This window comes from Muntiacus reevesi, chromosome 1, assembly GCF_963930625.1.
Source record: "Muntiacus reevesi chromosome 1, mMunRee1.1, whole genome shotgun sequence".
Classification (NCBI taxonomy): Eukaryota; Metazoa; Chordata; class Mammalia; order Artiodactyla; family Cervidae; genus Muntiacus; species Muntiacus reevesi.
Window position 1 is genome coordinate 220,372,361 of NC_089249.1, and position 72,089 is coordinate 220,444,449.

The 72,089-nt window shown below is 38.9% G+C and overlaps 3 protein-coding genes across 3 annotated transcripts; 1 reads left to right on the top strand and 2 right to left on the bottom strand.

Moving 5' to 3' along the window:
• Window positions 1–3,265: 3,265 nt before the first annotated feature.
• On the bottom strand, window positions 3,266–4,543 carry LOC136157960 (olfactory receptor 2T29-like). The gene is made up of 2 exons (XM_065919750.1): window positions 3,621–4,543; window positions 3,266–3,368 (listed from the first exon to the last, which is right to left on the bottom strand). Exons 1-2 carry the CDS (start codon window positions 4,541–4,543, stop codon window positions 3,266–3,268), a joined length of 1,026 nt encoding a protein of 341 aa, XP_065775822.1.
• A 19,963-nt stretch (window positions 4,544–24,506) lies between these two features.
• On the bottom strand, window positions 24,507–25,478 carry LOC136157971 (olfactory receptor 2T3-like). The gene has a single exon (XM_065919761.1). The coding sequence runs from the start codon at window positions 25,476–25,478 to the stop codon at window positions 24,507–24,509; it is 972 nt and encodes a 323-aa protein (XP_065775833.1).
• A 13,040-nt stretch (window positions 25,479–38,518) lies between these two features.
• On the top strand, window positions 38,519–39,490 carry LOC136157981 (olfactory receptor 2T3-like). Its single transcript, XM_065919767.1, has one exon. It carries the CDS (start codon window positions 38,519–38,521, stop codon window positions 39,488–39,490), a length of 972 nt encoding a protein of 323 aa, XP_065775839.1.
• The last annotated feature ends 32,599 nt before the right edge of the window (window positions 39,491–72,089 follow it).

Sequence of the window (72,089 nt, forward strand, 5' to 3'; positions counted from 1 at the left end):
TTGCTGCTTTCAATATTCTCTTTGTGCTAAATATTTGTTAGTTTGATTAGTATGTATCTTGGCATGTTTCTTCTTTCTTTTATCATATATGGAACTCTGCACTTCTTGGACTTGATTGACTATTTCCTTCCCCATGTTGTGGAAATCTTCAATTGCAATATCTTCAAAAATTTTCTCATACACTTTTTCTCTTTTTCTTCTGGGACCCCTATAATTTGAACGTTGGTGCATTTAATATTGTCCCAGAGGTCTCTCAGACTATTCTCAATTCTTTTCATTTTTTTTCCTTTATTCTGTTCTTCAGCAGTTATTTCCACCATTCTACCTTCCAGATCACTGATCCATTCTTCTGCTTCAGATATTTTGCTATTGATTCCTTCTAGAGTGTTTTTAATTTCAGTAATTGTGTTGCTTGTCTCTGTATGTTTATTCTTTAATTCTTCTAGGCCTTGTTCATTGATTCTTTCATTTTCTACATTCTATTTTCAAGGTTATGGATCATCTTTACTATCATTATTCTAAATTCTTTTTCAGGTTGTTTGCCTGTTTTCTCTTCATTTATTTGGACGTGTGTGTTTTTAGGTTGTTCCTTCATTTGTGCAGTATTTCTCTGCCTTTCCTTTTTTTTTTTTTAAACTTATTGTGTTTGAGGTCTCCTTTTCCCAGTTATCTGTTCTCTCAAACGCAAATCTCCCTCCTTCCATTCCTTCTTTTATTCTTCCTTCATTTCTTTCATCCATCCAAATAATCATTCACTTGTTTGTCCTTCTTTTATTCTGTACTTCCATTCATCTCTCAACTTTTCTTCCTGGTATTTATTCTTCTTTCCTCCTCTTTGACTCTCCTTATGTCCACTCTTCCTTCATCAGTCCAGGTATCCCATCTGTCTGTCCATATTTCTCTTTCTCCATCTATCTGTCCTCTTTGTTTAGTCTCTCTTGTTTACCCACTCACACTCTCTTGGATTCATTTCATTCATTGTGTGAATAGGAGGCTTGCTCTACTCACAAAATCACTCCTATTCGCACAATCACTCCTTACCCTCACTCTGATTAGTGGCACACCTTTAAATGGTTGTCCTTCGACAAATTTCTTGAACTCAGGTGAGCCTGAGGGGGACTTTCTTCCATTCTATGGGGGACTTGGTTTTTCAGTTTGAAAATGAAATTATTTTTTTTTTTCTTTTGGAATCTGGTTCATTTAGTACCATATTTAAGAAGCCAAAAGGTCATGAAGATTCACTTATATATATATATATTTTTCCCCCAAAGGGTTTATATTTTTATCATTGAATTTAGGTCTTTACTTTCAGTTAATTTTTGGGTAAGTTGTGAGTTGGGGGACCAAGTTCATTTTTTTTTTTTTTAACACATGGATATCTACTTGTTGCAGTGCTTTTTGCTAAATAGTCTATTCTTTCCCTGCTGTCTTGGAACTTCTGTTGAAAATAAATTGCCTATAAATGTGTGTTTGTTTTTAGACAAAAAAATCCTACTCCATTGATCTAAATGTCTACCTTTATGCAAGTGGGTTGGGAAGATCCCCTGGAGAAGGGAAAGCCTACCTACTCCAGTATTCTGGCCTGGAGATTTCCATGGACTGTACAGTCCATGGGGTCACAAAGAGCCGGACATGACTGATCAACTTTCACTTCACTTTATGCAAGTGGAATGCTCTTTTGATATCTGTAGTTTTTTAGCAATTTTTATAATTGGGAAGTGGAATTTTCCAAGTTTATTATTTCTGCTTATTGGTTTGGCTTTTCAAAGTACTTTGCAATGCTATATGAATTTTAGGATCAGCTTCCAAATTTCGATAGAAGAGCCAGCTGCAATTTTGACAAAGATTGTATTCAATCTGTAAATTAAGTTAAGCAGTGTTTCCATCCTAATAATATTAAATCTTTGATTTATGAATATGAGATGCATTTCTGTTTGTTTAAGGTCTTTCTAAAATATTTCAACAAAGTTTTGTAGTTTTCAGTGTACGAATCTTAACAGTAGTTTTGTTCAATTTCTCCCCCAAATGCTTGATATTTTATTCTTTGACTAATTAGTTTTTAAATTTCATTTTCAGAATGTTAATACCTGGCATTTAGAAATAAAATATTTGCATATTTGTCTTATATTGTACTGAACTAACAGAATTCAGTAGAGTTTGTTTATATTTCCTAGAATTTTTAAAATACAATATCTTATCATTTGTGAATAGAGAGAGATTAAGTATCAGAACACCTTATCTGTCTCCTGAGAAATCTGTTTGTGGGTCAACAAGCAATAGTTAGAACCAGACACAGTACAATGGACTGGTTCAAAATTGGGAAAGGAGTACGAAAAGGCTATATATTGTCACTCTGCTTATTTAACTTACATGCAGAGAACATCGTGTGAAATGCTAAGATGGATGAATCATAAGATGGAATCAAGATTCCTGGGAGAAATATCAACAACCTCAGATATGCAGATGATACTACTCTCATAACAGAAAGAAAAGAGGAACTAAAAAGCACCTTGATGAGGGTGAAAAGGCAGAATGAAAAAGCTGCCTTGAAACTCAACACTTAAAAAAAAAAAAAGAAATCTAAGGTCATGGCATCCATTTCCATCACTTCATGGCAAATAGAAAGGGAAATAGTGGAAACAGTGACAGATTTTATTTTCTTGGGCTTCAAAATCACTATAGATGGTGACTGCAGCCATGAAGTTAAAAGATGCTTGCTCCTTGGAAGGAAAGCTATGACAAACCTTAACAACATTTTAAAAAGCAGAGACATCGCTTTACTGACAAAGGTGTTTATAGTCAAAGTTATCATTTTTCCAGTAGTCATGTATGGATGTGAGGGTTGGACTGTAAAGAAGGCTAGGCACCAAAGAATTGATGGCTTTGAACTGTGGTGTTGGAGAAGATTCTTGAGAGTCCCTTGGCAGCAAGGAGATGAAACCAATCAATCTTAAAGGAAAATCAACCCTGAATATTATTTGGAAGGACTGATGCTAAAGCTGAAGTTCCAATACATTGACCACCTGATGTGAAAAGCTGTTTCATTGGAAAACACCCAGATGCTGAATTTAAGCAAATTCTGGGAGATAGTGGAAGACAGAGGAGCCTGGCATGCTGCAGTCCATGGGGTCACAAAGAGTCAAAAACAACTTAGTGACTGAGTAACAGCAATTACAATTACTGCACAAACTATATTTACAGTTCAAATTCCTTCAAGGTAAGATCCATGCATTACTCAGATTTTAAACTAATTTCATCTATTTTTTTAAAATTCTAATGTAGTATAAGAAATGTTTAAGAAAAGCATTTCCATGAGTACAACATCATGCTGTGTGATCATTAGCTCTTGACTTAAAGAAAGGCCAATCCTTGGGCAAGATACATTGTTGCACAAGGGTTAAGGAAAACATGAGGGAGAATGCTCACCTCATACTGGAAGTGCTCTGGACTGCCTATCAACTCTCTCAGGGATGAATATGGGATGATACATCATGGCATGAAAATCTGAAGAATAATATTGGCATAAGACTATACATTTCTGATATGTACAGTGAAGGAAGATAAACCATTAGTACAAAAATGTCTTACTTTACAGTGTTGTGAGAGATCCCATGTTTAACATTTTCTTTAGAGCCCCTGTGACATCCTTATTCCTAAGACTATAGATTAAAGGGTTAAGAACAGGAGTGAGTATGGTGTAAAATACAGATACAATCATATCCTTCTCAGGGGTGTGGTAGGAGCTGGGGAGCATGTAGGTATAGACTGCAGCCCCAAAGAACAGGATGACCACAGTCATGTGGGAAGAACAGGTAGTGAAAGCCTTCTTCCTGCCCTCTGCTGAATTCATCCTGTGGATGGTGAGGAGGATGAATGAATAAGAGCTTGAAATGACTGTCACAGGGATGAGGAGCATGAGGACACAGCACAGGTACATGAGTGTCTCATAGAGGGAAGTGTCTGAGCAGGAGAGCTTCATTACAGCAGGGACCTCACAGAAGAAATGATGGATCTCCCGGGATTTGCAGAAGGGGAAGGTCATGGTGACTGGTGTGAGCATAAAGCCATCCACTGATCCCAGGAACCAGCAGCCAGACACCAAGAGGTGACATACTGTATGGTTCATGAGAATAGAATAACGGAGTGGATGACAGATGGCCACATAGCGATCAGAGGCCATGGCAGCCAGAAGAAAAAATTCTGAACCTACTAAAGTCAAATAGAGAAACATTTGCATTCCACATTCAGGGGCTGAAATCTCATTCACACCCATGACCTGGTCCATGAGCATCTTTGGCACAGTGACAGAAATGTACATCACATCCATGAGAGACAACTGGCTAATAAAAAAATACATGGGGGTTTGGAGATGGGCATTAGAATGTATCAGAAAGATCAGGATGCTATTACCAGACAGGGCCATCAGGAAAATCACAAAAATGACCACACAAAGGAGAGCTGGGTGCTTAGATTGACTGAAGAGTCCCACGAGGATGAAATCCAGCTGTCCAGTGTAGTTGGCCACCCAGGTGGAGTTGTCCATGAAGTTTCACCTAGATAAGCAAGAAGAGCTTTGTAATTAATAGATTGTTCATGCAATATGACCACCTGATATTAATGTTTAGTGTGCTTCTGCTGCATGTGTGTTTGTGTTTTTGTCTGTGTGTGCATACACACCTGCATGCACAACCATGTATGCAGTCCAGTTGTGCTAATAAGAGGAAATGTTATGGGGTTGTAGATTTGAGGCTTATAAGATTCCTGTAATTCAATACATTCTTTGAAAGAGAAGGAATTCACAACTTGTCTTTCAGTGAGTATATTGTGGGTTAAAAAAATCAGTTACTGATAGTAAGTTTGCCAAAGTTCAACGTCATGAGATTTCCTCATGCAAACTCTATATAAATATATAATTAAGAAAATAAGAGTATATAAATATAAATAAATATAACATATTTCCAGTTTTAACTGTGTATAAGCAGAGTTTCATACAGAATCCCATCTGTTTTATCTAGTACATGCTTCTGCAACTTCATCTCCTTATAGTTCCTACCATTTGTTTCAAATATCAGGGAAAAGAACTAGCATTTAGAAGGTCACTGCCATTTACAAGACAAGGCATTCATTTGTTTTGAAGCATTATCTGCTTTATTGCCTACTGCAATCAAGTTTTCATGGAAAAAGAGATGCATAAAGGAAAACTGAACAACACTGAGAAGTCTCTGACTCCATATAATGTTCTGCCCCCTATCCTGCTGCTCACAGTACATATCTGTGTTCAATGCTGAAGACAAAAAAAAAATAATTAAACTTAGTTACGCTTAAAGAGGTCATAATCAGTCAATCAGGGAGAAATATTACATAAATGTGATTTAAACTAGAAATTTTAAAGAGATACAAAATAAATTATTAACAACAGTAGAAAAAAACACACCTGAACTTTCTTAAGAGAATAAGTAGTTTCCCCTACAATTTCTATCAGGCAGATTACATTTTGGAGCTTTTCATTTTCTTACATGTTAAATGTTAAGTTTTATAAGTCCTTATCAATAAGAGGAAATATTGGCTTCTTTCTGGGAAGAGATTAGAAGAGATTGGGGGCAGGAGGAGAAGGGGACGACAGAGGATGAGATGGCTGGATGGCATCACCGACTCGATGGACATGGGTTTGAGTAAGCTCTGGGAGTTGGTGGTGGACAGGGAGGGCTGGCGTGCTGAGATTCATAGGATCGCAAAGAGTCAGACATGACTGAGTGACTGAACTGAAATGAACTGATGATGCAGTAATATTTCATGTAGAATTTCCAAGTTTCAAATATATTTTATATTCTTGTAATAATCCCCAAACTAATTACAATATTCAGCTTATTAACAATCCCATGTTCTGGAGTGATGAAGCTTCAGACAACTTTAAAAGTGTATTTGGTGATTTACCGTAGATATACAACAAATTTGCCACACATTGCATTAACATATATTTCTGTCAATTTCTACTTTCACTGGCAAATGAATGCTGAGCTCCATTTGTGTAAAATTTTAAAACTGTACAATTAAGACCAAATACACCTGTGACTGAGTCTATTTGTGGTCAGAATGAAGCAAGGACCAGTGCAGTGACTGGTACAAGTGAAGACCTCAAATCTATTTGTTGAATAAATGAAAAGAGAGCAGAGGGCAAGTGGGAAGTGGGACTTACATTTCTTTGGTAAATAAAAGTCACTGTGTTCAAGTGACACTGAATACCTAGGATACCAGACAGATAAGGGAATTCTGTTTGTACCACAAAAAAACAATTGGTCTCCCTATTCAAAAGGGAAGCCAATTTTTTTCTTACTTTTCTCTACCAAATTGCCTGAGTTCAAAATCAACAAAATGGTACTTATTAAACTTGAGTAATTATTAACAGTAGTAGTAGAGTAGTAACAAATCTTACATTAATCTGGCAGATTCTAAGCAATTGTTTTATTGCATTACTGTGTTTTTTGTACCCAAGAGCCTATGAAGTACTTACTCATCTTATTTTCTCCTTTTACAAATTAAATAATTCAGGTTCCTGGGGCATCTGCCTAGACTTGTGTCTCGGCTCAGGAGTTGGGACACAGAGTCTGTAATACTGCATAAATACTGTAGAACCCACTGTTCCCTTCACCGTCTACAATTTGGGTATTAGCTAACAACTGTAGATTTCTTCTAGGAAACAGGTATGATTGAGACACTTATTTCAATGTTCTAACATCCAGAAATAACACCCATACCAAGTAAAATTAGTCCCTTTTTTTCTATTAATTTCAGCCTCAGGAAAAGAAATTACATTAATGTAGGAGGGTATGTATTCTTTTGTCTATATATAACTGGAAATCAAAACTCATATCCTAATATGTTGCAGTAAATAAATGTAATATGAAAGATTCAAGAGAAAAAAAAAACATTTGCTTCCCTCCAGAGAAATAGATGATAGTGAAAAAATTTAGAAATAAGTTCAAACATTAACAGAATGTGACAGAAACCCAAGTAAAAATAATAATAGTTACCCTTTTGATTCTTTTTTTCCTGTCTTCCTATCTGATTGACTCCAAAATCAGATACCAAAAGCCTCATCTAGATGGACTAATGGAAAGTGGCCACAATTAACTATATAAAGAGAAACAGGAGAGTGACATCATCCCTGGTTTTACTATGCCCATTAAGGGAGTAGAAGATGGTCTTGTATAAATAAATTCCCTCTGGGACTTTGTGGAATAATGAAATCAAGAGAATTAAAAGTGACAGATATCTGTGCTGTACTTTTCTGATTTTTTTTCTCATTTTTAGCCACATTTTATTTTTAAAGTAGAACTCTTAACCAATATTAACAATAACCTTAAATCTTTGCCATCATCAATTAATTGTTATCTATGAAAATAGATATTAGCTTATATATCTAATATAAGCCTTAGCCTTTTCACATTAAAAGTGTTTCTCATATATATATATACACATACATACACACACACACACACACACACATATATATATATATATATCCCCATGTAATCTTCAAGAATATTTTGTGAAGTATTGGTGTTTGTCTTATCTTTCACAGATACAGACCCTGAAACTCATCGTCTAATTGATATGTCAAAAAGAGTACCAATAATCAGTAATGTAGTTGAGATAAATTTGAGAGGGTCTCCTTTACATCTTCATCTGAATCACTCTTCATTAGTAATGCTTTGCTAATTGTGCTCTTTCTTTTGTTACTCAGCTACAATCTGTGTTGCATTGCATTTTAGGGTATTTTTTGAAAATTGAAATGTCAAATCTTGTTTATAGAAAAGTACATTAAAAAAAAAAAAGAAACAGAAACCATTACAAAGAAAATATGTTAAAGGGGCCATGATCTAATCTATCAGACAAATATCATGCCTTAACAGTTTTATTTTTCCTTGAGACTACAAATATCTACAAATTGTATATCACACACCAGGTAATTGGGATAAACAAGGCAACAAGAAGCAACCCCACCATCATGAAACTTGCAGGCAAATTCTTCTGAACCTTTTTCTGTATGTGTGCTGTTAAACTATGTTGATTATTTTTCCATGCTGTGTTTTGTCCATGACATCCTTGTCTAGAGAATGACTCCTGTTTAAAAAGCCTACACTTGGGGGCTGGAGCCTTCTATGTCCTCCAGGGTTTCAGCCTGCAAATGGTTTGTTCTAACCACTTTGTCACATGGTTTCCCAAAAGACTCTGATGGTGCAAGCCCTGGGAGGCTCTAGATAGTGAGATAAAGGAAGAAATTGCATCTTTTTTCTTGTTTCTGATGAATATCTCTGGCAGCAACTGGAAGCTATTGAGAACCGTGCAGGAACTGGAGGTTCCAGTACCCCAAAGGCAGTTTCAGTGTCACTGGTGGGATGCAGGACTCTGGGCTGCAGCAGGGAAGGGGCCCGTCAGTAACCCTAGAATGCAGCATCTCCATCGGCTCAGTAGTGTGGGGAATGTGGGGCTCCAATGTTTGGCAAAGACTTGACATTTCCTTCACTTTTCCCCCAGCTTTCACTCCAGCCCATTGACATCCCCATAACCAATCCCCTAAAGTAAATTTCTTCACTTCGAAGTGTGTAAAATGGGACTGGATATTAAATAATGAGTTTAATGTTCTATCAAATGAATAGACATTAATTACAACTCCCCACAATATTGAATAATTGTGTTGCATTCACATTCTAAATTACAAGTTACACTGTGACAAAAATGATAAAAATATATAGAAAGCATTTTCTGAATGTAATTTCCCCTAAAATAATTTATCAGAGGGTATAGAATACTTGTGGGCTTCCCTGGTAGTTCAAATGGTAAAGAATCCACCTGTAGTGCAGGAGACCCAGGTTGAATCGCTGGGTCAGGAATATTCCCTGGAGAAGGAAATGGCAATCCTCTCTAGTATTCTAGCCTGGAGAATCCCATAGACAGAGGAGCCGGGTGGAAATACTTCAAGTTTCTTCATACACAACACAGAAATGCTTTTTCACAAATAACGTGCTATGATATCAAATTTCACTTGAACTAGCACTAAGTTGTACGTGATTTTCCATCTCAGTCAATTTGATAGGCATATAATTAATAGCTGCTGCATTGCTGATCTGGTTTGTGACACCAATTGTCTTGATGTTCACACCATTCATACTGTTCCCTGAACACAGGGTAGGCAAGGCGCGAGCTAAGAGGCTAGAAGACTCAAAGAGCCATAGGAACGGCAGACACCCTTATTCTCTCCTGGCTGGCACAGCACCCATAACCCAGCATCTCTCCTTGCTGAAGCAGCAGCCATAGCAGCAGTCATAGCATAAGACAACATAACCACACACAACCCTGTGAGCAAGTGTGTATCTTGTGACATGCATGCGCAATGCTATAAGCAATCTCAGCTCTTACACAACCATGCAAAGTCATTGTTTACAGAACATGGAGCAAGAGAGCCTGACCACGCCATCTTGGCTAAATTGTCTTTATCCACACCTGTCTTTCTTGATTACTAATATGGTCATAACTTTTCATATGTTTATCCATGTAACTACTGCTTATGTGAAACATGTTTATATCTTTTGCACATTTAATTTTTTTAAGTTTTTCTTTAAAGTATGCAAGTGTTAATATATTAAGAATAGCAACTCTTTGTGAGTAGTGTTCGTTATTTTTTCCTAAATTTTTGATTGTGATATTTTATATCATCAGAATATTTTATTTAGTTTAATGTGTGATTTATTTTAGCATTTTTGTGTTTAGGAAGTCCTTACACAGTTTGGAAGCATTAAAAATAGTCAGTTTTGCATTTTGTTAAAGAATGAGTTTCCCAGTATTTTTGAACTGTTAATTTATAACGCAGCAATAACTTCTTGGGGGTGTGATATGGAGTGGATTTCTAACATGGTTTTCAAGTAGAGACTAACCTAAAGGACTAAAGAATTCGATCTTTCATTCACTCATTCCAAAAATATTTATTCACTACCATTTATGTGCCGACTGCATTTATCTTTCTCAAGATTACAAATTGAAAGATAAAAACCATATGATTATCTCAATAGATGCAGAAAAAGCCTTTGACAAAGTTAAACATCCATTTATGATAAAAACTCTCCAGAAAGCAGGAATAGAAGGAACATACCTCAACATAATAAAAGCTATATATGACAAACCCACAGCAAACATTATCCTCAATGGTGAAAAACTGAAAGCATTTCCCCTAAAATCAGGAACAAGACAAGGGTGCCCACTCTCGCCACTACTATTCAACGTAGTTTTGGAAGTTTTGACCACAGCAATCAGAGCAGAAAAGATTGCTTTGGCTTTTTGGGGTCTTTCGAGTTTCCATAAAAATTGCAAAATCTTTTGTTCTATTTCTATGAAAAAAATACCATTGGTAATTTGATAGAAATCATACTTGTTTTGGGTAATATGGTCATTTTCACAATATTGATTCTTCCAACCCAAAAATATGGTATATCTATCATTATGTCTGTGTCATCTTTGGTTTCTTTCATCAGTATCTTATAGTTTTCTGCATACAATCTTTTGCCTCCTTAGGTAGGTTTGTCCATCAACAGGTGAATGGATAAAGATGCAGTATATATGTACAATGAAATATTACTCAACTATAAAAAGAACAAAATAATGCCATTTTCAGCAACATGGATGGACCTAGAAATTCTCATGGTGATTGAACTAAGACACAGAAAGACAAATATCGTATAATATCACTTATATGTGGAATATTTTAAAAGGGTAAAAATTAACTAAGTTACAAAGCAGAACTGAGTCACAGGTATACAAAACAGACAAAGGGTTACAGGGGATGAAGAGAGAAGGGATGAACCAGGAGGCTGGGTTAGACATAGTCACACTGCATGCACGCATGCCAAGTCACTTCACACATGTCTGACTCTTTGTGACCCTGTTGACTGTAATCGGTCAGGCTCCTCTGCCTAGGGATTCTCCAGGCAAGGATACTGGAGTGGGTTGCCATGCCCTCCTCCAGGGGATCTTACCTGACCCAGGGATCGAACCAGCATCCCCTGCAGCTCCTGAATTGCTGGCAATTTGTTTACCACTGAGCTGCCAAGGAAGCCCATATACACACCATTATAGACAAAAAATAGACATACAGATGGCTAACAAACACATGAAAAGATGTTCAACATCACTCATTATCAGAGAAATGCAAATCAAAACCACAATGAGGTACCATTACACGCCAGTGAGGATGGCTGCTATTCAAAAGTCTACAAGCAATAAATGCTGGAGAGGGTGTAGAGAAAAGGGAACCGTCTTACACTGTTGGTGGGAATGCAAACTAGTACAACCACTATGAAGAACAGTGTGGAGATTTCTTAAAAAACTGGAAATAGAACTGTCATATGACCCAGCAATACCACTTCTGCGCATACACACCGAGGAAACCAGATCTGAAAGAGATACATGCACCCCAATGTTCATCACAGCACTGTTTATAATAGCCAGGACATGGAAGCAACCTAGATGCCCATCAGCAGATGAATGGATAAGGAAGCTGTGGTACATATATACCATGGAATATTACTAAGCCATTAAAAAGAATTCATTTGAATCAGTTCTAATGAGATGGATGAAACTGGAGCCCATTATACAGAGTGAAGGAAGCCAGAAAGATAAAGACCAGTACAGTATACTAACACATATATGGAATTCAGAAAGATGGTAACGATAACCCTATATGCAAAACAGAAAAAGAGACACAGATATACAGAACAGACTTTTGGACTCTGTGGGAGAAGGCGAGGGTAGGATGTTTCGAGAGAACAGCATCGAAACATGTATATTATCAAGGGTGAAACAGATCATCAGCCTGGGTTGGATGCATGAGACAAGTGCTCGGGCCTGGTGCACTGGGAAGTCCCAGAGGGATCGGGTGGAGAGGGAGGTGGGAGGGGGGATTGGGATGGGGAATACATGTAAATCCATGACTGATTCATGTCAATGTATGACAAAAACCACTACAATGTTGTAAAGTAATTAGCCTCCAACTAATAAAAATAAATAGAAAAAAAATAGACATCTAATAATAAACTGCCATTTAGGACAAGGAATCCCACTCAGTACTTTGTAATGGCCTCCATGGGAAAAAAAATCTAAAAAAAGAGTTGATATATGCATATGTGTATCAACCTCATAGCTGCCAAAGATGCTCGGAGTGTGCAAATAAAACTTTGTGTGCATCAGGACCCAGAGACCCCACAGAGGCTGAGCCAGACCTGCCTTTGGATGTTTGCGTGTCTCTTGAGGCAGCATGGATCAGCACTGGCCTGTTGCAGGGACAGGGACTCTGGCTGCAGCAGACCTGGGAGGTGTGACATGTGACATAACTCCTCTTGGAGGAGGTTGCCATTAGTCACACCATACAGCCACCAAGCAGATAACCCACAAACTGGAGAATGATTATACCAAAGATATTCTTGCACTATTGCAAAAGTTCTAGGACCCACAACAGATTTCCCACCATGGGGATCCAGCAAAAGCACTGAGAACCCCCAGGGAATTTGACTTTGAAGACCAGTGGGATTTGGTTACAGAACTTCCACAAGACTGTAGAAACAGATGCTTGGAGGACACAAACAAAATCTTGTGTGCACCAGGACACAGCAGAAAGGAGCAGTGACCCCACAAGCGACTGAGCCAGACTTGCCTGTAAATGTCCAGGAATCTTCAGCAGAGGTGTGGGTCGACAGTGGCCTGCCAATAGTTCAGGAGTACTGAATACAACAGCCTTGGGAGCTGCAGCATGCTGACACAAGTACTTTTGAAGGAGGTCACCATTACTGCCATTACGCCTACGATAATTTGTTCTCGGGTCATACTATAGGGAGGGAACAAGCCCCATCTATCAGCAGAAAGTTGAATTAAAGATTTACTGAGCATGACCACCCCCCATCAGAGCAAGACTCAGTTTGCCCCACTGCAGGTACCTTGCATCAGGAGGCTTCCACAGCCTCTAATCCTTATCCATCAGAGGACAGACAGAATGAAAACCACAGTCACAGAAAATCAACCAAACCAACCACATGGATCACAACTTTGCTTACCCCAATGAAACTATGAGCTATGCTGTGTAGGGCCACCCAAGATGGATGGGTCATGGTGGAGAATTCTGACAAAACATGGTTCACAGGAGAAAGGAATGGCAAACTACTTCAGCATTCTTGCCTTGAGAATCCCATGAACGATATGAAAAGGCAAAAAGATATGACATTGAAAGATGAACTCCCCAGGTCAGTAGGGGCCCAATATTTTACTGGAGAAGATCAGGGAAATAGCTTCAGAAGGAATGAAGAGGCTGAACCAAAGTGGAAACAATGCTTAGTTGTGGATGTGACTGGTGTGAAAATAAAGCCCAATGCTGTAAGAACAGTATGGCATAGGAACCTAGAATGTTAGATCCATGAAACAAGGTAAATTGGAAGTGGTCATACAGGATATGGCAGGAGTGAGCAGTGACATTTTAGGAATCAGTTAACTAAAATGGACCAGAATGGGAGAACTGAATACAGATGATCATTATATCTACTACTGTGGGCAAGAATCCCTTAGAAGAAATGGAATAGCGCTCATAGTCAACAGAAGAGTCCTAAATGCAGTAATTGGGTGCAGTCTCAAAAATGACAGGATGATCTCTGTTCATTTCCAAAGCAAACCATTCAATATCACAGTAATCCAAGTCTATGCCCCAATCACTAATGCCGAATATGTTGAAGTTGAACAGTTCTTTAATGACCTACAAGACCTTTTAGAACTAACACCAAAATACAGTCCTTTCCATCATAGGGTACTGGAATGCAAAAGTAAGAAGTCAAGAGATACTTGGAGTAACAGAAAAGTTTAGCTTTGGAATACAAAATGAAGCAGGGCAAAGGCTAACAGAGTTTTGCCAAGAGAATTCACTGGTCACAACAAACAGCTTCTTCCAAGAACAAAAGAGAAGTCTCTACACACGGACATCACCAGATACTCAATACTGAAATCAGATTGATTATATTATTTGCAGTCAAAGTTGGAGAAGCTCTATTCAGTCAGCCAAAACAAGACTGGAAGCTGACTGTGGCTCAGATCAGGAAATCCTTATTGCAAAATTCAGACTGAAATTGAAGAAAAAAGGGGAAACCACTAGACCATTAAGGTATGACCTAAATCAAATCCTTTATAATTCTACAGTGGAAGTGACAAATAGATTCAAGGGATTAGATCTGATAGGCAGAATGCCTGATGAACTATGGATGGAAGTTCATGACCTTATACAAGAGGCAGTTATCAAAACCATCCCCGAGAAAGAGAAATGCAAAAAAGCAAAATGGTTGTCTGAGGAGGCCTTACAAATAGCTGAGAAAAGAAGATAAGTGAAAGGCAAAGGACAAAAGGAAAAATATACCCATTTGAGTGCAGAGTTCAAAAAATCAGCAAGGAGAGATAAGAAAGCCTTTCTCAGTGATCAGTGCAAAGAAATAGAGGAAGGCAATAGAATGCGAAAGACTAGAGATCTCTTCAAGGAAATTAGAGATACCAAGGGAACATTTCATGCAAAAATGGACTCAATAAAGGACAGAAATGGTATGAACCTAACAGATGCAGAAGATATTAAGAAGAAGTGGCAAGAATACACAGAAGAACTGTACAAAAAAGATCTTCATGACCCAGATAACCATGATAATATGATCACTCACCTAGAGCCAGACATCCTGGAATGTGAAGTTAAGTGGGCCTTAGGAAGCATCAGCATGAGAAAATCTAGGGGAGGTGATGGAATTCCAGCTGAGCTATTTCAAAGTCTTAAAGATGATGCTGTTAAAAGTGCTGCAGTCAATATGCCAGCAAATTTGGAAAACTCAACAGCAGCCACAGGACTGGAAAAGATCAGTTTTTATTCCAATCCAAAAGAAAGACAATGTCAAAGAATGTTCAAACTACCTCACAATTGCACTCATCTCACATTCTAGCAAAATAATGCTTAAAATTCTCCAAGTGAGGCTTCAACAATGAATGAAGTGAGAACTTCCAGATGTTCAAGCTGGATTTAGAAAAGGCAGAGGAACCAGAAATGAAATTGTCAACAACTGTTGGATCATAGAAAAAGCAAAAGAATTCCAGAAAAACATCTACTTCTGTTTCATCGACACGCTAAAGATTTTGACTGTGTGGAAATCAAAAAACTGCAGCAAATTCTTAAAGAGATGGGAATACCAGACCACCTTACTTGCCTCCTGAGAAACCTGTATGAAGCCCAAGAATCAACAGTTAGAACTGGCCATGTAACTATGGACTGGTTCCAAATCAGGAAAGGAGAACATCAAGGCTGTATATTGTCACCCTGCTTAATTAGCTTATATGTAGTGTACATTATGGGAAATGCCAGGCTGAATGAAGCACAAGCTGGAATCAAGATTACTGGGAGAAATATCAATAACCTCAGGCATGCAGATGACACTACCCTTATTGCAGAAAGTGAAGAGGAGCTAAAGAACCTCCTGATGAAAGTGAAAGAGGAGAGTGAAAAAGCTGGCTTAAATCTCAACATTAAAGAAACTAAGATCATGGCATCCAGTCCCATCACTTAATGGCAAATAGAAGGTGGGGGGGAAAGTGGAAGCCAGTGACAGATTTTCTCTTCTTGAGCTCTGAAATCATTGCAAATGGTGACTGCAGTCATGAAATTAAAAGACTTTTGTTCCTTGGAAGAAAAGCTATGACAAACCTGGACAGCATATTAAAAAGCAATGATATCACTTTGCCAACAAAGATTCCTATATTCAAAGCTATAGTCTTTCCAGTGGTCATGTTTGGATATGAGAGTTGGACCGTAAAGAAGGCTGAGCATCCAAGAATTGATGGTTTCGAACTGTTGTGCTGGTTAAGACTCTCGATAGTCCTTTTGACTGCAGTGAGATCAAGACAGTCAATCCTAAAGAAAATCAACCCTGAATACTCACTAGAAGGACTGAAGTTGAAGTTCTAATACTTTGGCCACCAGATGTGAAGAGCCAACTCATTGGGAAAAACCATGATGCTGGGAAAGACTGAAGGCAAAAGGAGAAGAGGGACGCAGAGGATGAGAAGGTTTGATAGCATCACTAACTCAATGGACATGAACTTGGACAAACTCTAAGAGATAGTTAGGGACAGGGAAGCCTGGTGTGCTGCAGTCCATGGGGTCACAAAGAGTTGGACACGACTTAGCAAATAAACAACAACAACGATACATCTAGTAAGGTTTTCTTCCTGGCGGCTCAGAAAGTAAAGACTCTACCTGCAATACAGGAGATCTGGGTTTTATGTTTAGCTGGGGAAGATCCCCTGGATAAGGAAATGGCAACCCCCTCCAGTATTCTTGACCTGAGAATTTCATGGACAGGGGGTCCTGGCAGGCTACAGTCCATGGGACTTCAAGGAGTTGGACATAACTGGGTGACTAACACTTACTTATTTAAGGATTTCTTTTTTATTTTTTCTTCCAGTTTTATTGAGATAAAATTGACATACAGCACTTTGTAAGATGTAGAGCATAAATCTGACTTACATGAATCATTAAATTATTACAACAGTAAATTTAGTGAATATTACATGATATCATAAAGATAAAAAATTAAAGAAATTTTTAAAAAATTTCCTTGTGATGAGGAATCAGGATTTACTCTTTTAATGACTTTCATATATAACATGCATCAATATTAATTCCATTAATATTTATAATGTTTTACCTGGGAAATCCCATGGACAGAAGAGCTTGGAGGGCTGAAGACCGTGGGTCTGCAAAGAGTCAGACCATACGTAGGAACTACAACAGCAGCAACAGCAACAAACATGATTTCCATAGTACTTATTTGTCTTATAATGAGAATTTATACCTTCTGATTGCACTCACTTAATTTTATGTCTCTAGTAACCACAAATCTGACATCTTTGTTATGAGTTTGCTTGATCATTTGTCTGAAGTATGATTGAGCTACGGTACTATTGTAATCCCTGTTACGCAACATAATGATGTGATATTTCTGCATATTTCAAAATGATAACCATGATATGTCTAGTTTTGATTTGCCACCATATATTATGTAGTTATTGACCATGTCCCCTACATTAAAAATTTCACACCCTGACTGATTTATTTTGCAACTAATATTTATTTTATACTTCTTACTGTCCCTCATGTATTTCTTTCCTTCCCTATATTCTTCTCTCTGGCACCCCCCAGTTTATTCTCTGTATCTATGATTTGGGGTTTGTTTGTTTGTTTGTTTGTTTTTTGATATATGTGTACATTTGTTTTCTATTAAGATACATAACTAAGTAAAATTATACAGTATTTATGTTTCCTATCTGACTTACTTCACTTAACATAATACATTCTAAGTCCATCCATGTGTTGCAAATGGCAAATTTTTATTATTTTTTTGAAGGCTGAGTGGCATTTACATATATATATAAAATATTTTTCTATCTGTTATCTATTAATGCATACTTAGGCTGCCTCCACATCTTGGATAGGGTGAATAATGTTGCAATGAATATAGAGGTGCACATATCTTTTTAATTCAGATAAATAACAAGGAGGGGGATTGCTGGATGTAAAGGTAGTTCTATTTTTAATTTGTTGAGGAATCTCCATACTGTTTTCCACGGTGGCTGCACCAATTTACAATCACACGTTAGTGCCAGAGTCTTCCCTTTTGTCCACATCCTTGCCAGCAGTTGTTTGTTGTCTTTCTGACTAAAGCCATTCTGACAATCTGACAACTGTGTGGTGAAGTTTCATTATGGTTTGGATTTACATTTCCCTGATGACTAGTGATACAGAATATCATTTCATATGCCTGTTGGTTAACTGTTTATCTTCTTTGGAAAAAAATGTCTATTCAAGTTCTCTGTCTGTTAAAAAGGAAAGAGTAAAATATATCTGACAGGAATAGCATATGAGTTGGGAGTGCAAGTCCCATTAATTAATGGAATCAATCAATTTAAAATGGATTAATTAACTAATAGAATATCCCATTAATGAAATATGCAACTCATTTTCCAGACATCCTGGAATGTGAAGTCAAGTGGGCCTTATAAAGCATCACTATGAACAAAGATAATTGAGGCGATGGAATTCCAGTTGAGCTATTTCAAATCCTAAAAACTGACGCTGTTTAAAGTGCTTCACTCAATATGCCAGCAAATTTTGAAAATCCAGCAGTGGTCACAGGGCTGGAAAAGGTCAGTTTTCATTCCAATCCCAAAGAAAGGCAATGCCAAAGAATGTTCAAACTACTGCACAATTGAACTCATCTCACATACTAGCAAATTAATGCTCAAAATTCTCTGAGTTAGGCTTCAACAGTATGTGAACCATGAAATTCCAGATATTCAAGCTGGATTTAGAAAAGGCAGAGAAACCAGAGATCAAATTCCCAACATCCAAAAAGCAAGAGAGATCCAGAAAAACACCTACTTCTGCTTTATTGACTATGCCAAAGCCTTTGACTATGTGGATCACAACGAATTGTGGAAAATTTTTCAAGAGATGGAATACCAAACCACCTTACCTCCCTCCTGAGAAATATGTATGCAGCTCAAGAAGCAACAGTTAGAACCAGACATGCAACAACAGACTGTTTCCAAATGGGAAAGGAGTACATCAAGGCTGTATAGTGTCAATCTGCATATTTAACCTCTATGCAGGGGCTTCGTTGATAGCTCAGTTGGTAAAGAATCTGCCTGCAATACAGGAGACCCCAGCTTGATTACTGGGTTGGGAAGATGTGTTGGAGAAGGGAAAGGTTACCCACTCCAATATTCTTGAGTTTCTCTTGTGGCTCAGCTGGTAAAGAATCCGCCTGCAATGCAGGAAACCTGGGTTTGATCCCGGGGTTGGGATGATCCCCTGGAGAAGGGAAAGGCTACCCACTCCAGTATTCTGGCCTGGAGAATTACTTGGACTGTATAGTCTGTGGGGTCGCAAAGAGTCAGACACGACCGAGAGACTTTACTTTCACTCTCACAGAGTACATCATGTGAAATGCCAGGCTGGATGAAGCACAAGCTGGAATCAAGATTACTAGGAGAAATATCAATAACCTCAGATATGCAGGTGACACCACCCTTATGGCAGAAAGTGAAGAGGAACTAAAGAACCTCTTGATGAAAGTGAAAGAGGAAAGTGAAAAATTTGCCTTAAAACTCAACAATCAGAAGACTAAGATCATGGGATCTTTTCCCATCACTTCATGGCAAACAAATGGGGAAACAATGGAAACAGAGACAGACTTTATTTTGGGGTGGCTCCAAAATCACTGCAGATGGTGATTGCAGCCATGAAATTAAAAGATGCTTGCTCCTTGGAAGAAAAGCTATGACCACCCTAGACAGCATATTAAAAAGTAGAGACATTACTTTGCCAACAAAGTTTCATCTAGTCAAAGCTATGGTTTATCCAGTAGTCATGTACCAATGGGAGAGTTGGAATATAAAGAAAACTGAGCACCAAAGAATTGATGCTTTTGAACTGTGGTTTTGGAGAAGACTCTTGAGAGTCCCTTGGACTGCAAGGAGATCCAACCAGTGCATCCTGAAAGAAATCAGTCCTGAATATTCAGTGGAAGGACTGATGCTGAAGCTGAAACTCCACTACTCTGGCCACCTGATGCAAAGAACTGATTCATTCAGAAAGACCCTGATGCTGAGAAAGATTGAAGGCAGGAGGAGAAGTGGATGACAGAGGATGAGATGGTTGGATGGTATCACTGACTCAATGGACATGAATTTGAGCTAACTCCAAGAGTTGGTGATGGACAAGGAAGCCTGGAGTGCTCATTCCATGGGGTTGCAAAGAGTCAGACACAACTGAGTGACTGAACTGAACTAAACTGAACTGGGAGTGCAAAAATGAGGTTCAACTATCTTAAAATCCTAACTGCCCTTTGCATAGTGCAGAGAAATTTGAGATTAAAAAAAAATGAGATAAGGTATTTCACACAAAGTAAACCTGAAGAAAGATGGTTCATTGGACAAATTAGGGAAAATTCATTAATAAATACAAAGAAAGTCACTTAAACATAATAAAATGTATGATAGCCTGTTAAAATGTTTTATAAACGTAATACCCCTAAAACACATCAACTGGAGAAGGCAATGATAACCCCCTCAAGTATTCTTGCCTGGGAAATCCCAAGGACAGAAGAGCCTGGTTAGAGCCAGTTCATGGGGTCGCAGAGTCAGACACACTTAGCGACTAAACACGAAAATATATCAAACAAAACAAAAAACTACAGAGAGAACAAAGTAGCAACAGGGGATTATACAACACTCCCTTCTCTATGATAGACAGAAGAAATAAATAAAAATTAATAAAATTTGAATATCAGAATTCCAAACGAACACATGAAAAACATTACATTCAATGACAGAGGAAAGTATAGAATTTTCACAAAAATGATCACATAAGGCCCATAATCTAAGGTGTAAAACACTTCAGAAGATTAAATCTCTGTACTCAGAGTTTGAATTCAGAATGCATTAAAACATAAATGAGAATGTCTCACATGTTTGCAGATGATAAAATATTATTTTAAATATTTGGGCCAAATAAAATATTCACATATCAGCCCTATAGGATTCTTCAAAGGCACCAAGTAAAAGGAAATGTAGAGGCTTAAATATGTATGTTAGGCTATTCTTTTACTCATGTCTTAAACATCCTTTAAAAAAATATCATATAGCATTGAAACATGTATATTATCATATGTGAACTAGATTGCCAGTCCATGTTCGATGCATGAGACAGGGTGCTCAGGGCTGATGCACTGGGATGACCTGAGGGATGGGATAGGGAGGGAGGTGGGAGGGAGGGTCAGGATGGGGAACACATGTACACCCATGGCTGATTCATGTGATTATGGCAAAAACCACCACAATATTGTAATAAGCCTCCAATTAAAATAAATTTTTTAAAAAATCTAAAAAAAGAAAATGTGTCATATAATGGCAAACATAAACCAAAGAAAGTAAAGAAACAAAAGATACAATAAGTCACATCAACAAACCAGATGACAGTTCTTTGAAAAGACAAATAATACTGATAAACTTTTGCTGAAAATGATCAAGAAATAAAAGAGAAACCACAAACAACTGTAAACTATTATCAGCAGTGAAAACAAGGACATCACTAGGGGTGCCAGAAAATTACATGAAACTTACTGATTCTGTGAACTGTTTACTGATTATGGGATATAAGAATTCATACCATCAGGACACATATACAAAAATAGCAGCATTGTCTGTAACTTCTAAAAAAAATGAAGACAATATATGTATTCATCAGCACAAGAGTGCATGATTAAAGTATAGTCAGAAAATTATATTTTATGCAGCACAGAAAATGAATAAATCCATGATTCAAAAACATGAATGAATTTTTTAAACATAATAACAACAGATTCTAAGGGAAAGTCAAAAATACAAGCAACATGACTAATCCATATGTAAGCCAAATCAATTGATATTGTTAGATGTACAGAAACAGATAATAAACCTGTGAATAAAAGCAATAAAATGATTTTTTAAATAAAATTCAAAATAATGGCTACCTGGCAAGCAGGAGCTGGTCTTGAATAAACAGGTTGAGAGCTTCCAGGCACCAGAGTAGTTCTTATTCTAGGTTTGGGGGATGGGCCCTAGATGATTCATTTGCAAATGTTCCATATGATGCATCCTTAAAGTCTTTACATGCTTTTCAATACTATTTTTCTCATTAAAATTTTGCTATAGAAATTATGCAATAGATTGGAAGAATATAGAAGGCTAGAGATTAGGATGGTTTGCTTTATTCTTTGATAAAAAATATAGTTCAATTAGTTCACAGGTAGAGTTGTTGAAAAGAAGAAAAGTTGGGGAAAATTTTTAGGAAGATCTTGCAGAAATCTTTCAGATGATTATTTATACAAGAGGGTATCCCCATACCTCATCCTTAAGGATGGACAGTCACTTTCTCTTAGGTATGCCTGTCTCTATCCTTGCTGTCTTCCAAACTCCAGTTACTCTAATTTTAGAATAAATATTGTAAACATAGTTTTTATTAATATACTTAATATATATTTAATTTTATATAAATTAATAGTATATGAACATAATTATTGTGCATAATTTACTCTACACTTAGAGTAATCAAAAATTGAATGATAATAAGAATTTTGTATATGGTATATATATAATATGTGATATTCAAATAATATGCATATAATATGTAAAATATGTGTTCTCACAGTTTCCCTGTTCATACCACTCTACATGCATACTCAATTTGATATTTACAGCTTTCTGAAATTTCCACTGCTTCATTTATACTCATATTTCCTCACAAGTATTTCCTCTTTGAAGTGTTCCTTTGTCTCTTTACAAATATATAATCTTTATTTTAGGATCACTGATCAAATCTGGTGTTCCCTACTAGATGCTGTAGGGCTCTCATAGTTTTTTTGATTGGGATCTCAAGTCTGCACAGCTCTCTTCTCCACTAGCAAATAAACCCCTAGATATAAGGGCTTGCATTCTGGACACTGCCGTGTCCCTCACAAACTTCAGAGCATCTGTAACATTGCAAGTAATCTATAAAGGTTTAATAAATGATTGAATGAACTAAGAGCCTAGGAAGATTTTCAAAGAGTTTAATTAGCAGAATGACACTGATATTACATGAAAGAACATTGGATAAATACTAGATTTGTGATAAAAAGATAAAATAAATGTTTTACAAGATGGTTTTACAGGTTAACCAAGTACTTACATATAACTTTCTAATAGAAAGATTTTAAAAGGCCAGCAATACTGTTCTTTAATTCAACATCAGTTCATGAACTTCCCTCACATGACAGAGTCTACACTGGTTCCTTCATGCTCATGAAGAAGCAAGGCCAGGACTCTGACATACAGAGTCAGAGCCAGGGGTAAAGCCAGCTTCATCCAGTCATACCTAAGAGGGGACAACAGACCCTTGAAGGGACTGAGCCCTGGACAAGACAAGTGAATTAAATTCACTTAATATTCAAAGTACCATGGTGATGTTCTGTTGCTAGTTCTATTAGTGGTAGAGAAATCAAGATAGTGGAGTGAGGCGGAGTCATTTGATATTAAAGCTGCTGTGTAGCAAGCTAGGATTTAGCTAGAGGTCTCCTTGATCCTACACACTCTCTCACAACTCCACCACTTGAAGGCAAATAAAAAGAGTAGAAAATACAGAAGTGGGAATAGAAATCACAGCTTGCAACAGGTGTTAAGGACTGCCTGTGCATATTACCTCTGTATTTGTCAAGGAACTTAAATAACAAAATATGCTTTCCCTATCTCAAAAGTGATTATAAAGCAACTGTTAGGGCTTGGGCAAGTTCACAAATGCCACAAAAGTCTTGAGAACTTAAGAGGCAGATTCTGAACTAACCCCAAGACGAATTCTTTTCACTTTATTACATCTAATCACAGCAGTCCCCCTATTTGTGGGTAAATTCAAAATCAATATTTGTTTTTCTTTGCACTTTGTGTTCCTGGATGACAAACACATAAACCAAATGCTCATTAAAAACAAAAGTCAAACTGATTGGAAAGATAATATCTAAGACTTATCTAATGATATTATTAATAATAAGATTATTTAAATTGTTTAATTGATAGTGTCAGTTTGGGCAGTTTTGCTTCTTTTATTTATGTGATCACAACAGTTTCTAAAACTAAAATTTTACCTACCTCTAGATAAATCTCTCACTTTTTAGGTATAGATTCTTTCCCCTCATTGTTGGAGTTATTTCTACGTTCAGACAAATTCCTTAAGTACCCTATAGGAATAATCATAAATGAGTAGCAAAAGCATTGAGTTGACATGCCATGTAAAGAAACTACTTGTCAGTCTATTGACATGCAGCAGGTATGAGGTATGAGAATACCCAATGTCTAATCTTTGATAGCAAGATAAAGGTTCTGTTCCAAGTGGTGGTACCTCAGCAATTGAGAATCCAAGTCTCCTTCTTGTACATTAACCAGAGGAAATGTACTTTTTCCTAATTTCACATATTCCCAAAACACTAGACACTTGGATCATTCTGTTCATGAATATAGTAGTGCCTGAAGACTTCACAGTAACTCACTTTTACTGCTATTGTTCAAAACTAAGTCTCATACTAAAACGATCAATGAACTTGGGATGTGAGATGAGATAGAAGGCATTATGTGTAGTTTTCTTTATGTCAGTGCTGACATAAAGGATAAAAAGGCTCATATAAAAGGACCATAAGAATGCTACATTTAATGTGATAAATTAGGATGAATAAACAGGATGGAAGAAAAATGTCACAGGCATAGGAAAGAAGAAAGATGTGACTAGACTTAGTTTGAGGGACCCTGTAAACAGCAGACAAATGAAAGGAGAAAAAAGGAAAGGAGGGATAATATAAAAGTGGAAAGAGTTGTGGTCATTCCTAGACTTTCCCCTTTACAACTTTCTCTAGGCTCAGTCCTAATTGCATCCTGCTCCTCAGAGCACCTGTGACATCTTTATTGTGGAAGCTGTAAATGAGGGGGTTCAGCACAGGGGTGATGATGGTATAAAAGGCTGACACCATCATGTCCCGCTCAGCTGTGTGGTAGGAGTCGGGAAGCATGTAGGTGTAGATGGTGGCACCAAAGAAGAGTAACACTACAGTCATGTGTGAGGAGCAGGTGGCAAAAGCCTTCCTGTGGCCCTTGGCTGAATTAATTCTGTGGATGAGGTGCAGGATGAGGGCATATGAGCTTGAGATAACCACAGTGGGGATGAGGAGCATGAGAATACAACATAGGTACATGAGCATTTTATAGAGAGAGATGTCATAGCAGGAGAGCTTCAGTAAGGCAGGAGCCTCACAGAAGAAACTCAAGATTTTTCTGGAATGACAAAAGGGGAAGTTCATGGCTATGGGGGTGACCACAAAACCATCCACCATTCCTACGAACCAGCATCCAGACACCAGGCAGACACAGACTCTCTGGTTCATCAGCAGAGGATAATGGAGAGGTCTGCAAATGGCAGCATATCGGTCGTAGGCCATGGCAGACAGGAGAAAAGTCTCAGCTCCAGCAAGCGTCAGATAGAAGAACATCTGGATCCCACAACCTGAGGGAGAAATTGTATGATCTCCTGTCACCTGGCCCAGGAGCATCTTGGGCACAGTCACAGATATGTACATGAGGTCCATGAGGGAGAGCTGGCTGATGAAGAAGTACATGGGGGTGTGCAGGCGGTGCTCCAGGCAGACGAGGATGATGAGGAGGGCATTCCCAGCTAGGGCCATCAGGAAGAAGATGAAGGTCACAGTGTAGAGAAGGAGGGCGTGTTTGGTTTCACCAAAGAGCCCCACAAGGATGAAATCACTTAACGTTCGATTCTGTGAATTTTGATTCCCTGAGTACATGGTTACAGTTCTCACTGAAGAAGAAAAGAAGAGCCATCACTTTTAGAAATTTCCCATGCACATATTTTTTAAAGATTTTTCCAGAAAAGTACTTAGAACTGTTTTTTTTTTAATATGAAATTGTACTTATGTTAAGTCAAATCTTCAAATTTCTGAAAGGCCAGGTTGCATTTTGGCCACAAGTTTTGAGGAGACTATGAAACAGACCTGGGGAGGTAACAACTATACAAATAGACAAGTTGTTTACACTCTGCAAATTACTTATTTTTTCCCCAAACTGAGAATATAAAAGGACTCATCTCATAGGATGGTTAGAAAACTAGAGTAGGAAACACAAAGTAAGTTTAAACACAATGTGAATGTAGAATGAAATTATTCACTAAAGCTCCCACTCTACTTTTGGACACAGTAAGCCATCCAGGATTCAGAAACTGAAGTCAAAACTGGTGCTAATGTCAACATTAATATTGTTAATTGTACTAATATAAGTTTACTGAAATTTGAAATATCATTAAATATTTTTCTGTCGTGTTTCCATTAAGTCCACTTCCCTCACTAAACATTTCAATTTACTCAACTGTTTCTTGCACAATGAAGCTCCGTAAAGCAGAACCACCGTGGGTATCAGAGCAGAGAGTGCCCAGCCTGGCTGTGGAGAGCAACTCTAGGTAAAGACCTCATGCAGGACAGAAAGCAAGAGGGGATCAGTTTTACACAATATGGGAGCCAGAAGATGTAAGATTTGGTGCAGGACAGAAGGGTACTCAGTATGTAGACCTTGTACAGAGCAAGGAGGGCCATCAGGATACAGAGCTGATAAAGGCCAGGAGTCCAGGAATGTCCTGCTTAGTCCCCTTCAAAGCTGCAAGATAACATCTACGGCATTTAATATATTAAGTTTCATTTAGACAAATGATTTTTACAGGAATTTTTTTTTAAGTAACATATGTCCTAAATAGCAATTATTTTAGTTTAGAATGAATAACATTTTTTTTCTCATGCCATTTATCCTCCCAAAACAGTGTCTAAAATATTAGATATTTCATGCACAGTGCATGAGTGAGTGATAGGAGTTAATAGGATTAGGTGAAGTAGCTGGTTTAACCACACAAAGCTGCAAACCAATCTTGATCCCTCCAGTCCCGTATCTCATTTTTCTTAGGAAACTAATAAAACTCTCTTGTCTATAAATTATCAGTTTTGTTCAACAATTGCTTTGCCTGAATACTTCAGTTTTCAAGTTTCTGAATTATACTTAACCTAATTATCCTATACTTATTTAAGTTAGGGATAGAGTTCTAGATTATGGAAAGTTCAGGTGCTCAATGAAAGACTTTTTATTAGTCTCAGGGTTAGAGAAATTTGCACACCACTTTAGAGAAATTTGTAGAGGAACAGTTCACATAATATCTGAAATACATGGATAAGTAAAGTGCAATGTAGTGAATTTAGAGCAAAAATAAGAGTTTAGAACTTAGAGCAAAACTTAGAGCAAAAAAAAAGTAGTGTGTGACTTCAGGAAATCTAAAGTCAGAATTACATTAAGGATAGCAACAGAAATCAGATGTCTTTGCTCCTTACTTTGTTTGCTCCTTTATCAATTTCTGAGGAAATGTGCTAACAAGCCACATCCCAGGAATGAGACAAGCAAAGAATATAGTGCATATACCTTTTAAGTCCTTCCTGTTCCTTCAGAGAGTGAATCTGAGTCACACCAGTGAAGCTGCTTTTACAATTCTAAAGCCAAGGCAATCATGTTTAAATTCAGGAGAAAAAGTGGGAAAGTTACATCATCAGTTTTTTCACATTAGGGAATTGGGATAAAATTTTGTTCTCAGCCCTTCATAGCATTAAACAAGCATAAAAACCAACAAGACTGAAGAAGCAAGGAGGAATTTTGAAGTTTCTTATTTATTCATATTACCAACACTTGGCATCAGCTCATCCTTGGAACTCTACTTTTTTTAAGGCACTCTTATAATGCACCATTTTGTTTTTTTGTTTTTCCATTTGCTTTACCAGTTATATTGTATATTTCCACTCATGGTATACATGGGAATTGAATGTGTTTGCCAGTTGGGTGCTGCACTTATCAACAAGCAATCTTCCGTTTCCATAAGGATATTGTACATTAAGTTTAAAATATACTACTCAGATTAAAATCACATTTTTCCTTTTTCAAGCTTATTTAAAATGTTCTCTCTCTTTGTAAATATAAATCTTAGTTTCAGAAAGGAAGTATTTGGGGGAATATAAACAACAAAGTCAGAACTTGACCCAGAACCGATTTAAAACACTGTGTTTTTCTCCTCGCACGTTCTGTGGTCATTCTGCAGTTGCATACTTTTTGTGTGTGACACTGAGCCATGCAGTGATTGCTTCAGATGCTCTGTAGTATAACAAATATATTAATACTTGAAGATGCAGGTGTTGTATCTTCAGTTCACATCTCTTCTCCATGCCACATGACAGATTTAAAAGCCCATTATAGCTTTGTGTGAAACATTTACTCAATTTGTGTTTCCTAATTGTGTATCTAGGTTCATTAATATGACTCCCAAACTCAAAGAAACCTGAGTTTAAAATGTTATCAGCAACTCAGCTTTCTGATTCTGCTCAGTTTCCTATTTTCATGCAATTGGTTTAGCATAGAGGAAACCAGACGGCAGCAAAAGGGATTTTATAATAGAAAAAAATTTTTTGGCTTAAACTTGCAGAACTGTTGTTCAAGTATTACCTTTGCTTCTAACTGCATAATCTTAATCATGTCACTAAAATCTCTGGGTGTCAGTTTCTCAGAATCAAGAAAAGAGGCAACATTTATATACCTCCTATGCTTCTGTGAATCTCAAGACATCTATAGTTCTCATATGCGTATGTCCAAGCTTTCTCCATGACAGGGTGATCCTCTTTCCCCTTATTCCTAACTTCAAAGGCTCAGAGATTTCCCTTGAAGATCTGCTGTATCAAACTTGGAATACATAATTCAGAAATGGAAAAAGCCATGGAAAAATAATATTTACCAGTGCTGACTCCGTCCTGGGCACTGTGCTGAACCTTTCTCAGCACGTCATGGGTACAAAGACTGAATAATTCAATTCAGGCCCCTGTCTGATCCTGTGGACAAATAGGTCCAAACACCAGGAATAAGAATCAGCTCTTTACTAGAACCCATTCTGCCCTCCAACTTTGATACCTTTAGGTCTCTGGTACCTTCAAATTGAACGCTTCTTGTATCCTTCCTTTCTGTGAACTTAATCGCTTGGTTTCTGTCTAAATTCTAAGAGTCCCTACATGTTCAGCTAAAATGAAAACTTTTGCATTCTCTATCCTCAATCACTGAGAACTCTCACACATTTGAGATATCACAGTGCATCATTTATATTACTTTCACGGGCTTTATATCACTTATTCCTTTAGTTTAGTTACTTATTTTTAAATTTCAGCAAAAATTCCACATAAATTGTGTTTATAATTGAAATTTTAAAACTGCAAAAGAATATCTGAATTCTGTGCAGATAAGAAAGTTTAAAATGTAAAATACATCTTTTAAAAAATTTTATTTCTTTTTGGCGACATTGGTTCTTCATTGCTGTGTGCAAAATTTCTCTAGTTGCAGTGAGCAGGGCTACTTTTTAATTGCAATACGAGGTCTTCTTATTGTAGTGGCTTCCATGTTTGTTGAGCACAGGCTTCACTAGTTATGGCACATGAACTTCACTGCTCTGAGGCATGTGGAATCTTCCCTGACCAGGGATAGAATCCAAGTCCCCTGCATTGGCAAGTGGATTCTTTACCACTGGTCCACCATGGACATCCTAAAATAAATCTTTAAAAATCACAGGTGAAGAGTTAATATATTTGAATACATCAAGTTGTGAAATTCTCTCTCCATACATTTTAATTAATATGATGACATCATTAATGAGCTGTACATATGAAAGTTTTGTGCATATTTTACCTCAATTAAGGGCTTTGTAAGGTTCTTCTGAGACTTCCCCAGGTGGCTCAGTGGTAAGGAATCAGACTGCCAAGAGAGGAGTTGCGGGATGGATCCTTGAGTCAGGAAGACCTCTCGGGAAAGGAAATGACCATCTACTTCAGCATTCTTGCTGGGAAATCCCAAGAACAGAGGAGCCTGGTAGGCTACAATTCATGGGGTCACAAAAGAGTCAGACATGACTTAGTGACTAAAAAACAACAAAGGTTCTTCTATAACCACAAATATAAAAGGATTCAAAAAAATAAAATGTCAAAATACTTGATGAAGAGCTCTGTCATCCTGAGACCCTGAGAGATTTTTGATAAGCGGAGTCCCAGTCCCACTGAACACACTCACAGTGTGGATACCTCATACACACTTGTTTGTTGAAAGTCAATGAGAACTTGAAGTTGTTTTTAATGCAGCACAACACTGCGCATTATGATTGATCCACCCTATACTTATAAGTGCAAGACTATCTCTATCTCCTCTTAATCCTCACCTACCTCCCTTTCCTTTTGCTGCTTTCATTACACATATCAGCTTCTAACATAATGATATTATGCTGTTTTATACTTGATAGGCAAATGGGTTTATTTTATTGTTTTCCCCTAGCACAACACTATGACTGACATGTAATACAGACTTATTAATATCTGTTGAATGAATAAATAAATGAAAGAGAAAATGAGAGAGGAAATTAGTGCAACCTTTTCAGAGAAGAATTCAGTACTCTCATAAATATAAAGAAGTTATTACTCTTTAACTAAAGACTTCTAAGAATATTATACAAAAATATACATCAATATACATCATAAACACTATTGTAGCAATAAAAAATAAAGAAGCCTAGATATTTAATAAAATAAAATAGATACATCACTAATCAATATTAATACTGATTTATTGAAAATATTTTAAAAATAAAGTTAAGGAGAAAGATATGTTGCAAAATGACCAGTGTGATACCATTTAGTAAAAACCACTGTTAAATATTAAATTTGGACATATGTGTACAATAAAAATATTTTGTAAATGACAAGCAAGGTGCATAACTTCTGTAAACAAAGTGCTCTTTCTGAAAACACTGAGGGGAGATGATCAAAAGAGGACACAGGGCTTCAGTGCATCTACAATGTATTTTACACATTCAATTGTATCTATAATGTATCAACTTGAAATAAATGTACCAAACTTGAAACAAATAAACCAAAGTAATTTGATTTTTTGAAGTTAATTTGGAACAGATAGACACTGTATTAGTATATGTATTTGTCAATAGTTATTATTTTTAAATAAATTTTATACACTTCTTGAATCAAAAGCTTAATCATAGGTAGCTTTTCCAAGTTTTCAGTTTGCATTAATCCAAATTTTATTTTTCAGTTTATATTAGTACATGCTGCTTTTTATGCCTTGCATAATTTCATGTTCTTTCAACATGGAATTTCCTGTTTCATGATTTCTAATGAAATTATTTTTAGCTTACATGGTCGGTTTCCACTCTTAACTCTCAGACTCCACAAACATACACAAATATACACAAATATTTCTTACACTTTCTCAGATACTATTTTGTCTCATTTATGTCATTATCTCATAGGAAATTTGGTTTATTGATTTCATTTTTATGTCATTTATCTCAGAGTTTGTAAGCTACTTTGGGAACTAAGACAATGAGAGTTTCCAGTTTTAATAAGAGTTAGTGCCTTGCCAACATAGCATATTTTTTAAATTAAAAAACTGGGGGAAAAAGGATGCTTTTTTAATACTTGACTATCTAGTAGAAATTTGAAGTAAACTGAGTTTCCCCATGCCCAGCCTCCTGTCCACCATCCTTCCTGGAGATCTGAAAGATGGTTGAGAATCTTACTGGAACATGACTTGCCTCCAGATCCCTGAGGAACATGATCTTGGGTTTGCAAACTAAATTGAAGAGATGGTTTTCTAGCTTTTTTCATAAGAAGTGAGTTGCTGGGCAAATTATCTCCCCTAATAATCAACAAAAGAGCACAAAATACACTATTTCATTGCTCTGTTACATGATTGAAAATTATATAACAAGTTTACAAGTGTTTGTTCTTGGAAACTACTAAAATCTGTGTAAGAATAGCTTGTTTGTGGTGTTTTGATCCAGGCTGCTTCCATTGCCCACCCGCAGCTACTTTGAATGGCAGTTCAAAAAGGACAGTGAAACAAGGCAGTGAAAGCCAACAGCTTTGCCACTGCTTGCTAAATTCTTGCTAAATTATGTGAGGGCTCACATAATTAGAAAATTGTTGCGATCTTAGTGCAAATGAACACAGAAGTTTAGTAGCTGCAGTAATCTGGGATGTGATCCATTTCAGCACATAAAATAAATGTGCAAACTAGCAAGGTAATTTAGAGCGCATCCCAAGCAGAAAAACTGAGATAGGAGCTTTAAATTTTTACACATATCCTGTCTACAACTTCGCCCTCAGAGAAGAGTGAAAGAAATATTCATCATACATCCCAGCTTTTGGATCACAAGCCAAGGGACCAACTTCTGCTTAAACTTCACTAAGAGGACTAAACAATTCAGCATAGTTTAGATGCTAGGGGCAAGCTAAAAGCAAAGACAAAATATGGGGCCTAACAGCAGTCTGCCTGATACTGTAGGATTAAAAAATAAAAGGTCAGTCACTCAGTAGTGTCTGACTCTTTGTGACCCCATGGACTGTAGCATGAGAGGCTCCTCTGTCCTTGGAATTCTTCAAGCAAAAACACTGGAATGGGTAGTCATTCTCTTATCCAGAGGATGTTCCCCACCCAAGGATTGAATCTTGGTCTCCTGTATTTCAGGCAGATTCTGAGCCACCAGGAAAGCCCTGGTTTTCTGAGGAGAGGTGTGCAATTCTGAGACTTCTTCATAAGGAGGGAAGAAAATCTTGTACCAAGTTTCTCAGCATTTCATTGCATCACTATAAAGAATAGGGGTAGATGGGTCTCAGACACTTGCATGTCTCTGGAATATTGAAAGATGATGCATGATTCTTTCAGGAGAAGAGAGAGAAATGAGGCTTGCACCCAGCCTGCCAGAATTCCATTTAGCTCCTAGATAAACAGGGAGAAAAAGTTATGATAGTCAATAAAGCTCAATGAGATTGGAAGAAGGTGCAAAACTCTGAAACTCGAGGGAGAGTAGTGAAGTGTGTACATCTATAAAAAATGTCTGAAAGATTTCCAGAATCTCTATAAACAATTATTGCTGAAGGCTTTTCTCTGTAAAACTAGAACAGGCAGCTTCTTCAAATACTCAAAAATTAACACAAAGTTACAAGGAAAACAAAGAATCAGGAAAATATGATACTACTGGAGAAATAAATTTCTAGTAACTAACCCTGCCCCAAAATGGAGATCTGTGACTTGCCTGACAAAGAATTTAAAATAATGATTATTTGAAAAACTCAATGAGATAGAAGAAAAGACAGATAACAACCAGAGAATCAGGAAAGTTGTACCTGAAAAAAATAATATCAATGAGATAGGAACTATAAAAAAGCAAGCAAATGAATTATGGAACTCAAGTATACAATAATACAAAGGAAAAATTCAATTGAGAGTTTCAGTATAATATTTTAGCAGAAGAAAGAATTGGTGAACTCAGAGATACGTTATTCAAAATCATGTAGTCAGAGAAGCAAAATAAAAATTAATAAAAATGGAGAGAAAAAGTCTACAGAACTGAAATGGCACAATCATGAGAACCAATGTATGCATTATGGATACTGAACAGATGTGTACCCTAAAATGCATATGTGGAAACTTAATTCCCAATGTGATAGTACTTAAAGATGAGACTTTGGGGAGGTAATAAATCATGAAGGCAGAATCCTCCTGAATGGAATTGGTACCTTTAAACAAGACAAGTGGGCTCTTACCAGATATCAAATCTTCTGGCACCTTTATCTTGGACTTTTAGTCTCTAGAAACAGAAAAATAAATGTATCTTATTTATAAGCCGGAGAAGACAATGGCATCCCACTCCAGTACTTTTGCCTGGAAAATCCCATGGACAGAGGAGCCTGGTAGGCTACCGTCCATGGGGTCGCTAAGAGTCGGACAGGACTGAGTGACTTCGCTTTCATTTTTCACTTTGATGCATTGGAGAAGGAAATGGCAGCCCACTCCACTATTCTTGATCCCAAGAAAACAAAATCTGCCACTGTTTCCACTTTTTCACAAACACAGCACATGTACAAAAAAAATTACCCACTGGCTCAAAATAGTAGCCTTCTACCAATCAGTGTTTACTAAATTTAAAAAAAAATCACAAAACCTTAGTGACAGAAAATAGTAAATATTTATCATCTTCGTTCGCCTGTATGTTGCCTGTGGGGGCTCTAATAATCTTGATTTGGCTTAAGTGTGGTACTCTAGGTTACATATTTTCATTACTGTGCTAACTGGTCATATTCTCCTCATGAGGACTTATGAGAAGGCAAGCATAGACATAGATGTTTCCTGAGGCTTAGATTTGGAACTGGCACAGTTCCACTCCTGATTAGATTCCTTTCATCCATGCAAATTATATGGCCAAGCCCAAAGTGAAGAGGCTGAAAATACACTCCTTTTCGTGGGAAACTTGAAAAATATATCTGCTGAAGGGCAAGGGAGAGTAAAAGCAATGGAGACAATAATTCAGTCTGCCTCAGTGTACATGTACATTGAGAGCCACAGTAAAAAATCACTCACCACTAATGACAGTCACCCAAGAACTGCAATCAATTATGCCTATTATTTTGTGATCTACATCAGATCCTAAAGTGTCCTCTTTTATCCAGATGCATATGAATAAAATGTTACTTAAAGGATATTACTATTTCCCCACAACTCAATGCACAGAACTGGAACAGGGACAGGATATTCATAACAAGCCCATTTTAAAAGAGGAAGAATGAAGGATACTACATAGCAATTTTGTGTCACACAGGGTATTTGTTCTTGACTTAGGTCATTTATTCTTGACTTAGGGTATTTCTTTGGTTATTCCTCAGTTCTACTCTCTGAGCATTAATTCTTGATCTATTATTCCTTACATATACTGGCCTTGATCATTGAAATGAAAGGGATAACATGTTTCTTTTACCAACAATATCTTAGGACACTTCTGAATAATACAATGGATAATGTATCCATATTAGATATTAACTAGCTTTCTCAGAAGGCTTCTTGCCTATAGAAACAGAAAGATCCTGTGATTTTTTTTCCCATTTCTTTTAGTCTAGGTTGATGGCACATGTACCAACTTTCTCAAAAACCTCTGTAGATTTCCTTTGTATTGTGGTTCACTCAAGCCTAAGAGAAAAAAAAAAAAAAGCAAAGAAAAACACTTCAAAGAGTGAATGGAGGGTATTTCAGTCACTTGCTTACTTAGGTTCTAAGAATTCATTATCCATTTACTGGACTTGAACTTTATCCCCAGGCTGTGACTTAGTGATTATGCCCTTCACGTGAGAATAATCTTTCAATTCTGAAGAAACTAGAGATGATAACCTGTTTGGAGCTGTTTATTTTTGTGTGTGTGCTTTACCCAATTTGTTTCTGAGTTCATCTCTCTATTTTAATACTTCATTAATTGTAGCTCACAAAGCTAGTTCATGCTTGTAGCATTTTGCCTGAAAATCCATTTTTAAGCCCACACATTTATTGGGTACAGCTATATTGTCCTTTATCACAGAAAACTGTGGTACACAAGCTTTCATTACATAAAACTGGTCACCATTTATCAAGCTTTTTATAATATATTCCTTATGAACTTTTGCACAGTCCCAAAGAGAAGAACAGAGCATTTAGTTTTACGTTAAAGGAGAAATCTATTTCCAATACCAATACTATTTATCAATCTTGATTTTGTAAGGAAATCAAATTTACTATCAGTTCTCCAGGGCTGAAGAGTTTTACATAACAATAGGGCTTCTATAATCAATGAGGAGCTTGAGGGAAGATCTGTCAGTGTTTTTATGGAGTCATGACTTGACTTTAAGAAACTGACTTGGATGGAAAAATCAGAATCATGGTATTGTCTGCATTGAATACCCAAGGTGAGACTAGATCATAAGAGCTCACGGAAATGTCTGTGAAATTGCCACATCAAGAACAGCTACTCTGCCTGATGAAGCCATATGTTAGACCCAAGAAATAATGTTCCCCATCTCAATTCCATTTTCCTAATTTGAATGAGATTCCTGTTCTTGTGAAACTCTAACCTGGAATAATAAAAGGAAAGTGATTCTAGGAAACACAGTGTGCATCTCTTAGGTAGGAGTGGTGGGGAGGATCCCAAGGGGACAATAGAGGATTTTGAACACTGTCCTTGAAACTGACCAGATCACAGTCTGTGTTTGAACTGATTATGACCAAACACGCTATTTATTTTTAACCTATGAAACTGATAACCCCACTTTAATAATCCCAAGCTATTTTCTCTTATGCATTTTTAATCTCAGAGACATCTTAAATCAGTTCTGGGTCAAGTTTTGACTCGATGTTTATGTTCTGCCTTTCTTAAATTTAGATTTGTTTTTATAAGGAGGGAAAGAATGTTCTAAATAAATATGTAGGAAAATATATAAACTGGAAAATATAATTTTAAACTTTCAAAATGTACAATATTTTTATGAAAGAGTTGGTATGTTTGTTTTTTGATAGCTCCAGCACCTAAATGGTTTGTGCTCAGTCACTCAGTCATGTCCAACTCTGCAATCCCATGAACTGTAGCCCAACATGCTCCTCTGTCCATGGAATTTCCCAAGCAAGAATACTGGAATGGGTTGCCATTTTCTATTTCAAGGGATCTTCCCAACCCAGGGATCAAACCCAAGTCTCTTGTGTCTCCTGCAATGGCAGGCAGATTCTTTACCAGTGCACCACCTGGGATTTCCCATCTGTACCATGAGTGGAAAGTTACAATATAACTTGCAAAACCTAATGGAAAAACAGAAATCAAGATAGTGGATTCTGAGAGAGTCTTTAATAAAGTAAAATTCCAGAGTAGAACTGATGCCAAGTGTGGATAATATGAATAAATAAGAAAACTGAAACTTTCTCCTGACTTTCCCCAGGACAGTTTAGTTTTTATGCTTGCTCAACACTGCAGCGAACCTAAGAAGACACATTTACCTCAATTCTCTAAAGTGAAAAAACCAATGATGTAACTCTCCCCCCATCATTTGGATTTATACCTGATGCACAGGCCATTTTCATTCAGCTGGTGTGGCTTACATTCACTCTCTGATGGAGGAGAGAATGTGGAACAAAAGGTAAGTTCTCAAACTGTTGTGTCTTTTTCCTGAAACGCAGCATGTTAACATACATCTCCAGAACTTTATAGAACTGCAAGGAAAAAAAGGAACCAAGATATGTGATTACTGTTGCTATCTCTTATGTAATTCTAATTTTAGATTTCCTGAAATCCAAGATTTTTTTGACCTAGGTACATTACATTACGTTTTACTTCACACTTCGATGTGTCTCAGTTACTATGTGATTTTTCTCTCTGCAAGTTTCTCTAAACTGCAGAAAATCTGAGACTGACCAGACCTCAATCAGCCATGAAGCTCCTGACTCTTCCATAATCTAGAACTGGACTATCTTGTTAACTTAAATAATTTTAGGACTACAGCAATTCAAATGGAAAATTAAAAATTGAAATTTTCAGGCAAAGCAATTGTCGATCAAGGCTGCTAAATTATAGAAAGGAGAATTTTGCTACTTTTCGGAGTAAACAGAGACAAAGTAATAGAGGAATCACTATGCTGTGTTATAGGGAAGTAGCTTTATGTTTAATTTAACCCAGTTGATCCATATACACATTTATCTTCATTCATTCATTTACTGGGCATGAAGTATCTAATGTCATGATTACCTGGGGGAATAAATGGTGTCAGCCAAAGGAGAAATAAATGTTTAAGATTTTTTCAACTAAATAATTGCCTTGCAGGACATCAGTAGCTTTTGTTTTTGTAGTTTCTTGCAAAAATCACTTCTCTGCATAAATTTAATACAATAAATGATTTAGGTTTTGCTTTGAGGTTGAGAGGGGGATCAATCAGCATATAGTTGACCTCCTGCTCCACCAGGGTCTGTACCTTGAATGTTTCCTCCTCTGTACAAGGTCTGGAACCAAGCGCCCTCTTTCTGCATGCTAGGTCGGCACCTCTCCTGCCCTGCATCAGGTCCGTATCCTGAGTGCCTTTCTGCCCTGTACAAGGTCTGCTCCCTCCCTGCCCCACTTTCGTTGTACAATATCTGCACCCTGGGTACGCTCCTTTCCTATGAACTCCTCTGCATGCCTTTCCTGTATGTGATTTGTACACAAGTGACCTCCTCCCCTGTAAAGTTCTGCATTAGCCCTACCCTTCTGCCCCACACCAGGTCAGAAACCTGAGCTGCTCTACCCAGGCAGGCCGGGCACTTTCTGCTCTGATGCCCCTGATGGCCATCTTTATGGAGCTTTATTATTCAAGGAAAAACACAATAAACTGAAATGCTTAGCAAGGAAAGGGTAGAAAATATTTCATGTTTCAAGTTTCAACAAACTTAAATTATGTTAACACAATTAACAATATTAGTATTAACATTATCTGCAGCTTCAACTTCTATCACTGAGCACTGGAGGAGCTAATGCATCCAAAAGTGGAGTGGGAGCTTTACTGAATAGCTTCATTCAACATTTGCATTGTAACAGACTCTTTGTGTTTTTTCTAATCTAGATTTCTGATCATCCCATGAGATAAGTCCTTTTATATCTTCAGCTTGGGGTGAAAAACAAGTAATGCTGAGTGTAAACAACTTGTTTATACAGTTTTCAGCTATCCAGACATATTTCATATTCCTCTCTAGATTTGTGGCCAAAATGCAACCTGGCCTCTCAGAGATTTGGACTTTTAATTCTACACCTATACAACTTCATTTTTTTAAAAATAGCTCAAAGCAGTTTTCTTATTGGAAAAGTGTTAAGAAAATCATATATGTTTGAAATATCTAAAACCAATGAATCTTATTTCTTCCTCAGGTGAGAACTGTAACCAAGACCATGTACTCAGGGAGTCAAAATTCACAGAATCAAACGTCAAGTGATTTCATCCTTGTGGGGCTCTTTGGTGAAACCAAACACGCCCTCCTCCTCTACACTGTGACCTTCATCTTCTTCCTGATGGCCCTAGCTGGGAATGCCCTCCTCATCATCCTCGTCCACCTAGAGCCCCGCCTGCACACCCCCATGTACTTCTTCATCAGCCAGCTCTCCCTCATGGACCTCATGTACATATCTGTGACTGTGCCCAAGATGCTCCTGGGCCAGGTGACAGGAGATCATACAATTTCTCCCTCAGGTTGTGGGATCCAGATGTTCTTCTATCTAACCCTCGCTGGAGCTGAGTTTCTCCTCCTGTCTGCCATGGCCTATGACCGATATGCTGCCATTTGCAGACCTCTCCATTATCCTCTGCTGATGAACCAGAGAGTCTGTGGATGCCTGGTGTCTGGATGCTGGTTCGTAGGAATGGTGGATGGTTTTGTGGTCACCCCCATAGCCATGAACTTCCCCTTTTGTCATTCCAGAAAAATCTTGAGTTTCTTCTGTGAGGCTCCTGCTCTGCTGAAATTGTCCTGTTCTGACATCTCTCTCTACAAGATGATCATGTACTTGTGTTGTGTTCTCATGGTCCTCATCCCCATTGTGGTCATCTCAAGCTCATACGCCCTCATCCTGCACCTCATTCACAGAATGAGTTCATCAGAGAGCCGCAGGAAAGCCTTTGCCACCTGCTCCTCACACATGACTGTAGTGCTGCTCTTCTTTGGTGCCACCATCTACACCTACATGCTTCCCGACTCCTACCACACAGCTGAGCAGGACATGATGGTGTCAGCCTTTTATACCATCATCACCCCTGTGCTGAACCCCCTCATTTACAGCCTCCGGAATGAGGATGTCACAGGTGCTCTGAGGAGCAGGATGCAGTCAGGGCTGAGCCTAGGGAAAGTTGTAAAGAGGAAAGCCTGAGGATGACTATATATTTTTCCCCTATTATATTATCCCCCACTAATTTCTCCTCTTCTTTGTCACCTGCTTCCAGGGCCCCCAACACTGAGACCAGTTATAACTTTCTTCTTTCTTATGCATGTGACGTTTCTCCTCCATACTGTTTACTCATCATAACTTATCTCATTATTTTTTATGTCCTTATACTCCTTTTATCTGTGAAGCAAAAATTGACATAAAGAAAACTCACATAGTGCCTTTGATCTGAGCTCCCATCCCAAGTTTATTCACCTTTTTAACATGAGAATGGTGTGAAATCCTTAATCCTAAATGTGGCTCCCTGAGAAAAACCCAGATCCCAGCATAACACAGGAGATCTTTTAATTTTCCTTGCCCTGTAATATACCTCAGTTCATAATTCACATGTGGCAACCACAGGGTTCCAATGAGTGCTATTATACCTTAGTAAGAACAAGGTACACATTTTTTTTTCAAATATTGAATATGAGACTCATAGTATAAATACAAATTTACTATTTGGCTATAAGACTAAGGCTACATAGACCAAACATCAATCTACATTAAAGTTTCCATGAGTTAATACATTCATCTAACTTCACAGGCTATAAGAGTATGTAAAAATAATTAAAAGTAATTTCATACTTAGTTTCTTTACTCTTTATCGTAGGAAGTGAGCTGACATACGTAAATTAAATATAAGATCCTTGAAGGAGGATAGAAGTTTAGGAAATCTTAATCTTCTTAGTTGTTTCCTTCTGAAACAAAGAGAATTAACAAAAAGTTTTGAAGATATTCACCTGTTATTACTTTATCTATTGTATATCATGCTACAGTAGAATGTCTGGAAGTTTAGTAGGTGGTTCAGTGGTAAAGAATCCACCTGCTAATGCAGAAGTCACAGGAGATGCGGATTTGATTTCTGGGTTGGGTGGATCCCTTGGAGGAGGAAATGGAAACCCACTCCAGTATTCTTGCCAGGATAATCCCATAGACAGAACTCTGTCCAAGGGATCACCAAGAGTTGGACACGACTGAGCATTTATGGCCTAAGTAACTTATTAGTAGCATCAAGACACTATTATTTTCATGATAAAAGTAATTCATGTGTCTAGTTTTATCCAATGTGAGAAATTAGAAAAAATACATTTACTCTAATCAATGTGCAAGGGGTTTTGGACACTAAATTTTAGTGTCTAATACCATTTGAAACAGAACCCTGATCTTACTATCAAGGGATAGACATCTGATATTCACAAGCCCGATGCCTTTTAACAGACTGATAACTGAATAATTTTTATTCTTATTTTTGATTATTCCTGCAATGCATGAAATTTGTCTGAAATTGAAAATAACTCCCCCCAGTAGAAAAAAATCAGTACCTGAAAAGTAAAGATATGATTTTGTAAAGGTCAGTAACATTTTGTTTTAGAAATCATTGTGATTAGAGAAATAAGAAAAACAAAATGCCCCAAGTGGGCACAATAAAAAGGCAAATCAAACTATGTTAGCTATCTTTATCTGCTGGTATAATTACCAGCATTAGATTATCATTATATAAGCATTACTTATCATTAGATAAGTCTTATGTATTATCTTTATGTAGATTTTATTTTTTCTTAATGTATGGATAGTTTACCTGTTTATCATTCAGGAGCACAAAAAAATTAAGAAAAACTAAAACTTGGGTTTAAATTCATCCATAAATTGAGGGACTGCAGTGATTAGGTGTAATAAAATAAAAGAGATTAATCCTCAGTTTAGTTCTGTATATGTCTTTTTAATTCCCAAGATCTGTGTGGCATTTTTGAAGTTGCCCAAGCCCTTTCAGTGGCCTTATATCACTTTAGAGATGGGGAATGCAAAGCTTTCAATCAAAGTTCCTTAAAGACTAAGTAGAATAATATGCACAGGCAGTCCTAAAACTCATGTCTGTTCATGTGCTGGTCCTCTCTTTGAAATGTTCTTTTGTCTCTTTACATATATACAATCTTCAGTTTAGGATCACTGCTCAAATCTGGGATTTGCATCTAGATGCTGCAGGGCTCTTTGGGTGGAGTCATCTCATAGTTCTCATGACTGGGAGCACAATTTGTGGTCCAAAAATGTGAGCTATCTTTTATCTCAGTAAATCTTAGATTTGCTTTTCAGCACTTCTGTTGAGCTGATTATCCCACCACTACATTGATTTCTCTTCACTAAGGTAGAACTTGCAAGGTAATCATCATGGAGCTCTGGATGTTAAGTGAATTTAACTCACTTGCCTAATTCAGGTCCTCTCAAAGAGTCTAGATAAGCAGTCCTCAACCCTTCTGGCACCAGGGATCAGTTTCATGGAAGATAGTTTTTTCATGGATGGGGGAAGGTGGAGGCATGCTTTGTCCACCTCATACCTCCTGTTTGCTGTGCTGCCAGCTTCCTAACTGGACCCAGACAGATACTGGTCTATGGTCTGGGCCTTCAAGACCCATGGGCTAGATAAATGTTGCCCCCTCTTATGTATGACAGGATGAAGGTGACTTTGCCCATGACACTGCCTCTATGTGTCGGCCCCACTTCATGGACAGGAGGGAGCCACTATAGATTCTGTCACATGAGAGGAGCTTGTCAGCTGTCTGTTAAATTGAAGAACAGCACTTCTGGTCTTTTTCATCTTCTAGTGGACAGTCCCACATAAATATTTGATTAAGCTGTAAGACCATATTGTATCAAATTTAATCTGTTTTCTCACAAATCTATACTTATCCAATATTCTTTGATGCAAATGACATGCTGCCAATCAAACTTTTTTTAAATTACTTATTTATTTTTATTTATTTGTTTATTGGTTGTGCTGAGTGTTCACTGCTGTTTGAGATCTTTCTCTAGTTGCGTCAAGAAGGGGCTACTCTCTCATTGTGGTGCAAGGGCTTCTCATTGCGATGGCTTCTCTTGTGAAACATGGGCTGTAGGGTTCGTGGGCTTCAGTAGCTGCAGTATTGGGCTCTAGAGCTGGGGCTCAGTAGTTGTGGCCCACGGCCTCAGCTGCCCCAAGACATGTGGGATCTTCTTGGAACAGGGATCAAACCTGCATCCCCTGCAGTGGAAGGTGGATTTTTAACCACTGGACCACCAAGCAAGTCCCTCAAACTCTTTGAAACAGCAAATCTTCCTAGACTTTTGGATTATTCTATCATTTATTAAACTTTCATGAATTACTTGCTATGCTATAGATGCGCTGCAGCTTATGAGAGACACAGCATTGGCCAGAACATGAGCCCTTATTTCAAGGAGTTTATTTGCTAGTGGAGGAGAGAGCTGTGCAGACATGAGCTCCCAGTCATGAGAACTATGAGATGACTCCACCCAAAGAGCCCTGCAGCATCTAGATGCAAATCCCAGATTTGAGCAGTGATCCTAAACTGAAGATTGTATATATGTAAAGAGACAAAAGAACATTTCAAAGAGAGGACCAGCACATGAACAGACATGAGTATAAAAGTCAGTGGAGATATCAGGAAGCTGTCAACACCAAATTAAGTATGCCTTACACTGGAATGAATAGGGAGACTATAAGAATATATATTTTATATATTAAATTAATTTAAAAATATTAAATTAAACTAAATACACTAAAATAAATAGAATGCACTTATATATTAGATACAAAATATATTTTAAAATACCTTGCCATCATAAATTGATGACAAGATATTTTTAATAATATAAAATGATAACATACAATAAATTTTATTAAATAATATAATATATATGTATAATATGCTGTTGTTGTTCAGTCATTCAGTAGTGTCCAACTCTGTGACCCCATGGACTGCAGCACGCCAAGCCTCCCTGTCCCTCAACATCTCCCAAAGATTGCCCAAGTTCATGCCCATTGCATCAGTGGTGCCGTCCTGCCATCTAATCCTCTGATGCCCTCTTCTCCTTCTGCCCTCAATCTTTTCCAGCATCAAGGACTTTTCCAATGAGTTGGGCATTCACATCAGATAACCAAAATACTGGAGCTTCAACTTCAACATCAGTCTGTCCAACAAGTATTTGGGGTTGATTTCCCTTAAGATTGACTGGTTTGATCTTCTTGCTGTTCAAGGGACTTCCAGGAGTCTTCTCCAGCACCACAGCTTCAAGACATCAATTCTTTGGTGTCTGCCTTCTTTACAGTCCAGCTCTCACAACTGTACATGACCACTGGGAAAACAATAGCCTTGACTATATGGACCTTTGTTGGCAGAGTAAAGTCTCTGCTTTTCAACCCACTGTCTAGGTTTGACATAGCTTTCCCCCCAAAAAGCAATGATCTTCTGATTTCATGGGCATGGTCATGTACACATATATACATGCATATAAGTATTATATATGTATATTGGATAATATACAATGAGTTATATATAATTCAGTATAAAATTAAATTTATACTAAGTATATTAATGAATAAATATTAATTTTACAATATTTTCTCCAGAATTAGAGTGATTATAAACTAGAGAAGGGCAAGGATAGACACAAACATACCTATTAATCAGAGAAAGTGGCTGCACATTCTCAAGGGAAAGGTATGGAAATACCATATTTCATAACCAACAATTTGAAAATTTTCTGAATGATCTTATTAACAGTTTTTTTTCAGTATTTCCAACTGCCACTTTAACTGATATGTAGTATATTGCATTCAAAGACTATAGCAAAATATTTTTCTTATATTTAGTCTTCTAATTTTTTCTAATCAATTGCATTCTTTCAAAATTAAATTATATCATGAAAAATAACATTGGGAAAAGGTGTTTTACTTTAAAGGTTATAGTTTATGAGATGTATGTAAACTACATCAGTTTGAATTTGTGAGGAGAACAAAGCTACTAGCAATGCTACAGGACTGAAAAGTTTTATATACAAATAGGACTTAAATAAACATTGAGGAGGGTGAGGGAAGGAGATCTGTCAGCCTTCACATGGAGTTTTGGAAGAATACTAAGTCACCACTTGAGTTTAACACACTTGCTAGAGTGAAGAAGTAGGAATCATGGAATTATCTGAAGCTGCCTGCATTGGATACACAAGGTGAGACTAAATCATAGAAATGTCTTTGAAACTACCCCATCAGGGGAAGTTCCACTCTCTTATGAAACCATATGTCAGACCTCAAGAAATAATGCTCCCCACCTAAGTTTTTTTTTTCCTAATTTGAATGAGATTCTTGTTCTTGTGAAACTCTAACCTGGAACCACGAAGTGAAAATGTTCTGGGAAAAATAGAGTGCAACCCTTATACAGGAGTTGGGGGGAGATCGCAAGGGACAATGGAGGATCTTGAACACTGTCCTTGAAATTGACAAGGTCATAGCCTGTATTTTAGTCAAATACATTTGTTTTTCAACTATGAAAACTGATAAGCCCACTTTGACAGTTCCAATGTACTTTCATTGAGGTACTTGCAATCTCAGGAACATTTCAAATCAGTTCTGGGTCAAGTTCTGATTCTGATGTGTATGTTCTGTCTGATACTGCCTTTCTGAATTTCATAATTGTTTCTACAAAGAGAGAGTTAGAGAACTTCTAAACAAATATCAAATAAGAAAATGTGATTTAAAACTGGAGATTTTCCATCTGAACTTAAAAATGAATCTACAATACCATCAGGGCTTTCCGGTGGCTGTGTGGTAAAGAACTCACCTGCCAATGCAGGAGACATGGGTTTGAAACCCAACTCAGGAAGATCCCCCTGGATCCACTCTAATACTGCTACCTGGGAAATCCCATGAACAGAGGAGACTGGCAGACTATAGTCTATGAGGTCACAACGAGCTGTCCACGACTTAGTGACTGAGCACATATGCACAATGAGTGAGTCAGTGAAAATCGTTCAGTTGTGTCTGACTCTTTACCTTTATGGAAAAACTAGATTTGCTTTTTGATAGCTTCAGCACATAAATGGCAAACATGTTCAATTCCCATGTGTACCATGAGTGAAAAGTTACAATATAACTGGCAAAAACAAATGGAAAAACAACAGCAACAAAAATGATAGCTCTGAGAAAGTCTTTTCAAAAGAGTAGTGTTCAGGGTGTTGGGATAGCAGATATGGGTAATAAGAATAAGTAAGAAAATTGAAAAGTCATTTTGACTTTGCAAGTCTTGTTAGTTTCTGTGTCTATTCAATAATGCAGAGGGCTAAACAACAGAAATTTGTCTGAATTCCTAACACAAAGAAATTGATGATATAATTGTTCCACTCTATCTCTTGAAATTAAGCCTGATTTCCCTGGCCTTGGAATGGTAAAATCAGCTTCTTTTAGCTTGTGTGGCTCAGACTTACTCTCTGGTGGAGCAGAATATGTGGAAGAAGAGAAAAAGTGAAACAAAATGTGTGTACTCTAAATGCTGTGTTTGTCTTTTTGTGGAAATGTGTTTAAAAGTGCAAACAAAATTAGTATCAAAGATGTCTGATTCCTATTTTTTAATCTCTACACAATTCAGACTTTAGATTTCCTGAAATCTCACAGTTTTTGTTTTTTTTTTTTTTAACCTAAATACACTATTTTATGGTCTTCTCAGATGGCTCAGTGGTAAAGAACTCACTTGCCAATGCAGAAAGACGTGGATTTAATTTTTGGATTGGGAAGATCCCCTGGAGAATGAAATGGCAACCCACTCCAGTATTCTTGCTTGGGAAATCCCATGGACAGAGGAGTTTGGTGGACTATAGTTCATGGAGTCTTAAGAGAGTGGAACAGGGCATAGCAACTAAGCAACAGCAACACCATATTATACTTCACTTCATATTTCCATGTGCCTTAGTAACTATGTCCTTTATTTTCTCTGAAAGTGTCTCTAATCTGGTGTGCAGTGACTCTGAAACTGACCAGAACTCAATCAGTTATGGAGCTCTTAACCTTTCATAATCTAGAATGTGACTCTATCCTTAATTTAAAGAATTTTAAGACTATTGGCTCAAGTGTGACTCAAGAAATTGAACTAGCAATTTAAAAATTGAAATATTCAATTAAAAGAATCAGATACTATGATCAAGTAGGATTTATATCAGAGATGCAAGGATTCTTTATGCAAATCAATCAATGTGCTATACCATTTTAAAAATTGAAGACTAAAAACTGTATCATTATCTCAATAGCCACAGAAAGCTTTTGAAAATAACCAACCCTGATTAATGGTATATATAAAAAACTCCACAAAGTGAGCATAGAAGGAACCTATCTCAATATAATAAAGGCTATATATGACTAACCCACAGCAAGCCATTCTTAATAATGAAAAACTGAAAGCATGTCCTCTAAGATTAGGAACAAGACAAGGATGTCCACTCTCAGCATTCTTATTAAACTTATTAAACATTCTTATTAAACTTATTCTTATGAAATAGTTTTGGAAGTTCTAAACACAACAATCACAGAAGAAAAAGAAATCAAAGAAATTCAAATTGTGAAAGAAGAAATAAACATTTACTGTCTGCAGATGACATGATATTATACATAAAAAATACAAAAGATGTCATCAGAAAAATAATAGAGCTCATCAATGAATTTGGTAAGCTTGCATAACACAAAAATAATTCACAGAAATCTCTTGCATTCCTATACATTAGCTACAAAAGATGGGAAAAAGAAATTAAGGAAACAATTCCATTTACCACTGCAGCAAAAAGAATAAAATACATAGGAATAAACATACCTAAGGAGACAAAAGACCCATATACAGAAAACTATAAGATAGTGATGAAAGAAATCAAAGACAACAAAAACAGATGGAAATATGCATCACATTCTTATTAATATTATGAAAGTGACTGTATACTCAAAGAAATGTATTTATTCAAAGCACTCCCTACCATATTAGCAGTTTCAAGAATTAGAACTTTCAAGAATTATAACAAAAAATTAAAAATTTTTAATGGAAACAAAAGATCTGGAATCATCAAAGCAATCTTGATGAAGAAAAACAAAGCTGAAAGAATCAAGCTCCCTGACTTGAGTATAATACAAAACTACAATAACACTATACTATGGTTCTAGCACAAAAATAGGAATATAGATTAATGGGATAGTTTATAAAGCCCAGAGACAAACTCATGCACCTAAGGTCACCTAATTGGTGACACATGAAGCAAGAATATGCAATGAAGAAAAAACAGCCTCTTCAATAAGTGGTGCTGGTTAAATTGGATAGCTACATGTAAAAGAAGGAAATTAGAATACTGTCTAACACAAACATAAAAAGAAACTCAAAATGGATTAAAGACCTAAATACAAGGCCAGACTCAATAATATTCTTAGAAGAAAACATAAACGAAACATTCTTTGACATAAATCACAACAAGAACTTTTTGACCGAGTACCTAGAGTTATTTCAAAGCTTTTGCAAAGCAAGTTCAGTTCAGTTCAGTTCATTCGCTCAGTCATGTCCGACTCTATGCGACCCCATGAATCACAGCACACCAGGCCACCCTATCCATCACCAACTCCTGGAGTTTACTCAAACTCAAGCCCATCGAGTCAGTGATGCCATCCAGCCATCTCATCCTCTGTTGTCCCCTTCTCCTGCCACCTTCAATCTTTCCCGGCATCAGGGTCTTTTCAAATGAGTCAGCTCTTCACATCAGATGGCCAAGAATTGGAGTTTCAGCTTCAACATCAGTCCTTCCAATGAATATTCAAGACTGATTTCCTTTAGGATGGACTGGTTGGACCTCCTTGTAGTCCAAAAGACTCTCAAGAGTCTTCTCCAACACCATAGTTAAAAGACATCTATTCTTCAGCACTCAGCTTTCTTTATAATCCAACTCTCTCATCCATATATGACTACTGGAAAAACCATAGCTTTGACTAGATGGACCTTTGCTAGTAAAGTAATGTCTCTGCTTTGTAATATGCTATCCAGGTTGGTCATAAATTTTCTCCCAAAGAGTAAGTGTCTTTTAATTTCATGGCTAGAGTCACCACCTGCAGTGATTTGGGAGCCTAAAAATAAAAAGTCTGCCACTATTTCCACTATTTCTCCATCTATTTGCCATGAAGTGATGGGACCGGATGCCATGATTCTTGTTTTCTGAATGTTGAGCTTTAAGCCAACTTTTTCACTCTCCTCTTTCACTTTCATCAAGAGGCTCTTTAGTTCTTCTTCACTTTCTGCCATAAGGGTGATGTTATTTGCATATCTGAGGTTATTGATATTTATCTCAGCAACCTTGATTCCAGCTTGTGCTGCCTCCAGCCCACAGTTTCTCATGACATACTCTGCCTAGAAGTTAAATAACCACAGTGACAATACACAACTTTGACATACTCCTTTTCCTATTTTGAACCAGTCTGTTGTTCCATGTCCAGTTCCAGCTGTTGCTTCCTGATTTCTCAAGAGGCTTCCTGATTTCTCAAGAGGCAGGTCACGTGGTCTGGTATTCCCATCTCTTGAAGAATTTTCCTCAGTTTAACGTGATCCATACAGTCAAAGGCTTTGGCATAGTCAATAAAGCAGAAACAGATGTTTTTCTGGAACTCTCTTGTTTTTCAATGATCCAACGGATGTTGGCAATTTGATCTCTGGTTCCTCTGCCTTTTCTAAAACCAGCTTGAACATCTGGAAGTTCACAGTTCACATACTGCTGAAGCGTAGCTTGGAGAATTTTGAGCATTACGTTACCAGCGTGTGAGATGAGTGCAATGGTGTGGTAGTTTGAGCACTCTTCGGCATTGCCTTTCAGTGAGATTTGAATGAAAACTGACCTTTTCCAGTCCTGTGGCCACTGCTGAGTTTTCCCAATTTGCTGGCATATTGAGTGCAGTACTTTCACAGCATCATCTTTCAGGATTTGAAATAGTTCAACTAGAATTCCATCACCTCCACTAGCTTTGTTCATAGTGATGCTTCCTAAGGCCCACTTGACTTCACATTCCCGGATGTCTGGCTCTAGGTAATACGCTGGATAGCATATTACACCATCATGATTATCTGGGTCATGAAGATCTTTTTTGTACAGTTCTTCTGTGTATTCTTGCCACCTCTTCTTAATATCTTTTGCTTCTGTTAGGTTTATACCATTTCTGTCCTTTATTGAGCCCATCTTTGCATGAAATGTTCCCTTTTATCTCTAATTTTCTTGAACAAATCCCTAGTCTTTCCCATTCTTTTGCTTTCCTCTATTTCTTTGAATTGATCACTGAGGAAGGCTTTCTTATCTCTCCTTGCTATTCTTTGGAACTCTGCATTCAAATGGGTATATCTTTCCTTTTCTCCTTTACCTTTTGCTTCTCTTATTTTCACAGCTATTTGTAAGGGCTCCTCAGACAGCCATTTTGCTTTTTTACATTTCTTGTTCCTGGGGATGGTCTTGATCCCTGTCTCCTGTACAATGTCACGAACCTCCATCCATTGTTCATCAGGCACTCTGTCTATCACATCTAGTCCCTTAAGTCTATTTCTCACTTCCACTGTATAATTATAAGGGATTTGATTTAGGTCATACCTGAATGGTCTAGTGGTTTTCCCCACTTTCTTCAATTTAAGTCTGAATTTGGAAATAAGGAGTTCATGATCTGAGCCACAGTTAGCTCCCAGTCTTGTTTTTGCTGACTGCATAGAGCTTCTCCATCTTTGGCTGCAAAGAATATAATCAATCTGATTTCAGTGTTGACCATCTGGTAATGTTCATGTGTAGAGTCTTCTCTTGTGTTGTTGGAAGAGGTTGTTTGCTATGACCAATGAGTTCTCTTGGCAAAACTCTATTAGCCTTTACCCTGCTTCATTCTGTACTCCAAGGCCAAATTTGCCTGTTGCTCCAGGTGTTTCTTAACTTCCTACTTTTGCATTCCAGTCCCCTATAATGAAAAGGACATGTTTTTGGGGTGTTAGTTCTAAAAGGTCTTGTAGGTCTTCATAGAATTGTTCAACTTCAACTTCTTCAGCATTACTGGTCGGGGCATAGACTTGGATTACCATGATATTGAATGATTTGCCTTGGAAACAAACAGAGATCATTCTGTCGTTTTTGAGATTGCATCCAAGTACTGCATTTTGGACTTTTTTGTTGACTATGATGGCTGTTCATTTTTTCTAAGGGATTCCTGCCCACAGTAGTAGGTACAATGGTCATCTGAGTTAAATTCACCCATCCCAGTCCATTTTAGTTCACTGATTCCTAAAATGTCAATATTCACTCTTGCCATCTCCTGTTTGACCAGGAAATGATGGTGTGAAATTGTTGCACTCAATATGCCAGTAAATTTGGAAAACTCAGCAGTGGCCATAAGACTGGAAAAGGTCAGTTTTCATTGAAATCTCAATGAAAGGCAATGCCAAAGAGTGCTCAAACTACCACACAATTACACTCATCTCACATGCTAACAAAGTAATGCTCAAAATTCTCCAAGCTACGCTTCAACAGTATATGAACTGTGAACTTCTAGATATTCAAGCTGGATTTAGAAAAAGCAGAGGAACCAGAGATCAAATTGCCAACATCCGTTGGATCATTGAAAAAGCAAGAGAGTTCCAGAAAAACATCTGTTTCTGCTTTATTGACTATGCCAAAGCCTTTGACTGTGTGGATCACATTAAACTGAGGAAAATTCTTCAAGAGATGGGAATACCAGACCCCATCTGATCTGCCTCTTGAGAAATCTATGTGCAGGTCAGGACACAACAGTGAGAACCGGACATGGAACAACAGACTGGTTACAAATTGGGAAAGGAGTGCATCAAGCCTGTATATTGTCACTGTTTATTTAACTTCTAGGCAGAGTACATCATGAGAACTCTAGGCTGGATGAAGCATAAGCTGGAGTCAAGATTGCCGGGAGAAATATCAATAACCTCAGATATGCAGATGACACCACCCTTATGGCAGAAAGTGAAGAAGAACTAAAGAGCCTCTTGATGAAAATGAATGAGGAGAGTGGAAAAGTTGGCGTAAAGCTCAACATTCAGAAAACTAAGATCATGGCATCCTGTCCCATTTCTTCATGGCAAATAAATGGGGAAACAGGGAGACATTTTATCTGGGGGGCCTTCAAAATCACTGCAGATGGTGACTGCAGCCTGAAATTGAAAGACACTTGCTCCTTTGGAAGAAAAGCTATGACCAACCTAGACAGCATATTAAAAAGCAGAGACATTACTTTACCAACAAAGGTCCATCTAGTCAAAGCTATGGTTTTTCCAGTAGTCATGTATGGATGTGAGTACTGAACTATAAAGAAAGCTGAGCACCGAACTGTAAAGAAAGCTGAGCATCGAAGGATTGATACTTTTGAAATATGGTGTTGGAGAAGACTCTTGAGAGTCCCTTAGATGGCAAGAAGATCAAACCCGTCAATCCTAAAGGAAACCAGTCCTGAATATTCATTGGAAGGACTGATTTTTAAGCCTAAACTCCAATACTTTGGCCACCTGATGCGAAGAATTGACTCATTGGAAAAGACCCTGATGCTGGGGAAGATTGAAGGTGGGAGGATAGGGGGACGACAGAGAATGAAATGCTTGGGTGACATCACCAACTTGATGGGCATGAGTTTGAGTAGGTTCCTGGAGTTGGTGATGGACAGGGAAGCCTGTCATGCTTCAGTCCATGGGGTCACAATGAGTTGGACGTGACTGAGCTACTGCACTGAACTGAACTGAGCTGATGTTAATTGGTTTTCCTCAAGGGGAAAAATATTATATTAGTTAGGCATAACAAAGGGCCACAAAATGGGTAATGTAGTTGTTATTAAATCTCTAATGGGACCTTACTGAAAGGTTGTTGTTGAACGATAAGACACGGGATTCTTGGCCTCTGGAGGAGACGAATTCAATCCGGGGCCAGAGACGAGGCTGGATCGCTCAGAACTTTTGTGTAATAAAGCTTTATTAAAGTATAAAGGAGATAGAGAAAGCTTCTGACATAGGTATCAGAAGGGGGCAAAAGAGTACCCCCCTCCTTGGCTTAGGCTATGTGTTATATAGTCACTCACAGTCTGTTAATGAAAGGAAAGGAGTGTCATAAAATTTAGAATAGCACCAGATAATTCATCCCTGGCCATAAAACGATTGACTTGAATCTTGTAGAAGGGCAGAATACCAACAAATTGTTTCATTTACATAGATTAGGGGAACAATACCTGAGTAAGTTAGGCCATTTGGCGGAACCAACTTGAAGATAGAGTCTGGAGTACATTAACATAGCTTAAGACAGTATTTCCATAAGAAAAAGAAATGTATTGGTTAACTCAAGGTTTGAGAGTAGTTAGCTTTAGATGAGACCAGGTGTCATGGCAACACAGCATTTTAAGAGAAACCGCCTTTTAAATTTGTATAGAGAAGGAAAAACATATCGCTGGTTTGTTTCTTCCTGCCACTTAAGAGAGATAAAAATGTCTGGCACTTGCAGATGTCTTTCCTCCGTTTGAAGACCCCTGGCCTTCCTGCCTGTTACCCTCTCATTCCCCCCTTTTTTCTTTTAGGAAAATTATGTTGCCTAGGAAAAAGGGGCGTCGTTCTCATTCTATAACTGCTTTGGAGCTGACAAGGGGCATTGTCCCTAAATTGGTGAGGTAACATATTCTCCTAATCCTCATAGTGAGGATGTCTGATCCAGGGGCCCCAAATAGTAGTTGGAAGAAGCTGCAGTGATAGCAGGAGTTTGAGCAGCCATTTGTAACTTAAAAGCTTTCATGCGACTAGAAACAAATTCAGTTTCACAGTTACAGATGCAAGGAGCAAACAGCAAAAACAAAACAATCAGAATTATTGTAATTAAGATAGTTTTCCACCATGGGGAACTAGTTAACATCTCCCAAAGTTAGGCAATCGAGGCTTCAGGAGTATCCATGACCCCAATCATCTTGTTCGTGTGTTTAGTAAAATAAGTAACATTAGTGCTCATATCAGGTATATACGTACACATTGGGTATGAATGGTGGCACAAGTTCCTCCTTGTGCAGCTGTCAGAATATCTAAAGCCAATCTGTTTTGTAAAACCACCTTTCTAATTTGTGCTTGTTCAGCATTAAGAGCTGAAATAGCTTTTTGAGAATCTTGTAATGCTTGCTGAGTAAAATTAGTCAAAGCATCTACTCATAGCATAACATCTGTAGTTCCCAAAGAGGGGACAAACACTGCAGCCAAATAATCATACCAGTGAAATACAGACCTTGCCCATCGAGTTTTAAGGTGGGGTAATGCCGGGCAAGCCGGAAGAATTCAAGGAGAAGCACGACGCGTGCCTTTAGGCTAAGAAATAAAGACACAGAACAGATGGGGTCGAGAGGATCGCCGCAGTCAACGATGATTCTTTATTTCTCAGGGTTACATTTATACTAAACCAAGAAGAGAATCTTCAGAAGAGAAAATATTTTCCCATATACATCACTTTGAGATAACAATCACCAGAACTCTCACAAGGCGCCAGAGCACAGGAATGGCATCCTGTTTATCTTAGGGGTAATCGTAAAAGGGCTATCTGTCTGCGTCATGTGTGCATTCAAGGCTTACAAATGTTCTTTAAGATTAACTTGGATAATAATTCACAGAGGGGTGGCGGGACAGAGAGCTATGTCTGCGAACAGACCCTTGAGGATCAATCAAGGCAGCTCCCAGAGTCAGCTCTTTCAAGCCGCTCCCCGCAGCTCCCCCTCTTTTATTTAGTAAAATGGCACACCTGATTCTTATAGCGTAAGTAATTACTGTGTAGGACAGCCTTGATGTCCCACAGCTCTTTAACAAATTTCTTTATGATACAAGGAGCAATGCACACAAAAAGCGCTAATACCAGAAGCACGGCCACGACCCCCGAAAAAAGATGCCAAAGTGAGGTTACCAAGGGAAAATTGGAAAACAAACTGTTAAACTCTTCAGCAATTTTTGCCAAATCCATACTAGCCCGAGAAGCATTTTCTATATCAAGAATTTCCTGATGAAGTTGTATTAGATCTAAGGAAATGTTTTCATTATGCCAAATACCATTTAAATGTAATTTTATCTTATTCCAAGGGGTCTCGGTATTATTATAAATGTTCGGAGCTACACAAATCCAACGATAATTAGCATGACACCTGATTTTTGCCCTCAATTTCAAGCCTTGTATTTCCTCTCCCAAAAATCTCACGGTATCGTAGAGGGCATTTAACCTATCTTCTAGTTTTCTATCTATATCTTCCTGAATTCCTAAAGCTTTTGAAGTATTCTTTGCTAAATCATCTACAATATTAGCGGTAGGTACAGATTGAGCTAAGGATACAGAAGCGGTAGTAGCAGAAGCAATTAAAGTTATAAGTGACACTATCCCCAAAATTATTAATCCTATCTCCCTTCGGGGCCTAGCAAGAGCCGCGCGGACTCTTTCCCATAGTTCAAGCCCAGATTCTTCATACCAGGGCTCAGTAAGATTTACAGGCAACATAACAAAAGGTGGTTGTTTAACTATTAAGACTCCAGAGTTATTTCTTATTCCTCTAATGCAATTAGTTAGGGTACAATTAGAACAATGAATATAATATTGACTATCATTCTTAATAAGATTTACAGAACCAGCAATAATCATAAATGGATGAGGTACACAAGCCCGAGGATATCTCCAAGTTGCATTCCATTAAAAGTCCACCTTTAACCTTTTCTCCAGTCTGCAGGAAGGATCCGCCTGTTTCAAAAGCGGCCAGCAACTTCCAGACCTCAGTTTGATAAACAGGGGTGCCGCCAAGATTCCAAATTCTCGCTGCAAACTGTCTGTTATTTTCCTTTCTGGGGTTTCTCTCTGAGTCTGGCGACCAGTCCCACAGTGAGTGCGTGCTGTTAGGAATAGAATACACCGTAGCAGTTTCTTTCCTGCAGAGTTTCCATGGCACCGCTATATGTCTCCCTTTATGTCCCAGGCCACAGAATGGGATATTCTGGGGTCCCGTTCCGTTGCGTCGCTGCGCATACCCTGTGAGCTTGGTCACACCAGGAATATCCACACTCCAGCCAGCACTGTAATCAGAATATCCAACATCTGTAACAGGGAGACAACCTGAAACATTCTGATTTCGAAAGAAACACATCAGTAATTGTGAAGAAAACCCTGAATAAGAAATGCTGGCATTCTGCGGAAAAATATGCTTATCAGAAAAACCCCCCAAAAGTATTGTGTCACTCACATACACAGGAACGGAACTCATTTCCCATCCAACAGGCTGCAAAAGAGAGGGGTCAGGAACATATGCCCAAAGACATCAGCAATCATGGAACTTATCTGGTTTAAAAGAAGTAATAGAGAAATCAATATATTAGTAGGCGAAGCAGTGGGAAGATTCGCAGAATTCTCACACGCCATTTGTAACAGCGCCTGTATCTGCTGAGCTGTCGGCAGCGGGACCGTCTCCTGGATCGTGAGTCGTCTCATTTGCTCCACCAGCGATCGTCTCCGCTGAGCGTACCAGCCTTTCCGGGAGCCAGCGCGGCGCTTCGGCATTCTGTGGGAAAACACAAACATGACCTCTCCCCCATATTAGAACTGGATCTGGCCCATGCCATCTGCCTTCCAGCGGGTCTTTCCACCTGACCAATGGCCGAGCTTTTTTATTATCATAGTGCCAAAAACGTTGAGCTGCTGATTTGCCATCCCGGTCAAGGCTTAGAAAATTCAAAACGAATAAGGCATGGCTGAGGAAATTGTTAGGAGTAATAATATATAAATCCCCCCGTTTTAATTTTTTCAATTGGTGCTGAAGGGTTTGATGTGCCCGCTCAACAATTCCTTGGCCCTGTGGATTATATGGAACACCAGTCTTATGCATAATTTGTAATTGGGCACAGAAGGCTTGAAAATTGCGACCAGTATATCCAGGGCCATTGTCTGTTTTGATGCATTTAGGTAGGCCCATAGCAGAAAAGCTCCGTAAGCAATGCTGAATACAATGCTTACTAGCCTCTCCAGATTGGAGTGTGGCCATGATAAAACCAGAAAAGGTATCGACAGTAACGTGCACATATTTTAATTTACCAAAATCAGGGATGTGAGTAACATCCATTTGCCATAGATCATTAGGGAACAAGCCTCAAGGGTTGACCCCATACGTTGGGAGCTCAAAAAATTGTGGACAAGTAGGGCAAGCTTTTACAATTTGACGAGCGGCTTCCCGAGGAATTCCAAATTGTAACCGTAAAGAATTGCTATTCTGGTGGTGTATTGCATGAGAGGCCTGTGCTGCAGAGATACGGGTTAGGGAAGAATAACATACCAGACGGGTGGCTTCATCTGTCAGAGCATTCCTGGCCGCTAAAGGCCCAGGAAGGGCAGTGTGAGCGCATATGTGCCCAAAAAAGCAAGGATGAATTCGGGCTCGAATGAGATTCTGAATTTTCAAAAACAAGGTTTGAATAGAGGCCTTTGCAGCTCCAATGAGGGGTACTGTTTCAATGACTGAGAGAGCTCTGACAACATAATGACTGTCAGAGTATAAATTAAAACTTTGAGGAACACGTTGTAGAGCCTGAAGTACTGCAAAAAGCTCTACTTCTTGAGCTGATGAATATGAGGTTTGACAATAATAAGATTCATTCTCGATTACCAAGCTGGCTATGCCATTGGAAGATCCATCAGTAAAGACAGTTGTCCCCTTTTCCAAAGGGCATTGCTGCACGACTTTTGGAAAAATAAACTGACGCAGCTGTGCAAATTGTAACAATTTATTAGCAGGATAATGTTGTTTAATCTCCCCTGCATACTGTGCAAGTGCAATTGCCCAATCATCAGAAAATTGAGAGAGTCATAGTTGCTGTTCAGTTGAAAAAGGAATACAAATGAAGTGGGGCTCTCTTCCCAAATAGGTCACAGATTCCTGTCTACCTTTGGCTATTACTTTGGCTACAAGAACGTGATAAGGACTTAACACCCATAGGGGAGAAACTGGTAGGTAAATCCACCTTAGGGGATTATCTTGAAACAGCACACCGGTAGGTGAATGTTCTGAGGCAAGGATATAAAGTCCCCAAGGCCTTTCATAGTCACAGTAACTGGAGTGCTGCTGTGATAAGGCAGTTTCCACTTTCTGAAGAGCTCGCTCTCCAGCTTCTGTAACGCTGCGTGGGGAGGTAGGATTATTATCCCTCTTTAAGATATCAAAAAGAGGCTTCAATTCGTATGTAGCAAGATGTAGATAGGGTCTAATCCAATTAATGTCCCCCGAGCAACTTTTGAAAATCATTAAGTGTTTTCAGATTATCCCTTCGCAAAGCAATGGGCTGAACTCCAAATGTTTCCCTTTCTAAACTAAAGCCAAGATAGGAATAAGGAGGAAAGGTTTGTACCTTTTCTTTGGCTATTATTAGCCCTACTGCTTTTAAGGCAGGTTCCATGAAGGCATAAGCTGCTAACAAATATTCTTTATCTATATGCGCTGCCGGGCCAGCCGGCTAATGAACAGGTCGAGGACGCAATCACCAGAGCACCTGAGAAATGAAAGACTAGGAAAGATGGGGTTGAGAGGGACAGAGTCAGCTCGTGACTGATTCCGACAACTTTATTGAGGGGTAACATACATATATATGCTCACAGGACTCACCAAATTTTAGATCAAAGACATGCATACGTGCAGAACTGCAGACACTAGTTTTAGCTCATGAATTTTATCTCAACTCTTTGAGACTAGCAGAGAATGGCACTGGCGTCTTACAGTTAAAGATTCACAGGAGCTTGATAATCTTGTCAGAGTCAGGAAAATGGGCAAACGGTGGCTGCAGCAATTTCCTTGAGGGAGGTGAGAAAGGCCAATTTGCACTTTAATAAATCAGGGGTGGTGGGACAGAGAGAGACCCTTTTGATCTCTCTCAGGGCCGAGAAGGGGCCTGAGCAGTCAGGCCGGCTCCCCGCAATGCGCTAGCAGTATATCATCCATGTAATGCAGAATATAAGCATCAGAGTATTTCACCCGAGTTTCCTGCAACGCTGCTGCAACAAATTTTTGGCACAAGGTCGGGCTATTAGCCATTCCCTGTGGCAAAACCTTCCAATGATACCTACGCATTGGTTGGGAAAAATTAGCAGCGGGAACACTAAAAGCAAATAGAGGGCAATCTTGAGGTGCTAAAGGAATAGTATAAAAACAGTCTTTTAAATCTAGAATCATTATGTGGGCATCCCTCGGAATAGCCATGGGAGAAGGTAATCCTGGTTGTAATGCTCCCATGACTTCCATAGTTTCATTAACCTTTCGCAGGTCCTGCAAAAGCCTCCATTTCCCAGATTTTTTCTTAATAACAAAAATGGGCGAATTCCAAGGTGAATTAGACTGTTCAATATGTCCCATTCCAACTGTTCCTGCACCAGTTGTTGGGCAGCGTCAATTTTCTCTTTGGAAAGGGGCCACTGATCAACCCACACAGGCTCCTCAGACTTCCAAGTAATAGGATCTGCGTGAATTACAGGAGGATCAGAGGTCCCTTCTAAAAATACCCAAGTCCACTTTTATCAGGCAATCTCCTAGGCTGGATGGTTGTAACATTTCCCTGGTTATATTTCCCAAGCCCAGAAGTAGGAAGAAGTCCCTGATCCAAGAGTTGATTGCTAACCTGTTCACTGGGGTTGTACAGGTATACTCCCATGAGTCATAACGTCTCGTCCCCACAAATTTACAGGGAGGTTTGGAAGGATATAATGTCCCCTTCATGACCCTCATGGTCAGTCCAATGTAACAGCTCTGTACTTAGTTCAGGGTTGTTAGTTTGACCAATTCCTTGCAATGTTGATATAGCTATCTGTTTAGGCCATTCTCGGGGCCAGTGTCTCTCAGCAATAACAGAAACATCAGCTCCTGTGTCCAAAATACCTGTAAACAACTTTCCATTTATTCTTAACGTTAACTCAGGATGACTATTAGTTATTGCCTGGACCCAGTAGGCGTCAGAGGATCTGAAGGCACTTTCCCCTCTCCTGGAAGCCAATGCTTTTCCGGTGTGCACCGCAGGGACCAATATCAATTGAGCTATACGCTGCCCACTAGCTATGGTGGTAATACATTGCGGGGAATGGGCCATAATTTTGATTTCTCCTGTATAGTCAGCATCAATTACTCCAGGAGCTATGAGCAGTCCTTTTATGGTAGAGCTACTACGTCCAAGCAAAAGGACCACGGTTCCATCAGGCAAAGGGCTGTATACCCCAGTGGGCAGAGCTTGCATTCCCATTTCGGGAGTCAATACTGTGTAGGAGGAGGAACAGAGGTCCAAGCCTGCTCTCCCTGAGGTGGCTCTGAACAAGTCTGTGACTCGCCTTCTACCATCTGATTTCCCTGAATTGCCCCATAACATTGTTTCGGGGCCAGGGGCTGGCCCCTCACCCAGTTTCCCGAATGCGAGGGAAATGGGTTGCCCTGGACATCAATTTTGGATTTACAATCTTTTGCCCAATGTCTTCCTTTTTTACATCTAGGGCATAAATTAGGAATTTTAATATTCCCCGAATTGGCTCGTTGGGGGCAAAAGGCAGCACGATGTCCAGGCTGGCCACAAACAAAACAGCCAGCATTTCCCTTACTAGATAATCCTCGTTTATTTTTCACTTGTTGTTGATATAATACTTCTTTTATGCTTTTACCTTGTAAAGCTGCAGCCAGGGTAATACCCTGCATATAGGAAGGTCCAATATCAGCACATATACGAATGTAATCTGATAGAACCCCCTTTTTTCTGTACGGTCTAAGCGCAGCCTGACAGGCAGAATTTGCATTTTCATAGGCTAATTGTTTAGTAAGCACCATTCCAGCCTGCTCATCAGCCATAATCTTATCTACTGCTTCAAGAAGACGAGCCACAAAATCTTGATATGGTTCATCAGGCCCCTGACGAATTTTTGAAAGATCCTCAGTCTTATTACTAGAACAAGGGAGCTTTTTCCAAGCCTGCCGAGCAGCATTAGAAATTTGAGCATATGCCCCTGGCAGATAACTTAACTGAGCATTCGTATTCTGATAAGCTCCTTCCCCTATCAACATCTCATATGTAGTATTAATCCCTTGCCGCTGATTTAATTCAGCTATATGGCCACATTGTTCCATAAATTCTGATTTCCACAATAAATAGTCCCCTCCTGTCAAGCAAGCTCTCGCTATTTGTTTCCAGTCACTTGGCGGCAAATTTTGACCTCCTAGATTCTCTATCATGGCCTGGGTGAAAGGAGCTGTAGGTCCATATTGGGCACAGGCAATTTTTAATTCCTTTAACTGTTTGAAAGGTAGGGTCTCAAAATACCTTTGATTTGCGTTCTCAAATATCGGAAAAGCGGCAGAGAATCCCAGAACAGTTTCTCCAGCTCTTTGGGCTTGTTGCATAGCTTTTTGCAACGGGGACAAACTGTGTGATTCATGAGCTACAGCTAATGATTTTTCGGGTTTGGAAATAGGCGGAGGATCTAATCCAGCAATAATTGAGGGTGTATAGGCAGGAGGCGCCATAGGGACTGCACCAACGCCTGCATCCCTACCTTCCCTTTTTATTTCTTCCTTTATTGTTAATAATAATTTCTGCATGAGTGCCTCCAGACTCTTTGTCGGAGGGGCAGCTGCTGCCTGCACATTCAAATCGTCAGTTACAAGTAATTCCCAATGATCATCCTTATGGTAAGCAGCTGCCTGTTCCTCCAAACTTTCCTCATCCTCTGGGGTCAACGTTCCCTCATTTTCCTTCAAAGGTTTGGCAGATTCTAATTCAAATGTTGTGGGTTCTTTCCCTTCAGGAGTAGCATAAATTGGATCTTCGGGTGAGAGCATGTGTTTTAATTTACTCCCTGCCTCATGTTCAAAATCAAGGCAATCTCTTATTAAAGTCCATAATGAAAAGGTTTCCACAGGAATTTTATTAGGTCCGTGGAGAGTATATGTTTGAATCTGTTTCCCTATCTTTTTCCATATCTCTAAACTCATAGTCCCTTCCTCCGGAAACCAGGGACATACTTCCTCAACCAAACTAAGAAAAGTCTGCAATTTTGATTTAGTAACTTGTATTCCCCGACCCTTCAACATTATCTGTAACATATGCACAAACAACTGACGGCTATGATCTTGTCCCATGGCTTATACTCTCGACAATATTCCTCCTGCCCCTCAATATACAGGTATATACTCTCTTACTTACCTTAATAGTTTTAACAGGCAGCGGCCACAAGGAACTATTGTCGAACCCCACGCTGGGCTCCACTTGCCGGGCCAGCCGGAAGAATTCAAGGAGAAGCACGACGCGTGCCTTTAGGCTAAGAAATAAAGACACAGAACAGATGGGGTCGAGAGGATCGCTGCAGTCAACGATGATTCTTTATTTCTCAGGGTTACATTTATACTAAACCAAGAAGAGAATCTTCAGAAGAGAAAATATTTTCCCATATGCATCACTTTGAGATAACAATCACCAGAACTCTCACAAGGCGCCAGAGCACAGGAATGGCATCCTGTTTATCTTAGGGGTAATCGTAAAAGGGCTATCTGTCTGCGTCATGTGTGCATTCAAGGCTTACAAATGTTCTTTAAGATTAACTTGGATAATAATTCACAGAGGGGTGGCGGGACAGAGAGCTATGTCTGCGAACAGACCCTTGAGGATCAATCAAGGCAGCTCCCAGAGTCAGCTTTTTCAAGCCGCTCCCCGCAGGGTAAATTAGCAGGCTTTTCTGGAAGCTCTGAAAATATAAAGCCATGAGTAAAGGCTAGGCCCAGGGTGCATCTCCCTATCCATCCAGGGGGAAGCCAAGCCCATAGGTAAGAGCCATATATCCAATAAGTCCCCTTTGGAGCAAGCCAGCGTGACTGAGATATCCAGTCCCAATTAGTGCCTGGCCAGACAAAGGGAGATCCTGAACTGGGGTCGGAAAACACAGGAATGATTACGTTACATATTTCCTAAGGCAAAAGTCCCAATTGTTTCCAATCATTGTAATTAAGCTGTTGGCTAACTTTGGGGGATGGCTCTGTTTGTTCCCAGCATATAGGGGCAGTAGATATTAGACGTCCCTTTTCAGGAGTTAGCCATATAACTTCATCCCATATTTGATAAACATCAGGTAAAAAACCATCAGATCTAGACCTATTTGTCTATGTGCAGCAAAATAGTGATTAAACTGAGACAGTGTATAATCAAAACTAAAAGTCACATTATGTCCATAGTTAAGGTACAGAGTATTGCACCAGTCCATTCTAGGGTTGTTAGATGTCATCAGACGAAGAAGAGGCATCACATGTGATTGTTGTCAAAGGTATTAGCAGACTTGGAGAAAGTCTTTTCCTTGTAGTGGAGATGTCCACCACGGGAAGCCTTCCACTGATGAAGAGGGGAGTGCTCCGCAGACCCAGCAGTTAGACCGATTGTGGAATGCAGCATAGGAGTGAGCCGAGGACAGGAAGGCATTGTCTTGAGGATCAAAGGGCAGACTCAGGATTTCTGGAGTCAGTAGAAGTAGGCTCACATAGATCATCAGGCCCATCTGAAACATACAAAGTCAGAGCATAGAAAGTAAAAACATAAAATGACATCACTTAGTTCTGGTCAGGGTGCCACCTCTTGACTCGAGTGTGAGGTACCCATGAATCAATTCCTGGCACTTTGACAGCTGTGGGAGAAGAAAAAATAACCTGGTAAGGGCCTTCCCAGAGGGGCTCTAGGAATGAGCCCCCAGATCCCAATGTTTTTATGAGGACCTCGGTTCCTGGCTCAAATAGAGGCTTGCTGGATTCAGAGGCTGGGTCAGGAGTCATCTCCTGGAGTTCTGTTAATGCCTGTTGAAAAGCTGAGAGCTGAGTTACATAATTAGCTAACTCCAAGGCTTTAGGATCTATAACAATGTCTGTGCATAAGAAAGGCCTTCCAAAAAATAAAGAAAGAAAGAAAAGAAAGGCCTTCCATAAATACATTCAAAGGGGGACAGCCCCTTCTTTTGGGGGGCAGTTCGAGCCCTCATTAAAGCTATGGGTAGGACTTTAATCCAGTTGTCCTGTGTTTCTTGAGTTAATTTGTGCAGATGTCTTTTGATAATGTCATTAGCTTTTTTAACCTTTCCTGAGGATTGGGGTTTCCAGGAACAGTGTAAGTGATACTCTATTCCTAGAGCTTTAGACACCCCCCTGAGTTACAGCAGCTTTAAAGGCGGAGCCATTGTCATTCTGAAGGCTCCGTGGCAGCCCAAACCTGGGGATAATTTCATGGATTAAAATCTTTATAACCTCTTTAGCTTGTTCACTACGACAGAGGAACGCCTCCATCCATCCAGTAAAAGTATCCACCCAAACTTGTAAACAAGAATATCCATTAGCTTTTGGCATATGAGTAAAATCAATTTCCCAGTCCTCTCCAGGATACTTTCCCTTTCGTTGTAATCCAGATTTTGCTAGCTTTTCAGTCTTTGGGTTATTTTTCTGACAAACCTCATACCGTTTGATAATGTTCTTTAAAGTTTTCATTACATTTTTACCTTCAAACAAACGAGAAGCCATCTGGTAAGCACTTTCTACACCCAAATGAAAACTCTGGTGTAAACCCTTAAGAATTTTTCCACTGAGTATTTTCAGGAATTATTAATCGTCCATCCTCGGATTGTGTCCATCCTCGGACTTTAACCATCCTTTATCAGCAATCTTTGCTCCTCTTTTCTCATATCTTTCTAATTCTTCCTCAGTATATTGTGGTTTTTCCTGTTCCACAGGACCTGTCCAGATCAAAGGCGTTTGCAGGGAGGGGGTTTCGAAAAGTGCCGCTTTTTTTGCTTGAGAGTCAGCTAACAGGTTACCAGTAGCTACTTTACTCTCATCCCTGCTGTGTCCTTTGCAATGCATAACCGCTACTTCTTTAGGACAGTAGATAGCAGTTAAAAGTCTCTCAATCTCTTTGAAATGCTGAATAGGTTCTCCTGTTGCTGTTTTAACCTGTCTTTCTTTCCATATTGCAGCATGAGCATGTAAAGTCAAATAAGCAGACTTAGAATCAGTGTAAATATTCACCTGTTGCCCTTTGCTTAACTCTAGAGCTCGGGTCAGAGCCGCAAGCTCCGCTAACTGGGCACTGGTTTCCTGGGGGAGAGATGTTGCTTCTAAAACCTGTTCAGCAGTCACCACAGCATAACCTGCTTTACGCTTTCCATCCCGAACAAAAGAACTGCCATCTGTAAATATTTCCACGTCAGGATTGTCTAATGGGGTATCCATTAGATCTTCCTGAGCTGCATAGTTTAGTTAGGAATTGGAAACAATCGTGATCAAGTGTTTCATTTTCCTTCTCAGGAAGGAAGATGGCAGGATTTAAATTCCCACAAACTTTAAGCTCAGTTACTGGTCCTTCTAACAACAGTGACTGATATTTAAGAAGCCTACTGTCCGTCATCCAAATATTAACCTTAGAATTCAAGATTCCACTCACATCATGAGAAGTCAGTACAGTAAGTTTTCGTCCATTAATTATTTTTAAAGCTTCAGGTGCTAATAAAGCCGTGGCTCCAATTACCCTTAGGCAGTGGGGCCACCCACGTGCAATTACATTTAATTCTTTGCTTAGATAAGCAATAGGTTGCTGGCGAGGCCCCCGGGGTTGTGTCAAAACTCTCAAGGCCACACCTTTTCTTTCAGTGACAAACAAGTTAAATTCTGACCCTGTGGGCAAACTCAAAGCCGGAGCTCGTAGGAGAGCAGTCTGAAGAACCTTAAAAGCCTTTTGAGTGTCTGGAGACCAAACCAGTTTGTCGGTTTGGGCTTGCTGAGTTTCAGCTATAAGTTTATATAAAGGCCGGGCAAGTTCCCCATAGCTTGGAATCCAAATACGACAGTAGCCTGTGATTCCCAAAAATTCTCTCAATTGTCTTAAAGTCATAGGTAAGGGATGGTTTAGAATAGGTTTAATTCTCTCAGGGCCTTTGGCCCTAGTGCCTTCTGATATGATTAGGCCCAGATATCTAACAGATTTTTGACAAAGCTGAGCCTTTTCTCTTGATGCCTTGTAACCGCAGCCTGCCAGAAAGTTTAAGAAATCTTCTGAGGCTCGTGAACAAGCTTCCTCTGTCTCAGCACAGAGCAAAATATCATCTACATATTGTAATACTACCGCTTCACAGCTATTAAAGTTTTGTAGATCCCGTGACAAACTTTGCCCAAATAAGTGAGGACTGTCACAAAATCCCTGGGGCAAAACTGTCCAGGTTAACTGAGAAGCTGGCTGCGTGGGGTCTTCAAAGGCAAATAGAAATTGACTTTCCTCCGCCAAAGGCACTGAATAGAAGGCATCTTTTAAATCAATTGCTGAAAAATGTTTGGCTTGTTCAGGAATTTCAGACAATAGAGTATAAGGATTAGGCACCACGGGGTGTAAAGGAACCACAGCCTCATTTATTATTCGTAAATCTTGAACTAGTCTCCATTTATCATTTGATTTCTTTATACCCAAAATAGGAGTGTTGCATGGACTGCTACAGGGAACTAATAGTCCCTGCTCCTTTAAATTCTCAATGATGGGTTTTAACCCTTCCTTAACCTCAGGTTTCAGTGGATACTGCTTCTTATGTGGGAATAAGTGCGGGTCTTTGAGCTTGACCACTACAGGAATAGCATTTTGTGCTTGACCCACAGATTTTCCATCAGCCCATACTCTAGGATTCACATTTTGCTCAACTAAAGGGAGAGAAATGGAGGGCTCCATATTCATGAAAACAGAAGCATGGACCTTGCTCAGTATATCCCTCCCCAAAAGGGGTGAGGGTGATTCTGGCACGATAAGAAACTCGTGTGAAAATAGCACAGAATCCCAGTTGCACGATAGAGAATAACTGAAATAATACCTTTTGGCTCGTCCAGACAGTCCCATTATGGAAGCGGATCAGGAAGACAGTGGGCCAGGGGCTTCAGTAAGCACGGAATAAGTTGCCCCAGTATCTAAAAGGAAATTGACGGATTGGCCTCCCACCGTTATCAATACTCGGGGTTCCTCAGGTGTAATTAGGACAGGAGATTGTGTGGGGGACCCGGGCACCTTCAGTCCTGATTGTCTTGAGAGTCAGACCCCTGAGACCTATGCCACTAGGGGCAGTCTCTCCTCCAGTGTGGTCCCTTGCAGACCGGACATGGAGCCGGGGGCGGCTTAGATGCCTGAGGGCAAGCCCGCTTGAGATGCCCCTCCTTTCCATAGCAATAGCAAGCCCATCCCTTTTCACCTGGGTCCCTCTGGGCATTTTTCTCAGGCTGTTTAAGAACGGTTTTCATAGCCATTGCGAGGGCTTCCGCCTTTTCCTTCATCTTTCTCTGCCTTTCTTTCTTTTCCTCATATTCCCTACCATAATAGACTATCTGAGCCAGTTGTAACAGATTATCTAAAGACTAATTTGGTCCATACACCTGTTTTGATAACTTACGGCGAATATCTGGAGCCGACTGAGTGAGAAATCTATCCTTTAAGATCACTTTTCCCTCTTCACTTTCGGGATCAATCTCAGTGAATCTGCGAAGGGCTTCTCTCAGTCTGTCTAGGAATTTACCAGGAGCTTCCTTCTCTTCTTGTTCTATGTCAGCCAGTTTGCCATAGTTTAAAGGCTTAGAACGCGCCTGCCTGAGTTCTTCAAGAATACATCTGAATAAATGACTCTGATCCCATCTTCCTTTAGCAGTGTTATAGTCCCAGTCTGGTTCTGTAGCTGGGACCGCCTGACTCCCAGTGGGGAGGGCAGTTATCTCGTCCTCCCTCTTTCCCACTGATTCATTACCAAGCCATTCATCTCCATAAGCAACCGCTTTTCCCAAAACTCGAGCTTTTGAGTTGGGAGTCAACGTTTGTCCCAAGAAATACATCACATCCTTCCAAGTAAGGTCATAATGCAGAGTAACACATTTAAAAGCTCTAGTATATTTTTCTGGGTCCTCTAAATAGTCTCCCAGATCCTCCTTAATTCTTTGTATCTCTTGATAAGAAAAAGGCTTATTAACTCTCATAGACTGATAATTTCTCCCGGTGGGTACTTCATGAAGAGGCAACAGCATGAGTGGCTGTCCCTCTGTCTCTCTGGCTGCTTTGCGCATATCCCAGGGATAGATTGGAGAAACCTGCTTTTCTTTATCTCTTTGCCTCCTGTCCTCCATCTCATCTTTTATTTTGATAGTCTGAGTTTCTACTGAAACCAGAGTAGTCTGAAGTCTGTACTGAGACAGGAGTTGTTTGGACCTCTACGTGAGCAGTTCGAATCTCTATTTGGGTTTCCACTGAGACCAAAGCAGTTTGAGTCTCAGTTTGTATTTCCACTGAGACCAAAGCAGTTTGAACCTCAGCTTGGAGCCCCAGATACGGGGGCAAAGTAGGAGGACGGGGGTGGGGGGGGTGGGGGGGTGGAGGCTGAAGGTTTTATACCCAAATCTACACCCTTAGGACATAAGTCTGGCATATTTCACAAAGAGAAAAAGGGCAACACATACGCTATTTCTACCCATTTACCTTGCTTTTTACAGAACCGGTCTAATTGTAAAACAGTATTATACTTAAGAGACCCTCCAACTGGCCACCGTTCGCTGTCCTCCAGTGGGTACCGCGGCCATGCAGTATCACATAGGAAGACCAGGTGTGTCTTCTTTAAGCCCTGGGGATCAAATCTATCCCAGTTTTTCAGGATACAGTTCAAAGGAGTGAGGCTGGAATTGTTAGCTCCCATCTGTTGTAAGAGAGGGGAAAATAAGCGAACAGCGCCATTTTTTTCTACCGGAGGCATCCCTCCCTGCTCTAGATGGGGGTGTAGACAGACTTTACACCAAAAGCTTTTCCTTCCCGGTCGGACTTAGTCTGTCCCTTACCGACGCAGGTGTCACACTCGTCCCTCCCAGTTCCACCACCGAGACGGGGTGGGGATGCACCAGGGGTAGACCTGATGGCATCCCTGACAGACGTCCAGCCCTTCACCTCGCTTGCCTCTGATGCCACCCGGGGTGCAATCAGAGTAACGCCTCCCAAGCTAAGACCTCTGGGGGACACATTGGTCACCTGAGTGCCTGTGCAGGACCCTGAGTACATTCCTGACCGCAATAAGACCTGCACAAACGTGAAACTGAGATGTTCCTTCCAAGCGTCACCACAGCAGTATAAGAGCCTCCTCTGGTCCACTAAGAGCCAGTGTTACCAAAGGAAAAAAACCATTGCAGTTTCAATCCGAGTAACCTCTAACCTCAGAGATGCTCTTGGAGTTAGAGCTCCATCTAGCTTCGGAACTTTCAATTCCTAGCGAGGCTAGGCGCTTCCTGACTACCAATCCAAGTTTGAGACCTAGGTCACAATAGAGTAACAACATAGATTACAAGTCCCTTGAAAGCCTATGATCCAATAGATAAGGTTAGTACTTCTAATTCCCAAGGAGTTATGAAATGGTCAAAGAGACCGAAAAGTTTGACAGAGAAAGCAGAGTTCGGTCCACACGCTTTGCCCGTTTCTGGTCGGTTCCCGAAGGAGACATTGGTTGCCTCTTGGCATTGGCAGGTCAGTATAAACCCCCTACAGATTTCTGCCATAAGCCTTATGAGGTCGCCGCGGAACCGCAGAGCAGGGCTCCTCACTTGCTTTGCGCAGGGCATTTCATTCATTCACACAAGCACACCATAGAGTTAGTAAAGTACAGCGGAAAACGTGTTCGCTAGGAGAACAAAGAACTAGAGCTCCAAGCATCCTTACCTTGTCCTGGAGGATCCTGGACGAGCCCCCAAGATGAAAGGTTGTTGCTGAACGATAAGACACGGGATTCTTGGCCTCTGGAGGAGACGAATTCAATCCGGGGCCAGAGACGAGGCTGGATCGCTCAGAGCTTTTGTGTAATAAAGTTTTATTAAAGTATAAAGGAGACAGAGAAAGCTTCTGACACAGACATCAGAAGGGGGCAAAAGAGTACCCCCCCCTTCTTGTCTTAGGCTGTATGTTATGTAGTCACTCACAGTCTGTTAATGAAAGGAAAGGAGTGTCATAAAATTTAGAATAGCACCAGATAATTCATCCCTGGCCATAAAAAGATTGACTTGAATCTTGTAGAAGGGCAGAATACCAACAAATTGTTTCGTTTACATAAATTAGGGGAACAATACCTGAGTAAGTTAGGCCATTTGGTGGAACCAACTTGAAGATAGAGTCTGGAGTACATTAACATAGCTTAAGACAGTATTTCCATAAGAAAAAGAAATGTATTGGTTAACTCAAGGTTTGAGAGTAGTTAGCTTTAGGTGAGACCAGGTGTCATGGCAACACAGCATTTTAAGAGAAACTTCCTTTTAAATTTGTATAGAGAAAGAAAAACATATCGCTGGTTTGTTTCTTCCTGCCGCTTAAGAGAGATAAAAATGTCTAGCACTTGCAGCCTCTTTCCTCCGTTTGGAGACCCCTGGCCTTCCTGCCTGTTACCCTCTCATTACCTTAACTAATCACATCTGCTACCAATGTACTGCCAAACAAGATCACATTATGGTGCATTGGAAGTTAGGATTTTAATATATGAACTTTGAAGGAAGAAATCAGCCCACTAAACTCTAACCTCTGCTCTGCCAAATCCATGTCCTTATTAACTACCCAATATAGTTACCTTATCCCAACATCCCCAAAAGTATTGATCCCCAATCCAAGATCAACTCCAAATCAAAAATTTTATACACTTATAAATCAGATATAAATGAGTCTCCAGGTAAGAATCATCCTGGAGCAGAATTTCTTTTCATCTGTGAACCTGTGAAACTAGACAACATATTATCTCTTCTAAAATACTGTGATAAGACAGCTGTGGAATAGATACTCCCATTCCAAAAAGAATAAATCCAGATAAAAGAGAAGTCATGAGATCCACTACCTTAGAATAACCAAAAGAAGTACTGTGGGAAAATATCAAGGAAAAAAATAAGAATTTATTTCTAACATTTGAGTAACCTGACATAACTACCATGAATATCATTACAAGTTCTTAACATTTAAACAATATCAGTCCTTCAAATATATTTTAATTATATGTTAACACAAATTCTAATTAAATCTCCTGAATGTTACCAAATGAATTGAAAGATCAATTTAAATTAAAAAGAAGTGGGAAAAATTTTGACATATTTCCTGTAAACATAATAAAAACAAGGAAATTTGTTTCACCAGATGTTAAAATTAATATAAACAATATCAATAAAATATCTTAAAGGAATATAGTGATAGATCATTGAGAAGAACTTACAATACTTTTACAACTTCATAAAGTTATAATACTTTTCATATAGAGATGAAATGTTGAAGAACAGAAAATAGCAATTGTCTTATTGGAGGTTTATAGGAATACTGTGAACAGACCTGCTTGAACACCTCCAAAAACAAAGGATTCCTACACCTAGAATTTGTAACAACCAGCTACACCCCTCACACTTTTAGTATAAGAGAGGTTGTAATTCTAACTGAGGTAGAATTCTTTTTTTAGAGTATTAGTCTACCACCTTCTAGATCTGTTGGCTTACTGAATAAAGTCTCTATTTCTTGTCCCAGTGTCATGTTTCTCAATTTATTGGCCTGCGATGTAGTGAGCATTAGGAGCTTGATCTCCATAACAAATTTTGGTGAAACTGTCAGGAGTCATAATGCTCATGGCCAGGAGGCCCTGGTTGGGAAATCTGGAGTTGAAGGTCCTAGCAGCTACTAGAGACAATTTCTGAGGATCTCCTCTTCAAACTTTCCTGTAGCACCACTGGCTGCCCCAGTGCTTGGCAGATGGGTAAGAAATCAACACATGGAGGCTGACTGAGTTGATACAGGACAGTAAGTCCCTCAGTACATTTAGCCAGAAACTCTTTTTTCCCCTTCATTTGGGGCTTTTTTTTCTCTCCAGAAGTCAGTTTGTTTTGCATTTGAGTGGCATATCCTGCTGGAGAGAAGAAATACTTGCTGGACTTTTACCTGATTTCTGAACTGATTCATTTGTTTCATTTGTATATATTATTTTTGTTTGTTTTGTTTTGTATCTCTGTCTTTAAAAGATGGGGACGTTTTCATCTATTCCCAAATAAAGCCTTCTAAAGTGCATTTTTAAGAAGTGGCCTCATTATAATTTATTGCAACAATATTTGGCCAGAGTACCTGTTAGGATCTCCACAAGGGAATTATGCAGAATTATCTTGGGACCTTGTGTACATTACACTGTATTTAAAACAAAAATTATCCACTGTCACTCTTGCTTGTTAATTAAAAAAGGCACTGTCTGTGGTCTCCTGTACCATGGGTGTGGACCCAATGCTCTCCAAGGAGTCATATTGCATGGGGTTGAGTTCACACTTATTGTGCTTGAGGGTTTATTTAAGATTTTTTGTTTGTTGCTTGGGTATTTGGTTTCATTTGGTTCCACTTATAGTCAAATCAGTTTCGTGATGTTTAAAACTTCTTCAGATGTCAAATGAAGGAAAGGAATACACACACACACAAACCTTTCTGTTCTTATTTTAAAGTAGAATATTCTTAAGTGGAAGAAAAAAGTTCCATAATGGACAGAGAAGACCCATTGCTATTTATGACTTTACAATAAATGGTGAAGAGCATTGTCTTTTGAATGGCTTTATACAATCCTGCTATTAGAGCTATTTTGTAAAGAAGTGGGGAAGAATGATGAAATACCCTATGTGCAAGCATCTAGGCTGGTATATTGAGGA

Excerpts from the sequence above, each read along its gene's own strand:
- LOC136157981 (XM_065919767.1), top strand. The coding sequence starts at position 38,519 with ATGTACTCAGGGAGTCAAAATTCACAGAATCAAACGTCAAGTGATTTC.
- LOC136157960 (XM_065919750.1), bottom strand. The coding sequence starts at position 4,543 with ATGGACAACTCCACCTGGGTGGCCAACTACACTGGACAGCTGGATTTC. Across the intron at positions 3,369-3,620 it reads ACAGGGGCTCTAAAGAAAAT|GATTGGCCTTTCTTTAAGTC; the intron begins GTTAAACATGGG and ends ATCTTGCCCAAG.
- LOC136157971 (XM_065919761.1), bottom strand. The coding sequence starts at position 25,478 with ATGTACTCAGGGAATCAAAATTCACAGAATCGAACGTTAAGTGATTTC.